Consider the following 72,089-nt stretch of genomic DNA (forward strand, 5'->3'; position numbering starts at 1 on the left):
GAGACCATAGACAAAAAAAGAACACTCAGTCAAGAACATATATGTGTAAATGGCCTTTGTTTGGTGAGGTTGGTGACCATAACATTTGATAACCTAATATTTTACTTCAAGAGTTGTTACTTCATTGAAACAAAGGGAAAATCAAATCAAATAAATAGTTGTCACTTCATAGATGATGACAACATATAAGAAGAACTATTCCTTCCTTGCATCACTATTATTGGCAGTGTTAGGAAAAGTTGCATGATTGAGTAACGAATTCATTTATATGGTTTAGTGAATGTTTTATGTTGATTAGTATTTTTAAAATTGAGGCATTAATACAAAATTTGATTATAAATTTTATTCTACAATATAAACTACATGTATTCAAATATTATTGAAAAGGTGAATTTGCTGTTATGTTGAAGAAAAAAGCCACGTCCCTTTGTACTGTTTGTAAGCCTAAATTAGTTTGCCTTCTGCATAATCTCTGGAATCATAATCATAATCAGAATACTACACAAATGTAACTCAAGGCAAAAAAAATTACATTACATACTACACAAATTACATTCAATAAACAACAAAATTTTAACCTAAAATAGCTTTCAATCTTAAAGCAAGCAATGAGAATCATTTAAACATTTATCATACTACCACAAATTCAAATTTCAAATTCTCCATCCACAGATGATATGTTTTAATAATCTTTTAGTTAATTAGTAACTATGTAAATTTTTAAATCAGTTCATACAAGAATCATTGACTCATTACAGAACAAAATTCATACTTACCAGCTTGTATACATTTTTTCTTTTATTGGTTCTGATTTTCAAATAGTAATATTCGTTGTGTAACAGATATATTACACCATACTAAGTAACTTGGTTAGGTATATAATTGATTGTACTCATTAGCAAAAAACAGCTAATTAACCCAATGAAACTTCATTCAAGGTTGTACTCAAGTATAGTTAGATAAACAAGATTTGCTAACTCAAACCTGTTTTGACTCATTTTAGAAAAAGTAACAAAGCAACAATATTTTCAAAAGATTGAGTATGTAATCCATTAACTTGGTTATTGCCAACACATAAGTTTACAATTGTTTAGTGTAAGTACAAACTCTCAACAAAGAAACATGGACATGAAACTCTTTTATTCACTAACAAAGTTACAACAATTTTTGTAGAAAGATACAAGAATTCTTTTGTCACATCTATCAAGAAACAAGACTTCTTGTGCCTACACAACTAGCCTTCAGCTATACAAAGCTAACAGTGTTTAATGCAAGCTGTTGAAGGCAGATTCAAACTTTCAATAGCTTTGAGTATTCATCACTCAGCCTCTGATGTGATTTTGATCACAAAATAATCTCTTATTTTCAGTGTGGTCACTGGAACTCGATAAGTCAGGCTTGGCCACACCTACTAAGGCAAGCAATTCCTTCTTCTAGATAATCTTCCCTGTTAATCCAAAACTCTGGTGCATCCTGTGTTTTAACCACCAAAGACAGACTTTCTTGGATAATGCTTAATTTCAAACTAGGAAAGACCCAAATTATTTATATACTCTAAAGTGAATAATGTGGTTTAGAGAGTAATTACATGCATATATGAATAATGTGGTTTAGAGAGTAATTACATGCATATATGTAATAAACTATTAAGTAGCTAAAATCTAAACCAATAACTTTTTTTTAACAACGGTTTTAGTCTTGCGCATTAGATGAGTCAAATCCAATAACATCTATAGCTACTAAAATATAAGGTATGCATAGCAAAGCATTTAACTCAAACCTTCATTATTCCTGCAAGGACAGCACCTCCAAGGTACACCATGTGTTTCCTACGTGGTGGATCCTCAATTCTCAATCGTAATTTCTGATCACCAATAACAAAAGGAAGGGTAAGCTTATTTGAGATTTTCCCTCATTCCCTCAACGACTATAAAACAGGACTTAAAACAATTATACAATATACAGTAAGGGCACTTGATAAGTTGTTTTCAATAAATGCTAAAATATAGAAAGAAAAATAATATTGTCAATAATAGACATAGGATACTACCAAAACTGACTTCAGTCAGTTTTGTGGCAGTTATGTTTTATATTAATTAATTATGTTTGCCAATTGTGTGTGTGTTCTTAGTAAGAATAAATAAGAGAGTTATTGGTGATTATTTGGGTGAGAGAGAAGCAAGTTCTGAAAGACTTGGTAGGAAACCTTGTCCTGTTTGTCATGTTCAGTTTCTATTATTTTCGTCGGTAATAGTGTTACTGTTTATCCAGTTTACTTTCTATTGTGTTCAGTCTGTAATAAATAGTGTTACTGTTTGTAATCATTCTCTGTTTGAGACAGTTTCTCCAGAGAATTCAGTAATAAACTTGTTTATATTCTGTAAATTCTTTCAATCGATACCAGTTCTATCAGATACACATTCAGAAAAAAGAGGGAAAAGAACAATGGTTACCTTCAATCCATCTTTGTTGCCCTTCAAAACAACATCCAGATAACGATCATGTATTTCTTTTTCCAATCTGAAAATGGGGGGCAGAGAAAGAAAACAGACTTGCCAACTTTATTTTGGAAACACACAGAAAACCCAAAGGATTTTAGAAGAGCCAGACACCATGTCCAATAGATAAAAATATATTAAAAAAATTTACAATACCAATGAAACATTGTTTATTTTCTAATCATACCCTTTGCTATTTATTACTCTCTTCTTCCTATTCTTTTAATTTCTTTTTCCCATACAAATAATGAAGGATAATTTTGTAAAATAACACAATTTCCCTTTTCCATACAAAATTACTACATTCCTTAATATGTGTGAAATTGCCAAAGTGACTTATAATTTGGGACGGATGTAGCATATGCTTAGGTAGTTAACCTTGCTTGCAATATGTATAGAAAAACTTATCATTTAGCTGAGATGAAAGGAAATCTACGGTCATTAGTTTTCAAATAACCAACATATAATAGAGTTCCAGAAGGCACTTTTGGCCAAAGAAAAATATGGAGGTACAGTGAGCATGTTATGTACCGGACAATAGGTGATCACAAATATGTAGCATTAACTATCACTTTGAGTTTAAAAGACATGCACTATCAGTGTAACCAATTCTACACTAACAATAATGAGTCCGTTGTTTTGCCCCATCATCCCACTCTTGTACATGTATTTTGAAATGGACAGTATAAAGTGGCAAAGTAGTGAAGTGAGTTCTTATTGGATGTCAGTGTAAAACTAATTTACACAGACAATGCATGCCTTTTAACTCGTTAGTATATAGAATTAAAATATCATAACCATGGATTTAGCTGAAAATTAAACTAATGAATGAGGTCAGAGTCGTGCAATACATGTTCGGTGAACACATATATTGATGATATTAAAAAACTAAGGAACACAAAAAATTAAGGGCAATTAGAGCTAATGTAAAGGAGAAATAAACAATTACCGGCTTGGTAATCCAGGATACATGGTGCTCCCTCCACTTAAAACTATGTGTTGATAAAGCTGCAAGACAAAAGATCAGAAAATAATGTCGAATAAGTTGTATGACATTTTGGTGTTAATCACAAGTGTAAGTTCTTCAATTTAAGGACTGCTATAATGATACTCATTTAGAAAGACGGCAGATGAAAATGTAATTATTCACGAACCATTACAAATATCTAAAAGCAGGTGGGGTCATTATTATATAAATAAAACAACACAACTTGAGGATTTATTTGGTCGAGTAGGTGAAAAAGGATAAACTGAGGCAGCATGAAAATAGTTTTCAAGAAAATTATGGTCCAGAGTGAAATACCATGTCTTGAGATAATGAGATTAAAGTATATAGATTTAAAATGGAGCATCATACCATCATCCGGTTGTCAATATCCATTTCTTGAATGCAGCGAAATACCATGTCAGCCATTCCATCACCTTCGACATCTATAAGTTCCTGCAAGAAGGGGGAAAACGCCAAGCAATCATAAGCCAGAAAATTATACATACTATATTTTTTCTACAATAACAATGGCACCCCATAAAAAATAAAATTAAAAAGTTTAGTTTGAAAAAAGTTCACCATAATCATTCAATAATTTAATCATTCTGATAGGGTTTGAAAAACTGATTTAGAGAAAACAGGAGAGAAATGGACACCAAGTACCTACCGGGGTGAAAAGAGCCTCAGGGGCCTGGAACCTTTCGGTGCCTACTTTAATGACCCTTCCATCTGGAAGCTGATTCAGAGAATGCAAATCAGTAAGTGATATCATCAACATAAAAAGTATATGATTGACAGCCACCTTGTGACATACATGAACCCTATGGAAGTGACCATTCAAAAAAAAATCTATGGAAAACCCAAAAAAGTATATGATTGACAGCCACCTTGTGACATACATGAACCCTATCAAATATTACAGGGTCTGAACCCAAAAAAAAAAAAAAAAAAAAAAAAAAAAAACACTTTTATTGTAGGGACAAAAATATAACAATTGGAACCAATTGTAATATATTTCAAAAATTGGAGGATGTAACACAACTTTTGAAAGTTTAGAGACTAAAATCAGCAGTTACCTTAAGTTAGGGAACTAAAAAAATAACTCACCATAACAATAAATAATAATAAAAATACTAAGCATACAACATATTACAGACATGCATTAAGGCACAAAAACAATGAATTCGTTACAGAAAAGCTTTGAGAAGCATATGAAAAGAAACTCGCTAGGCAAATATTAACATATTAACTTGAGCCACCAGAATTTCCAACTAAAATCAATAATCATTTACGCAGAACTGGTCATGTAGAGTTATGGAAATTCAGGATATCAACTTACAGTATAGTTCTTAACAAGGATTGTGGTCTCAAGCCCCAACTGATATTCCCTCTTGTAATCATAGCTGCAGGAAAATAGATGAGCTATTGAGAACACATTATAGACCACACAAAACCAATATTTGAATTGAGATTTGTTTCCAACCTTATATAGCACAGCTTCTCTTTGATTTCCCTTACAGTCTCAAAATCAGAATTCTTATTCACTGCATATCTTGAGGAAAGAAAATTGTGTTCCGGTTAGAGTTGAAGCATAAAAAGGGTCAGCTTTACATAATACTGATATTACAACTGAAACGAAAAGAAAATAGCCCTCACCCCCTCCTAGAAAGCAAATCAACAAGATAGGAAGTTATATGTCGGCCAGCTACATTCATTCGTTTCGTCAGATGAGGGAATGAATAGCCATCAACAACCGGAACCTGGATCAAAGTTCAAAACTTTCATTAATAACATTTTCCGATTGAATGCTTTAAATAATAATTTGTCATAATACTAAACTTGTTAACCACATGTCGCTTCCTTAAACCATGGATCTATATAATGTTTGCGCACCAAGATTATATTTGGTTAACAGATTATCAGTCAGTATACTATATTCATAAATTGTGCTTCAACAAATAGAAATGATAAATCACAACATTTCACCATTTCAAATTTGGTTCAACCAAAAGCAATGCAGGAAAGTAATACTTTTCTTTTAAAGAATTGATTTAAATTATCTACAAAACTATCAGAGTTGCATATCTCCAAACTTCATGGAGCCGTTAAGGATATGTTATGATATGATACAGAGACACATGCATACATTCATCTACAATGACATTATAAATTGTATATTAAATATTAATGATTAAAAAATAAGCAATCCATAAAAATGAAGTTATGAGCAATGCTAAACAAACTGATGACAATTTTCATGCACTGAACTGAAAGAACTAACTGCAATAACATCCACAGAGTTGTGTGAGTAAGTAATTATCCAAGAAAAAGGTCTTCTCTGTGTGAGTAAACTAACAACAAACTCTTGTTTTTCTAGGCCTCCACATGGTGCTTCCCCCTTTGTGATTGTAGTATGAATACTTTCTATGTACCAGATGACAGTGTAATCATGACACCCTACAGGTTAAGAAAAACAACTCATCCATATCCAACTTGGGATCCGTCCAAAGTTACATCCAACTCATCTAGGAACGGTTTGCAACAGGTTTTAATCCATCCAACTCATCCATAACCAACTTTGCAATAGAATTTCTCAGCACATATAGTATTTCTGTGTCGGTCAGTATTTCTTAAGATTAACATACAATATCATTTAGAATATTTATGAAATTGTCAAATGTTTGATTTAGTTACTTAACTCATCAAATCCACCAATTGTTATGAGCAACCAAAAGGACATAAGCTTGTAGAGCATGACAACATAGTTATATAAAAATATAAGAGATAGGACCCAGCAATAACCATTGCAGTGACCAGAATTATAATTAAGAAGCATAGACGTTAATTAATTACCACATGAGTGACACCATCGCCTGAGTCTATAACTAATCCAGTCAGCAAACCTGAGACAACCAAAGAAATGTTATGAATGCACAAAGAATGCATACTGATAAAGGAAAAATAAGTTTCCCAAGAGACCTAATAATAAAGGAAGCGCGAATTAGCCCTATTTCAAAGCCTTGCAAATTAGGATATATAACATTGCTGCATATGGTTTATAAAACAAAATCATAATGCATTATAAAATATCAAAGGTTTGTAAATACGTTATAATTAGAGTTTGTAGTTTCCAAGAATGAGTAATAGCAATTATGAGGTGTAAACTAATTAGGATGAGGTGAATAAACAACAAAACATCAACCTTCACTCATCTCTATAAGCACCTTGAGCATATAATGTTAGAACAGCTTGGATTTGGATAAACACTCCAGCAAAGTTGTACTTCTCAAACATTGTCTCCACCTGCCAGGTCAAATCACATAAACAATTACTATGCAAAAAACAAATTAGCAAAAGGTAACAAGATTGGCCCACAAACCATTTTTTCGCGATTCTTTGAGGGATTAAGAGGCGGATCAGTGAGTAGAATCTTACAGTCTTGTGGGTTAATCTGTCAAGAAAAATCGTGTACCAGAGTTAGCTACGAAATCAAATATTCACAGTTGAAAGAGCAATGAGAAAGAAGCACCAGAAGGTTACTTTTAATTCGTTGTAAAATGCATGATCCCACACATGACACATGTCATCCCAGTTTTGGACGATTCCATTGTTCACAGGATAAGATATATCAAGCTGATGCCGCAGGTCTGCACATCCTTCGCCAACAACAATATCCTAAATAGAACATAATTTAAATAGTAAATAAATAATAAATCTCACAGAGACCCGAGCAACATCTTAAAAACGGGTAATTAAGTGTATATGTAATTGTTTATGATGTCTAGGCTTAAGGCCTAATTCAACAATGCAAAACTGACTAGTAAGACAAAAACAACCTAAGCAAAGCATTATAAACACTACCTAGGACATATCTATAGGCGATATTTTCAACACACTCCCTTAAGTTTAGAAATGGACATTTGAATTCTAAAGTGTGGATTACTGTGGGTGGAATAATGGGGATACGTTCTGATACGGAAGTGCATTTATCTGCAGGCCCAAATGTGAGGCCGACTGTGTGGAGGGTCTATTAGAGGAAGAATAAGAGAGAAAATGGAAAAGCTGAGCTGGAAACTTGTGTAACAGAATTGTCAAGCGCATGAGCATGAGGTGCTGGTAGTTCCGAATACATGGGAGCAGTAGGGAGTAAGAAGGGTATCGAAAGAATGAGTTACATTTTATATTGGACAGAGAGAATCACTCTGTAAGGAGCATTGCTCTTGGCAGTTTAGGGATACTTATTTTTAACTGAGTTCATCATTTCAATCAATAAAATACAATCAATTCCCTTCAAATACTTTCCCATTGTTCATTTCCACTTGTAGATTTCTATTACATTCTCACGCCCACAAATCGACATTTGGAGCATGGAAAATTGCAGGCAGTGTTTTCGATGGCGGATAATGGAATAAACGAAAGGCCAAAAGTTCGCCACATAAGCAAGCAGTTGGCCTGTGGTGGGCATTCCTGCGCAAACTATCCATGGCAGTTTTCAAAAATTCCACCACGCCATTCCGCCATGCTGCCATTTAACAATACTGTGTGCAAGTGGAAAATTCTTGGCCTAATAAAAGATATGAATTAGACTCTAATATCATCTTAGAATTTGAAATTAGGATTTAACTAAACCCCAAAAACCGACATTTGAAATGTGGACAAATGCACGTAGAATAACATAGTGCAATGAAACTGCCAGCAAAGGCAAGTCGATTAGAGAATGGTGGATCGATAGCTGAAGGAAATCGACAGCAAGGCAATTACAAGGAATCAAAATTAGGCTAGAGGAAGTCATGAAAATTAGGAGGTGAGAGGTGGGCAAAGGCAAAGCTAAACTCATGGCTGAGAGATTGTTTGAATTGAGAGGGGAATGTGAAACCAAGGAATGGATGATTTATGAAGTGAATTCACTCCTTTTCTATCCCAATTCTCTCTCTGTGATTCTTCTTCTCACTCTTTAACATTGTCATTGATGGTATAAGTTACTCTTCCTCCTACTTCACACCCTACGAGTTTTTTTTATTTAGAATCAGCAAAATTTATTCACGTCGAGAGTGTACAAGATGCACAACAAACTCGCGGACAGAAAAACAATAATACAAGGTCACCGACATACCGGAAAACCCCAAAAACACAGCACCAATATCAGCCCAAAAAACCTAGTCTTGCTAAAACAAATGACAGCAGCCGAAAACATGCTGCATCCCAACAAAGCTTATGCTGTTATATCCATTACTGACAGCAACCTAACCGCAGGCACCGCATACCACAGCCTCAGCCTCGAAAACACAGCGCCCCTAACGCAGCAGACATGCTTTTGGATTCCAGTGCCACTCATAGAACAACCACGCCGGCCCTTGCAACCGACTTAAACACCATCTCCACGACAGAACCTTTACATCCTTCATTACCTCCTCCACTTCACCAATCGAGTTGTTGAAAATTATGTCGTTTCGGGCCCTCCAAATACTCCACACCCCCGCATGTCAAATCATCCTCAAACCTTTCCGGATATTTTTGTTGGTCGAAACTCTATCCCAACAATCCCAAAGAAAGAATAAATTAGGTGGAGTCGCATAATGAAAACCCAGCCATCTCTTAACTTCATCCCACACTTTCATCGCAAAAGAACAATGTAGGAACAAATGGCTGGCCGACTCTAGCACCCCATCACACAGTGTAAAGAGCTCTCCGGTGGTAAAACTTGCCTATGTGCGAGGTTCGCTTTTGTTGGGATCCTATTATGAATAAAAATAAATCTTTTTTATTTTATTGTCATTCTATTGTTATTCAATAAAAATAATAATCTTCTTCTATACAGAGATCTTGGACCAACAACAAATCTGGAATAAGCTCTTATATCATCTTACAGTTTAGGCTTAGGGCCTGTTTGGATAAACAGCTTATTTGCAGCTTATAGCGCAAACATTTATCATGATAATCGCTTATGTATAAGCTTGCATAAGCTACTTTTATAGAAAAAAATAAAATGATGTTAAATTCTTTTTTATATGCTATAAGTTGTTTTAATAAGCAACATATGAGAACTTGGGAAAATTGTCATAAGTTGTTTTCATAAATTTTCCCAAACAACAACAACAACGAAGCCTTATCCCACTAAGTGGGGTCAGCTACATGGATCAAATTACGCCATAATGTTGTATCATAAACCATATTTGGATCCAACTCATTAACCTCTAAATTTTTCCTAAAAGTTTCTCTTATAGTTTTCCTAGGTCTTCCTCAACCTCTTCTGATCTACTCTTGTAACTACAGTATCTACAGTCTCCTTCGTAAATTCTCCCAAACAGTCTCAGAAAACTTATATCAGTAGATAAGCTCAAATAAGTCAATCCAAATAGTGTCTAACTCATCCCACAAAAATGGTTTATAACCACTACCTCTAATCAATGTGTGACTCTCAACAACTAGGAATGGAAAATCACTAATAACTAAGAACATTGAAATTCATAATAATAATAATAACAACCACATTTGATCTCATAGATCAAACAAGTTACATACATATCATAATTGAAAAAACTTAGTAATCATGTTTTGCATACCTTTAGCTCTTGCTCGGTAAGCGATTCTTCGTATCGGAGCATTGGCCTCCCCACCACACAAGGAAAAACAGAAGTCGGGAAATTCTCACCAGCAAAACCACACTTCACATACTGAAATTTTAAATAGAAACACAAAATAAATGATGAATTAAATAAATAAAACAATTACATTATAAGTAGAAGAAACATAAAGTGTTAAATAATGAAATGTATAAAGTTTGATGCTAATTTGAGATCGGTAATTTATTGGATCCATTGAAATGTAGTTTGATTTTGAAATGAATGAAGAGATTGAAGAGAGAGAGAGAGAGAGAGGTACTCCGGTTCCGTTGTCGCAAACGACGACGTTTTTGCTGTCCATGATGAGGTGCGATCGGTAGAATTGGGTTTCAGTTTGAGTTCGCGCGGAGATGTGAGCAGCAAGCACGGTTGGGGGGTGGGTGGGGACTCTTTGTTAGAATGTCTAGTCAGTGGAAGTTGATTAAACGACTTCACTACTTTGTCGTTTCATTTCTTAATACTGCAAAAACTTTTTTTTTTTTTTTTGAAGGTTTAATACTGCAAAAACATGAAACAGTAATGGTCTGTTTGGTAGGTATGAAATAGGCAAGAGAGAATAAGGAGAGAAGAATGATTTTTCTCTCATTTGGTGCAAAAGAGAAATTAGGGAGAGAGATAAAAGTACTATGGGTCCCACCTATTTTTTCTACTTCGTTCATGTGCGAAGAAAGAGGGAAGAGAAGCAATTTTTGGATGTTACTCTCACTATGCCCTTGTCTCCTGCCTAGTTTTTTTATCAGATTCAAACTTAATTGTTCTAATCCAATGGTGAGTCTGTGTAGATATCCTTCCTTGAGCCTTCTTGATATTGGGCAAACAATATTCTCTTTTCTCTTTGCAGCATTGAGACGGTTTTCCCCTTGTAAACTTATCAGCACATTTTCGTGTCGTGGTTTCACCATTTCTCAAATAGTCATCCACACTATCAGCAGATGTTTCATCTGCCAACATACAAATAACATCAGTGCATTTTTTTATGGGTGAAATATTTGATCTACCCGGTGCGTCAACCCTCAGCTGAAAATACTCATCATGTTGATCAAGAGTTTCAACTATGTGAAGGAAAACATGTTTACGCATTCGGTACCTTCGACGAAATTGCTCATCCGTGTAAACTAGAGCTTCTAAAAAATAATCATTGAATAACTGTTCATGTCCTTCTTCATGATTTCTATGTTTCTTCTTTGGCGTCTGGACCTACTTGAGCTCACAAACTCTTCTTGTGTATTACTTTCAAAGTAAATCCTCACAAGGTCTTCATCCATGTTGTCATTCATATAATCCATGAATATTTTTGCAACATGGGATGGATTGGAAGGATCCATATGAAGAGAAGTTTGATATTGAATGTGAATAAAGAGAGAAGTTGAAAATGTTTTTTTTAAGGGAATGAAATTGGAAACGATTGTGAAGTTTGTTATATATGTTATAACATGTATAGGGATATGAATAACTGCTAGTTTGAATAACGGCTATTTTGAGTAACGGTTAGTTTGTAACTGCTAGTTTGACTAAAATTGAGTTTGAATAACAGCTAGTTCAACTAAAATTCATGATTTTAAATAGTGTAATAGGGTTTATATACAATACACGTCTCAAATACTATAATATGGTTTATACTTTAATTGGTTGCAATATTTCATTTTATTTCGTTCCTGCGTATACTATAATTAGTCTTACACATTGACTGCAATATGCTGCTCATATTTCTTGAAGCTTTTTTTATATTTCATATACTAAAACTATAAAAATATAAATTAATAAAACATAAATAATAATTAAGTACAACATACATAGAAATTGCTAATCATATACTAAAAATTATAATATCCCTCTAATCGATTAAGTCTAACATAAATAATAATATCAATTAAGTTCATATTTATGTCTAATCATGCCACACAAAAATTCATAATCTTGTAATTACCTTGTATTCCTATTTGATACATCCTTTTAGAGTATTGTTAAATCATGATCTTCATCATTTCCCTATCATTCTCAGTCTTGTGTAGCTCTACATCAACCATTTTCATCTCTCTCTCAACTTTTTCACTCTCAGTACGTGCAAAATCACGCGCAAACCTTGACATTAATTCAAATTTTTTGTTCAAGTCATTTTTCAAAGCATCAAATTTAGGAATAGATATATGCACAATCTTTTCATTTTCCTTCCTTTTGGCTGATTTTTGACCAATTTCACGTGATGGTGGATTGTATTCGCTTGTTGGTGTCTGTGGGTTAGAAGATGACAAATATGTACTTGGGTTCATCTTTTAGTAATCTCTATGCATTCTCAAATGTGAACAAATACTACTAAAAACATAATAACAATATACTCACTTTGTTCCAAATGGAAAACTAAGTTCTTTTATGTTTTTGGGAGCCAAATAATCCAACCTTGAATATCCCCAAACTTGCAGGAGAAAATTACAGCCAGCTAAGCATACAAATTTAGGGTTTGTTGCTTCACACATTCCCCGATAAAGATAGGCCAAAACGACTAATCCCCATCTATATTGTTTTGTATCATTAAAATCAACTACCATGGCCAACCAACAATTATGTACATTATTCCAGATAAATTTGAAAATAAAAAACCATTGATTAGCCATAGAATATACCGCCTAGTAACTTGTATTTTTATTTTATCCAACACATCGGCAATGAGGTCTTTATTGAGATTTTGTGCTAAATGTGACATTGATATAGCATGTTTACCCTCTTTTTTATTTCGCAATGGAATTTTAATCCCAAAAAATCATCATACAGTGGCCTCTCAATTGATTTTACACCTGTAACGACATATCCACTAACATTTAGACCAAGTAACATGAATACATCTTCCAAGGTGATGGTGCATTCACCCGTTGGAAAATGAAACGTGTGTGTTTCGGGTCTCCATCTTTCAACTAGAGCATTTAGGATATGTCTATCCATTTTGTACTCTTTTATGTTGCTAACATGGAGAAAACCTGCTTGGTCTAAGAGTCTGTTTGGCCTGCCTTTTCTTGACTTCCCTTCTACTTTAAAGAAGAAGTAGGGGCAAACAACATTTGGGAGAAGCTCTTCCTAAAACAAGTAAATTATTTTCAAAGAAGAAAAATTTAATTATAGGAGCTTCAATTAAAGGAATTGAAAGGAACTTTGTATCAACTTATGCGCTTCATTTACATGTGCTTCCATCTTCGAACCCTGGTAAAGACAATTTTGTATTATTATTTTACTAATAATTCCCTACATATGTATTACTCACATATCACCCAGTTTATTCAATTTTTTTTGCGGGATAGTTTTGTACTTGCAAAAAGCACAATAAGAGATTCTAGGGTTAAGAATCGTAAACTAGGGTTTAGACTGATTATCCGATCCTTGAGAATGATCTCAAGAGTGGTATTTATAGCATGCTGTGGGCTTGGGCTCTTGTTGCTTGGTTTCCAAGCAACATGGGTATTTAGGTACTTTGGGTGGTTTCTAGAAGCTGAAGAAGGCGGCATCCTTCAGGAGGACGCGCCTAAGCCCAAGGAGCCTTCTGGAGGGTCTTTGGGCCCGTCCGGAGGGCGTTTGAGTCCTTCTAGAGGGCTTCTAAGCCTTGAGGAATATTATGACGGTCCAAGTTTACTTCAATTTATCTATTATTCAAGCAAATTTTATTTTATATATCAGTTCATTTCCCTAATGTTATAAAATCAATATCGTTATACTTTTTTTACAAAAAGAAAACTAGAATTCCTAAAAAATATTCTCTCATTATAATCAACTCAGCATTCCAACAATATAAACATATTTTCATCTTTTTTCATTCTTTTTTTCTTTGATTTTTCATTATAAGGATTTTTCAATGAAATCTAGATTTATAGGTTTGTGTGATGAAGATATGAGTTTGCTTATGATTTTTTTTTTTTAGTTTTAATCTTTTTAATAAAGGAAGGATCGTGATGTTGATATTTTATAACATAAATGATTAAATAAAAAAATTAAGGGACAAAAATGTTAACTGAAATTAAATTAAAAGATAAATTGTATAATTTTGTCAAATAGATACTACCAATCAACTTTAACTTAATTTATAAAGTTTTTTTAGCAACTTTAGTTTTAAAGTAGCTTCTAGACTTTCAAAAAACTGGGCCAAACACACCCTAAAATTAGTAGACTGGTTCTTTGTGTTTTTGTAGATGAGAAGTTGAAATGTTTGTTGCTTTCATCCTAATAAAAATAAATAAAGAGATACTCCCTCTATTTTTTATCTTTTGATGTTTTAGCTCTTGGTACAAATCTTAAGAAGTAATTAAAGTACATAAATATTTGTATGTTTTGGACTAAAATGTCCTTATTATAATTAAATTCACATGTGATAAATCAAAGGTCACAACTCCTTTAATAATTTTATGGTGTCTTTTTCAACAAGGGTAAATTTGAAAAAAAAATATTACATATACTAAAACATTAAATATTTTGGAATATAGTTGAAGTTCTAAAACATCAAAATAACAAAAACGGAGGGAGCATATAAGAAAAAGGTTAAAATAAACATAATAAAAAAAATATTACATAATTATTAACCGAATATAAAACTGAATTTAATAAGCAACATAATATCAAAAACGAAATTTAAAAAAAATAAGAGAATAGAAAAAATTATTAAAACAATAAAAAACAAAATAAAAGAGATTTAAAAATATAATTTTACCCATTATCTAAGGTGTTGTGGCCTAGACCTATGATTATCTCCTAACCATAAATAATTCATTGTTTAAGAAATAATTGAGAAGACGGGTAATATGAGAATATTGAGTGTAAAAATAAGAGTTTGAGAGCGGTAACTTAAGTGAATATTGTGAGTAAAAAAGTGGTATTTATGCATAAATTTTCAGGTGAAAGGTTGATAGATAAATTAATATGTCGATTGTGAGTTTAATGTTACGAGTTATTAAATTGAGTTATTAGAGTTTGAAATTGTAGTGTGTTTTTTAGAGTTATTAGAGTTTGATACTGTAGTGTGATATTACTATTAGAGTGTGAAGAATTGTTATTTCGAACAGTGTAATTATGTTGAATTTGGAGATAGGAAAATGTTACATGAACACCCTTTATTCCTATATCCTATTGTACACCCATGCATTAGAGATATTTTGGTAAGTTCATCTCACAACCACATTTTATCTTCTATTTGTGTGGGGTTTAAGTTGCCGCATGTCAGAATTTTGTGTGGATGTAAAAGGTGTATTGTCACATGGGGTGGTATATATATCATCCCTCTTGAAGATATTAGAAACTCACTTGTCATGAATTAGGATGTAGTACACGGAATATGTGACACTGTTGAAAGTATCAATAGTAGATCAAATAAGAAAAACAACCTTCTACACCCTGCAAGTAAGTTTTGTAGGGGCCCATAAATAGAAGAAAAAAAAACAAATTTCAGGCTTGTTGTGCTATACCCACAAGTGAAAACAACTGGGAAATATACCACTCAAGCGAGGTTAGCGGGGAACAATGGAAAAGATAAAAAGTAGGGTAGTTTTGCAATATTTTTTCATGTATTGTAAATATAGAATTCTTTTTTCAATATAAGTCAAACAAAAAACATTTGCAGCTGAAATTGTGTCGATCTTGCAGCTACCGCTTTTTTTATAGCGACAACATCTTTGTAGCATCCAACAAACTTTTGAACAGAGGGATTAATCTTTTTGTGCCATCAACCTTTTAGCTTCATTGGTTTCCTATCTTGAAAATTCTTGTCGTGATGGTTATTATAAGCTTCATCAATTCTCTTCCAAAAACTGTCCTTTTTGATCATTTTTAACATTCGGATCCTTTGAAATATTGAGTCATAATTGAATGGGAAGTCCATCCTCCTTTCGTTGAAATCTTACTTTCGAATTATTCACAATCGATATAGTTTCAATTTCTTTATTAAGGTTAATAGTTTCAAAGCCACCTTGAGTGCAAACATGTGGTATTTCAAGCTCTTGATCTTTTAATTGCACACCACCACTACCCATTTGAATCACATGAGGCATATTGAGATTATTTGATTTAGAAGAAAATTCTTGATGGGATAAGGTGATGTATGATATGGGTAATTTCAAAGTCTTGATTATTTTGTGTATTTAGGACATTGGATGCATTTTCAAAGGATGAGACATTTTGTTGACTTGAGATACATGGAGAATTGCTAAATTTTGCATTAAATTGACCAAAAATCACGATGATTGGGGTTTATTTGCAAATAAAATGTATAGAAGAAAAAATTAAAAAGAGGTGAAATGTGAATGGAAAAATTAAGTAGTGAAAACTAACTTTTATAACAAAGAAACAAATGAAAAGGGAGTTAAAAAATGTTGAATAGTCCAACAGTCCTCTTCTTAGATATGCAACAATAACAGTTTTTTTGACATATATGTGCAACACTAACAATTACAATGTTGATTTATTGTTTAGTTAATTTATTTCAAAAAGTGTTTGAGAAAGAGAAAAAATGAATCTAAAACACGCTAGCTGAGTTTGACATTGTCTTTGAAAAATATAAATATGGTTTCTTGAGTTTGTTACATTTGAAAGTAACAAATATCTATATTTATACTTAAAATTTTTAAATATCTATATCTATATTTATAAATTTTATCTACATAAATTTTTTTTTATATAAAATATCGTTTGTAGTTTACACGTAAAATTTCTATAAAATATCGTTGATAATCTACGACAATTAACGCAATAAAATATTGAGAATACTTATTTACATGGCCATAGATACAAATCAAACAATTATCCACTAAAAATATAAAGAAATGTAATTATTGATAGGAAATAAACACAATAAAAGTATGAGAGAAAGTTAAAAAAATTATTACAAAATGATTGTACAAATATCATTTTTCTGCTATAAAAATCGCCGAACTATTAACCGCGCGTAAGAAAGCTGGTATTTTGATGAACTGGGCCGAGCAACTTTAGCTTCAAAAGCCCAAACCCGACCCATGATTCAAAAGCCCACATTTTCATAACCCTTTTAAGTTCACCTCACAAACACCATTAGGGTTTCTCCATTGCACATTCTCTTCTTCTTCCGCCTCTTTCATCAAACAACATCAACAATGGTAACCCTAATCTCTCTCTCTCTCTCTGAACATAGATCTTCATAAATTTAGCTTATAGCTTATTCTAAAACGCGATTATGTTAATTCTTACAGGCACCAAAGCGCGGTGGAAAAGCACCAGTTGCAGCAGCGAAGAAGAATACCGCATTGAAAGTGGTGAACCCACTTTTTGAGAAGAGGCCTAAGCAATTTGGGATCGGTGGTGCTTTGCCACCAAAGAGAGATTTGACAAGGTTTGTGAAATGGCCGAAAAATGTTCAGATTCAAAGGAAGAAGAGGATCCTTAAGCAGAGGTTGAAGGTTCCACCTGCTCTTAACCAGTTCACTAAGACGCTTGATAAAAATCTTGGTAATTATTGTTAACTAGCTCATTTGAGTATAAAATGGTTATTGTGATTTTAGATTTGGTGTTTATATGAAATGTTTGAATGGGTTGTTATCAAAATTTGTGTTTAATTGACATATTGAAGTTTAATTTTTTTGTTATTGTTGATTAATTAGTTTTAGTTTGGCGTTTTTGTGAAATGTTTCAATGTTTGATCAATAAAATCACATATTTTACTTAAATATTTTGTTGTTGTTGTTGTTTTTTATTAATTGATTTGTTATTTTTTAAATAAGGTTGCGTTGTCCGGTGTTTTGGTATTGTATGATTTTTTGTTTGTAACTTGTACGTAAATTTTGATTTTGATTATATTTAGCTGCAATTTGTTTTATTTTTTTTATTGTACTGAGTGCTTAGTAATGGTACATGATATTTGTAATGGGAGAAGTATGAGAAATGTTAATTTTAACTGATATGGGCTTTCTGAAATTGAAATCATGATTAAATTTTGTTTTAATTGTGTGTTAATTTGAAATAATTTAATGGGTGGTTGTTAAAATTTGGGTATAATAATCAACATTTTGATGTTTCATAAGATACGGTTGAAGTTTCAAGTTTCATTGTTGTGGTTATTTTAAGACAGTGTTCAAGTTTCATTTTGTTGTTGCTTTATAATACAAGGTTGTGCTTTCAGACTGTTTGATATTGTATTTGACTATTGATTGTGTTTTGCTCCAATTTGTATATTTTATCAATTGCTTGGAAATAGAATGTGATAGTTTGGTGTAATGGGAGGAAGATTGAAAGATGTTAGTTTAAATTGTTTTTGAACATACTGGTACGCGTGATTTGTTGTATGTTACATGATGCGATGACTATCTTGTTTGTGATCTCTGTTACATGATTTAATGACTATCTTTTTTGTGATTTCTGTTACATGATCCAATGACTATCTTGTTTGTGATTTCTGTTGCATGATGCAATGCCTATCTTGTTTGTGCTGTCTGTTACAATTGTTTTATTGTTGAAATCATGATTATTGTTTGTGGATTATAATTGCGTGTAGTTTGTGCTCATTGATTTGATATAATGTCTTATGCAGCAACAAACCTTTTCAAGATGCTCCTCAAGTACAGGCCTGAGGACAAAGCTGAAAAGAAGGAGCGTCTTTTGAAAAGGGCCCAAGCCGAATCTGAGGGCAAAACAGTTGAGACAAAGAAGCCTATTAATGTGAAATATGGTCTCAACCATGTTACCTATCTTATTGAGCAGGTATTGCGCCTTTCGTTTATATGAATAAGTATCTGTACTCATTCTCGTAAGTTTTCTTACTAACAGTTACTTGTGGCTTTTTCAGAACAAGGCTCAACTTGTTGTGATTGCTCACGACGTCGACCCAATTGAACTTGTTGTCTGGCTTCCAGCTTTGTGCAGGAAGATGGAAATTCCCTACTGCATTGTCAAGGGCAAAGCACGTCTGGGAACAGTAAGTATCTTTAAATAGTTCCATTGAAATTTCACCTGTGAATTTATAATTTGTGACTAATTTAGTCGATGTGTATTTTGCAGATTGTTCACAAGAAAACTGCTTCCGTTTTGTGCTTGACAACCGTCAAGAACGAAGACAAAATGGAATTTAGCAGAATCCTAGAAGCCATCAAGGTAGTTCAAACTTGAGATTTGATTGTTCATTTTTTATTTACATACTCTGATAGTTCAATAAAATTAACTTTTTCTGTTTGATTTTTACCTTCTATTTTTTCAGGCCAATTTCAATGACAAGTTTGAGGAAAACAGGAAGAAGTGGGGTGGTGGTATTATGGGTTCCAAATCTCAAGCAAAAACAAAGGCCAAAGAAAGACTCATTGCCAAGGAAGCTGCTCAAAGAATGACCTAGAATTTCTATTTGCTTTGGTTATTTTTAGAACTTTGAGGTTGTTATTGTCCTATATTTTTGGTGGAGGTTTTAAACAAGTAAAATGTGCGATTTTCCTTTCATTCTGTTAGCTTGTAATTCACAATCAATGGTTTCAATACCTGCACTTTTGCTGATTTATTTCAGTAGTTGTTTTAGACTTAAAAATCGAATATGTTTCCGTTATGAAGTACTCTTTCATCTTTCTTATTTACTGATTTAGTTATTTTTATACATGTTTGTTTTAACATTTTCAATTAACCTTCATTTGCTTACTTGGTATAAAACTGTTCCTTGTTTTACTTCAATCATGTTTCTGATTTTTATCAAATTCTATGAGGTTATCGTCTGTGAATATTCATAGTTGTCATCAACACGAAAGTTGTCTTCACTGAATATGCGAGTCACTATGAAATTCATTATCTTTGTCACCTCTAAGCAGCTTATCCACCCGTTCCTTATTGTACAAGGAGTCATGAGTTTTTGAAAGCCATCATAAGCACCATAGAGTCAGTTTCAAGCCGAACGTTTTGCTAATTTCTCTGCTTTGTAATTTGAATAGCCAGTATTACACCATGTGTTTCTGCTATAAAAGCTAATCAGCAACCTCATTATGACCAAAAATCCAATATTTAAGCCATGCAAGTTCTTGAAGATGCCAAATCATTTCTTTGATGATTTGAGACATGGGAGAATGTATGTTTATCTTTAGTGACTTTAGAAGAACAAATTATGTCCTATTTACAGCAGTAGTTTTGTTGTTTTGTTTTCAGAAAGATCAGTTTTTGAGATTATGAGATTGATACTAATTTCCACACTCAATGACCGATAGTGAACCAGTACCGTGAGGGAAAGGCGAAAAGAACCCTATTTAGGGAGTGCAATAGAGAACCTGAGATCCGATGCGAACAATCAGTTGAACTTCTTGTTTAGTTTTGTTGTTTTGTTTTCAGAAAGAGCAGTGTTTGAGATTATGAGGTTGGTTAAGCAAGTAATGACTACTTTTACATTGAGAGTCAGAATGGTAGTAGCTGCGCATATCACCACACCATTAGGCTGTCTATAATATAAATCATGTCCATAAAATTTGACATTAGTCGAAAATCGTTTGATCTGTCAATAACCTACATCAAAATTAACTTGTTCATTAAAAGGGGTGAGGTTTAATTTGGGAAAGCCTACTTGCTTCCCATCATGGGAAAGGTTTTTTTAACGGTTAGATCTAGCGAAGAACATACTTTAATTATAGACTCTCAACACAGTATTTTTTCTATACTATTCTCCACCACCACTATTCACTTTCTCTCTCACGCATATGCATATGGGAAGAAAAAAAGCTCAATTTTTCTAGTTAATCCAAATCTCTGTTTTAACCCATTCATATTGATTCATTCCTCTCCCTTCAACATCAAAATATATTCTTCTCAAATATTCTCTTTTCCCAATTTCACTTGCAAAACCACTTCTATCCCAAACTCATATGTTCCCAATCCAATACCCTACAATCTGGAAAAATGGGTAAAATCATAAGTGTTCAGAATCTAACCTTAAACAATTCTATTGAACATGTAGTGCAATATTTGATTAGAATTTACATCATCATGTGTTAAAAACTTAAAAATATTTCATGTTTAACTCCATTGATTTGTGGAGAATAAATAACTGTAACTTTTGCTTGTGAATTGGCCCCTTTTTTATTTTGGCAATTCACAATTTCTCTAAAAAATCTCATTTCTCAGTACCAAAATTCTCTAAAACCCCAAAAAGTCAAGAACACACAGATTGCTTAAGCTTCCGTAAAAATAGTTTGAAGCTTATTAAATTTAAGAAAATGGGTTGAAGATAGATGATGATATTTAAGAAATGAGTTAAATCTGATTTGATTTTGGGACATGGGTTAAACCCCAAGATTGTATGCTCTATTGCTCTGTAAATTTTGGATTTGAGAAGACAATAAAATTGTTTTTTTCTTTTTTGGGCATGTGAATATGATGAACTTGCAGAAAAAATATAGTGTTGTCTATCTACCATAAAACTATGCTCATGGTATGATCTAAGGGTTAAAAAGCAATTTTCCTATGGTGGGAAACAACTAGTCTTTCCCAAATTAAACTTCACCTATTAAAAGTTCATAAGACATTAGTTTTGATCTATTTCGTTAACATGTCAAATGATTTCTGATTAATGTAAAGTTTTATAAACATGATCTATATATTATTAGAGGTGTCATATATTAAAGTTTGGCATTGTGGTATCAATTGATCTTGTCACTAATAATATATTAGGAAATGCAATAAATGTATGTAGTAAAGTTTGGCATTTCCCATCCTTTCTCAAATTGTTACAGTAAATGTATGTAGTAGAATTCTCTCTGCGAGTTTGGAGAGGAAGGGAGGAGAGGGGCTTAGAAAAAATGAAAGAGCAAGTAAAAGAAATAAATGATATTGTGAGAGGAGGACTTTAGAAATTCATTTTTTTTCGTAAAACAATGCAAATTGTATGACTATAGTATAGAAACACCGTATAAAAATACATCCAAAATAAGTGTTAATCCAATCGAACGATAAAAGAAAAAATTAATCATACCAAGATTATCCCTCATTCCATAAGATATGACTTCAATAGTCATAGTTGGAAATAGCCCCATCCACTTTTTGTACAAAATCAATCATTAAATTTGCTTAATTAAGTTAATTAAATTGAATTTGTGAATTCAAATCTTAAAAACCAGTATAAAAGAATAAGAAGTTCTTACAGGATCAATAAACATTTCAACCAAAGTAAAGGCATTCATGATAACATCACCAGAATTTCTAGAAGCTTCGATGCGAATATTCGGATTCTTTAACTGATTATTAGTCCTAGAGACCATTGTTTCATAGGTTTCAAGGTTAAGAGTATCTCTTCCATCAAAACAGAGGCTCATTAGCAAAACCAGCTCTTCAATTGTATTTATAGCAATGTAGGGATGGTAATGGGTACCCAATGGGTAGGGTACTATTGTATCCATCCCCATACCCACGTTTGTAAAAAATGCCCGTACCTGTGCCCGTACCCTCGTGGGCAACAACTTTAGTATCATTCCCCATACCCTATGGGCACTTAAGTGTCCATACCCGCACTTTAGCAATGAAAAGATAATAAAAATCACCACACTTGAAATAAAACTATGATCCAATTTTTTTTAAATCAACTTACGAAATAATATGAATCGTAATATTTAACCAAATAAAAAATCATCCAAATTATTCCTGGAAAGAAAAAAAAAAAAAAGATACCTTACATCAATTATACGTTAAAAAGTTGTAGTTGCATGTTAAAATCATAATAAATCGTTACTAAAGTTTTTATTATTCTGTTTTAGGTTTAAGGTTAGGCTTAAATAGTTAAATTTATTAATTAATTGTACACCAAAAATAAATAAATTATTTATAATATTATATAAATACATTTATGCGGGTTGCGGGGCTGGGTAGTACAGTGCCCATATCCGTGCCCATACCCATATAAATTTGCGGGTAATTATCCATACCCAAGCCCGAACCCATAAAAGCGGGGTTTTACCCTACCCATAGCGGATATTTTTTGCAGGTGCCCTTAGGGTCTGGGTCCAATTGCCATCCTTATAGCAATGTCAAACATGAGTGATTTTTCCATATCAGAGAGACCAGCAGGTTGGTAAGAAACATTTGGCAATGTTGATGAACTTCTTGGTAGAAGATCATTAAAAAAATTTTTAGAAAGAGTTTGCCGCTCATTTAAATCCCACAAAATTCGAGGAATTAGTTTGCGCGTGTGGAGGATACTGCTAATTTGAACCCACAGGGTTTGAGATACTACAGTGTAAATATTTTTATTCCAAACACACTTCGTTTAGTTACTATACTTTTTTGTTTTGATAAATTAACCTCCCCACGTTGTTTAATCAAAATCTGCGCATAAATATTTTGTTCCACCTCGCTTTTATTTTATAAATAAAAATTATATATCTGGCCACTTCTTAATATATTAACATGCCAGTGTAACTTTTTTAAAAAGCACATAAAAAATAATTAAGTTGAATAAAAAATAACAAGGAAAAAGAACTAAATCCTTAAATCCAAATCATAACTCATCCAAATTAAAATAACTTACATGATAAAATAAAAGCATTATGGTAGGTGGGCAAAAAGAAACAAAAACCAAACCGAATCGTGAATCAAACCGAACTGAATTGAAATTAACAAAACTATTTAATTGGTTTGTGAACTAAACCAATAATTTAATAACGGTTAATGAACCATAATCGAACCGAAGTATTTTGAATCGAACCAAACTATCAACAAAACACGAATTTCATATTCTAGATATCGCCACAGTGCGCTCTTGCCGTCTCGTCACAATAAAATTTTCCTTTGGTTTTTCTGGTTTCGTCCCAAGTAACTGCTGGTTGAAGGTATGATATTGATCTTCCACTGAATCTAGCTGCAATGCTAGACACTCTAACAAGCTACAAAAATTCAAAAATCACCATTTTAGTTTATCAAATAATAGAGTTCATAAATCCAAAATTCAAAATATTTGGTCTGCATTACTAGCGTTCACACTATAAAATAATCTTCAGTTGAGATCTCTGGAACAACATTACAACTACAATTTCAACCGCATCAATCACATTTTCTTATATTTCAGCACGATATAAAGTTTCATATCGTAACCACAATTTTATTCTTTTTTGGTAAATAGCTTAGTGACTAGAGTTCACACATTTTAAATATAAAGAAATGCGGTGTTCGAGATTCGAACCCCGACCTCTGCATGTAATATACAATATCTTTTCCAATTGAGATAAACACACGAGATAATTTGAAACAAAGTTTATGTTTTTTTTAATCGTATCAAACCAGTTCGTAATCTTTGAAGTTTAGTCGTTACAAACAACATTATGTTGAATTTACGTAATATTAGAAGATTTTGTTTTTGTTTGTTGATAAGGTCAGAGCATAATAACATCAAGAAAAAGAATATGTGATTTCTCAACTATACTATAATCTTGTGTCAAGTGCTCATATATATTAGGCTAAATTGCATTTTTGGTCTCTTAATATTTAGGTAGTATCGCTTTCAGGGGCGTTTTTAGGGCCCAACTAGCCTGGGCACACGCCCGGGCTCAACCGATACTTTCTTTGTATCACTACAAGAAATTTTCAACAAATTTGACTTGTAGTGACAGCCAAAATCCGTCACTTTGGGGCAAATTTTCGTAGTTAAATCTATCTGTCATTGCCAAATGGCTGTCACTACATGTTTTCCACATTTACCTATGGAAAAAATGTAGGTAATTTTAAGGAGACCATTTTAAAATGCATTATGGACCTCTACCTGCGGTTTAACTGTCACTAAAACTTATCATTGATTTTTTTTTCTTCTATATTTTATATTCTACTATAAATTCTAAAGATAAACTAGTTACAAACCCGTGCTTCGCACGGGTTGAATAACATATCTTGTAAAAAAATTGTTCCAAAGGAAAAATGAGCAAATTAATGAATATTGCACAAACTCGAATATTCTAAATAAATCACTTTTACTATATTTTTAAAAAACTTTGTTATAAAGGAGAAATGAGCAAATTAAGGGAAATAACTGCATCTTTCTAAGAAATTGTTGTCGTTCATAAATGTGAAAATCAAGCAAGCATATTGCACAAATCTCATTTTGTTCAAGAGATTAGGAAAACAACATTATAATTAACATGATACTAATTAAAACCAATGAAGGAACCAACAATGTGCATATTAACATTACATAATAGTTAGATTTATAAAAGAGACTGCAAGTGTTCATAGACTAACCAAAAAGGAATTTTTCCCAATATTTACATCAGAAAAAATGAAAAGAACAAATGACATCCCAAAGTCAAGATAGTTTACGATTACAGTCCAAAGCGATACGCCAAAATAGTAGAAGTTCAAATAGTTCTGCAACAAAGATCTACTTTGGAACAACTCGAACGTGCAAGTTCTTCGATGACTTTTCGAGATCAAAGATGAGCTTACCACCTTCTTCCATCACACGTTCTCTACTGAAATTGAATCACTGCCCACCCAAATATTTTTCATAGCTTGCTCTTTCGGTGGTAATGAGGCGACACTTATACTTTCTCTGTGTCTGGTCATCAATGAGAGTGATTGTTTTACGCTTTTCTTTCAAAATTGCTCTTGACACCTCGTTTGGGAAATGCTAAATAGGGAAATAACTGCAATATTAGTCTAATGCATATTAACATGGATAAGATGTATGTGAATATAGTTACATATAATTTATAAAATGAAGGTAGCATAACTGATTTTAAGCTAAAGAAAATGTACCATGACTTCTAATTTATCTTCCTATTAGCTTCCTATAAAGTCTAGATAAATGCATGCATGTGGATTATATGTACCCCGTTGGCCAATTAACATTGTTGAAACAAACGGAAATTAAGCATCGCTCCCGCATATGCATCTATAGCTAGCACCATTTGACATTGATGTCTTCGAACATTTGATGCAACTCTCATAATACTATCCAAACTGGTTATGATTGAATTTAGTTATTTTCCAAATAGTGATGCAGTATGTTTCCTAACACAAATTATGCATATGAAATAAAGAATAATGCAATATGTATTTTTATATTGTGCATAAAAAAATTCAAAGCATGTTTGTGCACAAAAAAAGCAAACCTTGACTAAGTTTATAAATTCAATAATTGGCCTAACTTGAGACAGATTGGAAAAATCGTTGTACGAAATACGTTGAGATGAAGCCGAACTTTGACTTAAGTTCTGACTGAAACTTTGACTATGAGCTTGAGAAGTGTTAAGGTCACGACAACAATTCAAGAAACATGGTCAAACAACAATCAAATCAGATTGTGAAATAATAAGTTACTCTAACACTGTATTTTGAAATCATAATGCAAACTTATCAAGTCTTAAACTTTTCAACAACTGGATGATCTAGGTTGATGACCAGCCTCGAACCTGACCAATTGTTACATATATTTGGGTTGTCATTGACTACAAAATGAAGCAAAGAACTCAATGTATATAGATGGTAAATGATAAAGCTACGAAGTATTTTTTCCACAGTGTTACATCAACCATATTCCCACTGCATAAGTAAATACATCTTTCAGGTCATTATCAAACTTATATAAAATTATATCATCTGATTCTGAAAAATTATAAAATAATACCTTTTATCTTTCAAAACAATGTTCGTACACGGTTTCTTTCTAGTCCCAATTGGCGGTGTCTTGACAATTTCATGAAGAAGTCCGATGATTTCTTAAAAAAAAAAAATACATCTATAAGAACAATATAATCGGAGAAAACACAGAAATAAATTAAAGCACATGACTATACCATATAAAACGTCAGTTTTAAATTTTCCATCTTGAATTTTCCTAAATGACTTAAAGCGAAATTCATGAGTAAGAACGTTAGTTAACTTATCATACTTCTGCATCTTTGTACCAAAACTAAAAACAACCTTAAAGAGATTAAATGCAATGTCATTATCAAACACATGACAATTATACAAAGTATAAGTCTTGTCTTCCTCGATCAAAGCCTTTCAATGCTCCAATTCTCTATATCGAGTTATTACATGAACTCGATCACCCTAAATCCGAGAAAGAAACCAAAAAATATAAATAAATCAAAATGTACACTAATAAGTAACATTGATAAATCATAAAAGAAATTAGAACAAATTTTAACTAACTCATCTATCCTTTGCATCACAAATAATGAGCTTCATATGTTGATTGTCATTACTACCAGTCACAATCCAAGAATCCAGCACTCCAAATCCTATTTTCCAAATGTCCAAATCATTTTTGAGATCATTAATGTAGTCATAATCGCTTGACATTGAAAGTCATATATAGAAATACAATAATACATCATTTAATTTGGCTTAATTGATATTGTATTTGGCTTAACTTCTCCTAAAAAATATAGAGAAGTTGAAAAAAAAAACCCGGGTCAATCGATATCTTAATCTCCCACAACTGAAATTGGGAGAAAAAAATTGGAAAATAGTTAAAAATAAAAAATTGGAAAATAGTTAAAAAAAAATTAAAATATGAAAATTGGAAAATAGTTAAAAAAAAATCGGTGAGGTAGCACTCAACCAAGCAACACTAAAAAAAATTATATGCATTAGCGTAACAAAAAAACAGACAAATGGACATAAAATATTACTCTAAACGTTAAATGTGTGTGTGTGGATTCGCAAGGTTGAAGAAAGAAAATAAAAATATTTGGTATCATTAAATAACAGTGTGAATAAAAATATTTGTGAGGTTGAGATGATTAAACGATATTGAAATTAAATATATAAGTGATAAAAAGATAATAAAATTCCTTTTAAAAAAAGATAATAAAATTAAATGGAACCTCCTTAAAAAATTAGATGGAACGGTTCACAATATTAATTAATAAAATTAAGTTAAATGGAAGAAAAAATATATTGAAATATAATATTAAAAATAAAAGAAAAGGTTTCCAACGTGAGTTGAAAAGAGGTTTGTGAAATAAATTGTCAAGAAGTAGTTTTATAAAGTAACATTCAACAACTTTTGGCCAAAGCTCATTCCATTCAATTTTATGCATTCAAAAAAATTATTTTTTTTAGTAAGTACTTAATTGATATTGTGTTTGACCCTATGAAGCCCGGATACGTAGTACAGATACGGGTACGCGGATACGCGAAATTTTTAAAATTATGATACGATACGGCTAAGATACGTTAACAAATTATTTATACTAAAATTTATATGTATGTAAAATACTTAAAAAAAACATTGATTACTCTTCAAAACTATATAATCATAAAAGTCGCGATTTACAAAAAATAATACATGTGATCAAAATAAAAAATGTATAAGTATCCGTGTGTATCTGTCGATTATCTTATAAGTATCCAATAAAATATATATTTTAAATTAAAATAATTAATTCTGATACTCCGTGGGTACGTATCCGAGAGTATCTGCGGAGTATCGAAATCCAATACGTATCCAGTACGGGTACGTCTCCATTTTGGGGTATCCAGGCTTCATAGACCTAACTTCTCCTAAAAAATGTAGAAAAGTTGAAAAAAAACTGGGTCAAACGATACCTTAATCTCCCACAAAAGCAATGTAGAAGCAACTGAATTTAGGATTATTTTTATTCTTATAAAATAAATATAAAATATAAAATAAAATAATATTAAATAAAATATAAAATATAAAATTTGGATGAGTTGGCACTCTCCAAGGATAAGGAATTATAGAATTACCAAAGCCCCTCCTAGGGGCAAAATTGAAAATTCATATGACATTAATTTTAATAAATAGTATATAGATAAATTCATAAAATTACCACTAAAATTAATTTAATCAATATAATAAAATATTATAATTAATATCATTGGAATTTGAAATCGATTACTATACTCAATTTTTAGAATAAATTGTTGAAGTGACTTAACTAGAATAATTCTCCCTAACTATGAACTATTATACCATTCACTCAAACCAATACTCAACTCAATACTCACAAAAATACTCAATACTCACATAAATCAAAATCTATATGACAATCACTTCATACATAAAAAAACTTACAATCACTTCTACAACATGACATAATTAATCAGATTTTAACATCTTATTTGTCGATATTCAACAATAGCGGGTGCACCAAAGCTATTATCAACATCAACAAAAGTTGGAAATACATCAGTTATCAAGCCATGTCAATAAGCTAGTAAAATAATCTTATAAGCCCGTTAGAAAAAATTGTTACCAACATGGTCAACGATGTGTGGTTCAATGACTTGATGATATGTTACATAGAGCGGGAGATACTCAAGTCATTTGATGATGTTGATATTATTCGAACATTCATCGCAAAGAGGTATCGAAAAGGGCATTTACCTCCTAATTTTATTTAGCACACTATTGACAAGGTATGTTTCATCTCTTATTTCAAATTGTACTTTTATCGACAAAATGACGAGCCTCTTTTATTTTGATTTATGACTATTTATATATTATGTCACATGTGAATTTGCAATCAAAATTTTGCCCAGGCTTGATAAAATTTCTAGCTCCGCCACTGATCGCTTTGGTCCCTTAATTAAAATTCGATTTATTTTGGTCCCTTAACTTCTCTCTGTTACACATTTTGATCATTTCCGTTAATTTTAATTCAAAAACGTTAGGTTTTCTTCATTTTCTTCTGAATTTTTGTTTTTGATTCTTGTTGTTGAAGGTTGATGGAGATGATATGAAGATGAATAAGAGGAGAAGAAGATGAAGAAAACATAACGTTTTTGAATTAAAACTAACGGAAAGGACCAAAATGTGTAACAGAGAGAAGTTAAGTGACCAAAATAAATCAAATCTTAATTAAGGGACCAAAACGATACTACCTAAATCGTTAAGGGACCAAAAATACAACTTAGCCTATATATTATTGAAAAAAGGAAAAAAATATAAAAAAAACTAGCGGGACAAAGGCATAACCCAATAACAATAAAAAGATGCACAAGCCAACCCAAACATGCATTACAAACATATTAAGAACATGCACTCGATACAACCCTTGTCAAGACCAACAAACGATGTTTGCGAGCACCAACTGGGTCTATAAGTTGGTGAATGAACCGACTATCAACACAAAAAGGATCACGTAACATCAACTTCCTGCACTATCAGCAGCAAGCATTAACGACTCTTTCGAGTTCAAAACAGTCTGAACCCCAACAATTCATTTACAACGGATTCAAAGGATCAAAGCGGATTTAAGACCATATAAGTTGTCAGCAGCTGGCCAAGATGAGTCTTCACTTCTTGATACGGCGAATGAATCGACCGTGAACACGGTCAAATTCGCGTTCCAAAAACCCCCTTTTACCAACAATCACAACAGGCATCAACGCTCTTTCAAGCCAAACAAACCCATAAGCATGAATAATAATTGAGAAACCTAGCACCGCAACCATGAGTATGGAAACATGACGAAACCCCAGAGAGTCGAACTTTTTGCCTAATAGCCATAAACTCGATCGCCAACACGATAACGAATCCGGCACCAACACCTTAGTGGTTAACGACATCAAGTGTCATTCCTGGCCAAACCATCCTAATCCTTCGACCCTTGAACTGTGCTTAAACAACACAGAACACTAGAACTCGTACCACCACGAAATCCGAACGAGGCGAGGAGAGTAGTCGAAGGACGCCGGATCTGAAATGCAACTGAACCGAATCTGAGATACCAACTTTGATGGGACCAGAACAGGGAATCGTTTGAGCCGTCGACATATCCGGTTAAAGAAAAACGAATCAGAGAAGACGACCCAAATGGAAAACACCCACACGGCCGTTTCTTGAGAACACCCTTCGTCAAAGGCGCACGGGTCTAGAGAAAGACAACCAAATCAAAAAACCGTCAGCACCACTCAAAAAGACGAAGGCAAACAGCGGAACTGGAAGGTTGGTGGTGCGGATTACTACATGGTGACTGATGTTGATGGAGGCCAAAGGCGGTGGTGGTTGAGTCTGCTGTTTTCTAGAGAGAAGGCCCATGGGACACAGGAAGTTTCTAACTCCGTAATATTATAAGATTTAAAATTATATTTATCCATTAAAATTCTGCATGTAAATAAGAATGAATAAACTAATAAATATTTTGCATAAGTGGGTATTTGGTTAATGATTTACTTACCTCTTCTTTGAGTTGAGCATTTTCGATTCTTAACTTTTGTTCATCAAAATCACAATCAACGTTGATTGAAGGACCACCACAAGTGCTGCAGATAACATTTTCAAGGGCTTCCCTTATAGTTATATTCTCGGATCTTATTTTATCATTCTCTTCTATGAGTTTAGGGTTATCATATCTTTCTTCTCGTGTCTGCTTTATTCAAACCAAAACCACAAAGAATCGTTGTAAAATAACACATAAGTATAACAATCTCATGTATAAAACACACCTATGAAACATGGTTACAGACATGACATAGACACATCAACACCGTTGGTAATTTAAGAAAAACACATAATTCAGTGTAATCATCATATGTGTCGGTGTCATCATATGTGTCGGTGTCATGTCGATGTCAGATACAACGCGTGTCCGACACGGAACACGACGCGTGTCCGACATCGGGATACTTTGCGTGTCCGATGAGTATCTTTGCTTCATAGAAACACATATATATATATATAAGTCTCCACCCACGTGAATTGTAAGATCCAAATCATCTAAAATTTATAACACATAAATACCTTCATCTGAGCCCTTTTATTCTGAAACCAAACATCGATTTGTCTTGGAGACAAGGCTAATTCCCTGCTTAACTGCAACTTATGTTGTTCACAAGGATGTGAACAATCTTTAAACAGCCTGAAAAATAAAATAAAAAGGCCATATAAAACAAAAAATAAAGGGTGGTGCAAAGAGAAAAGATCTGAAGACTCTTACGCTTCAAGCCTTTGAATCTGACGAGGAGTGTGACGTTTGGAACGTTTCATCCTCATATAATCTGTATTAGAAGAAATACTTCCTTCACCGTGATGCTCCATAAGTCTCTTTTGATCAAAACTTTTTCACCTTCAACGAGTTCTGTTTATTTTGCTATTAGGGCTACTATATATAGCTATATGGCAATGGCTACGATTTTTTTTTTTTTTTTTGGGTAGAAATGGCTATGAGTTTAATTTTTAGAAGCAAAATGATAAATAAATAAACGTGGACAATAAGAGATAGTGGCATGATTTACGAGGTGAGTGAGTTATGGAAAATCTTTTTTTTTTTTTTTTTTTTTTTTAGAGTGAGAGTTGGTTTATGTTTTCAACATGTTATTTATTGCTGATTGAAGAAAAAGATGTATAATAAATAGGGACATATACGTAAATAAATAATTAATGTAGTTGGAAATAGCAAATGAGTCTTATAAAAAGGGACAAAAAAAATCTCAAAAGGATCTTATAACGGTAGCATTATTTTGTAAACTATAAATGTTTTTAAAATCTATCATTAATTATTGTAATTAAAGGGTGTGTCTGATGTAGAACTCTAATAAATAGTCCAACTCTTTTTTTTTTTTTGTCAAGTAGCATAGTGGCTAGAACTTACACAATTTAATTGTGGGGAATTGAGTGTCTGAGGTTTGGACCCCGGCCCTGCATATAAAATTCAATATCCCTACCAACTGAGTTAAGCTCACGGGGATAGTCCAACTCATTTTTGATGTTTCTGCCTAATGGAATACACGTTATTTCTTTTATAAGAAAAAGAAAGTATACAAATTATTTCCTGTAAAGTTTATATATTTTCTATTTATAATATGTTAGTATTTATTATAAAAATTATAAACAATGACTTTACTTTTTTTTACAAAATTTTGATTTGATTTAAATTATATGTATAGGTTTTTTTTAGGGATATATGTATAGATTCTTTTTGAATAAAGGGATATATGTATAGATGTTTGTGAGTTTTAAACAATTTTTGTTTATCTTTTACGAACAACATATGTATATATATGTAATTAATATAAAAGCTAAAATGCAATTTTGATTCCTCTATTTTGACTTAATCAAAATTATAATCCCCCTAATTTCAAAACCACTATTTTTTTTTGGTAGATAGACGAAATGATAAAGCCATTATAAACTCACACACACAAGTGGAGATACCGGGATTCGAACTCCGGTCATAGCGTCCGGCCTAACAATTTCGGCATTTTTTTCCAGTTGAGCTAGGACTTGTGGACTCCAAAACCACTGTTTTAATCCCCATATTTTACATTTTTTTGGGTTTTTTTTTTTCGATCCCCACCAATTTTAGTGATTTGTCATTATCATTAATGAAGTGACGGTGATGTTAGTACGTGACAATGTGTGTAATTAAGTTTCTATGTCATTAAGAGAAACTAAATTTGGGTTCATGTAAGTACGTGACAATAAGTGAAGTAGCTTTCATTCTCGTTCCACACAAACAAAAATGAGAAAAGAAAAGTAGATGGAGATTGAAGAAATTAGGGTTCATGTTATCAAACCTGATTCATTTTCTTATTATAATTTAATTCAATTTTTATTTTTTTAATTATTAATCAATTAGTTTTTACATTTTGTATGTAAAATTTTGTTAATGACATGAAAACTTAAATAGCCAACACACACAGCCACGTCACTGCCACATCATTAATGGCAATGACAAATCATTAAAATTGACGGGGGTTTAAAAAAACCCAAAAAATGTAAAATAGGGAGGCTAAAATAGTGGTTTTGAAAATAAGAGGATTGAAATTTCGATCAAGTTAAAATTGAGGATAAAAAATGCATTTAAGTCTATGATAAATTACCTAAAAAAAAAGCCTATGATAAATTATTATTATTTTTTGGTCAAATTAACATAAATTATTTTAATAAACTATTAAAAAAAATTAAAATCGTTCATTATTATTGCAATTAAAGGGTGTGTCTGATGTAGAACTGATAAATATTCGAACTCATTTTTATGTTTCTGCCTAACAGAATGAACACACATTATTTCTTTTATACCAAAAAGAATAAAAATGATTTCCTTTTTTTTGAAGGATATAAAAATGATTTGTAAATATTTCTAATTTCATAATATGTTAGTATTCATTATAAATTACTAGTTTTTAGTGCACGTTTGTCTGCTTTTTTTTTATTTTTATAATGCGCTAACGTTTGTAAATTATAAGTAATATTTTTATAATATGTTTTTTTTTTATTTTTTATAAATTTTAATAATTATATGTATAGATGTCTTCGTAGTGAGATTCTCTTGGGTTGGGAAACATTGTAAACACCTTGGATAGTGATATTTCACCATTGCAAGGATCAAAAAGCTTCCTTTTGTGTTTTCTCTTAGGATTCGTTGAGAGTGCGGGTGATATGAAAAATGGGTAGAAATTAGGACTTGTTCTTTTGTAAGCTTATAAGCTAATTTCTTGTAACTCATTGTAACACTTGTTCTTTTGAAGGCTGCTCTCTCCCCCAGAACTGGGTCAACAATCTTGGTGTGTTTGTTCATTTCTTTCATTGCTTATCTTTATTGCTTTGATTATGCTTGTGGTGTTGCTCTACATTTAGATTTAGGTCTGTTTTTTTGTTGTTGTTGCTTGGAGACACTTTATCCATTGATTACCACTTCCTTTGCTCCACACATCTTTGTTATTTATTGGTGTGATTTTGTCCGAATTCACAACAGTTTCCAAAGATTGTTCCATCTTTTGGAGAGAATGCAAGTTTGAACAACACATTCGGCGTCCAAAACAGAGATTATGTGAAGAATAACACAATCGGGTAAATCATTGAGGCGGTCTTCTTTTAAATGGTCGCGATCTTTTCTTCTTCCTCTTTTGATCGTTTTGTTTGAGAACCTGTGGGTGAGTTAGAAGCTATTTAGCGACAATTATTGAAAATTAAAATCGAAGGAAAGGGAAAATAAATGCCTCAATGGTTTGAATTGAATCTATTGATCTTCCTATTAATTATTAATGAATTCATTTCCACAAAATAAGCAATTTAATGAAGGAAAAAAAAAATCCAACAGAAATCATCTTCACTACTAACTAGGTTAAAAAATCAAAAACCTAGAATGTGTTATTTCATTAAAAATGAAACATTAATGTTGAACATGTGAAAACTATTAAGGTTAAAAAAGAAAAACATAGTATAAATATGTAATTTGAATGAAGCAAACGAGAAATGGGTGACAAAAGACACTTACCGTTACAATGTTAGATTCAGATAGGGAAGAAGAAGCGTTTGTTCCATTGTTACAATGTTGGAATCAAATAGCGAAGAAGTGTTGTTCCATTGTTATAGTGTCGACGGGTTTTAGAGAGAGAAAGAGAGGTGAGAGGGGTGTGTCTCTGTTTATAAAGAGTTCATCACTATCTTTTTTAGTAGAACGAACACTGTGTTTATTAGAGAATATTTATCAGAGAGAGAGAAATAGAAGAGAAATATAGGAGGGAGAGAGAGAGAGAGGAGAAGAGAAGTAGAGACTTTCTCTTGTTTGGTTCAACAAAGAAGTTGCAAAGAGAAAAATTAAATTTTGGGTGCTGTCGTTTTCCAGTTGAGTGAAGAAATTCAAGAGAGATTGAGAAAGGCATATTTTTGCTCTTTCTCAATCACAGATAATTGTTTATGTGCTAACTTGAGGCTATAATGGAAAAGATGCACTACTAGAAATCTATGTTTTCCTGCGGAGTTCGGCCAAAATTCCGCAGAAAACAACTTTCATGCGGATTTTCCCAAGGATTCAGGTTCCCAGGTAATACCTTCGTGGGTAATTGATTCCCGAGGAATTTAGGATCCGCAGGAAATCTTCCTGCGAATATATCCGCAGCTAAAGTTTGGTCAGTTTTAAAGAGTTTATCTGCCCGTAAGCTTGTTTCCTGCGAACAATCCGCAGGTACTTCCGCAGCAAATGACGCAGGAAAATCCGAAGGAAATGTTTTCAAGAACAAAAAAAAGAACTGGTAAATCTGAAACTCAGGCATTTAAATTTATTTAATTTAATAAAAGATAATACACTTCAAAGCATTCTATTTATTTAAATAAAAAAAAGGTACAATTTCTCTAAACATTTTAGTAATTAGAATGTGTAGCAGGAGACAAAGCAAACTAGTTGGATTACAACTTTACCTAGGCATATATAGCCTTTAAAAACACTGAAATTTCAATATAATGTATTACAATTGAACTAAACATACAACAGAATAAAATACCCGAATTGATAATGTCTCATCCTTCTCAAAAGTTTGTTACACTAACACACCTAACATATTCCCTATAATTAATGAATCACTTCCCCAGTCCCCTTATGCCACATGTTCATTATGCTTTCTATCTTCACTAAGCTTTCAATTCAGCAACTGCAGGAAAGAAACACAATTGACAAACCTAAAATCAATTACAATTACAAATTATATTTATAAGATGTACACCTAAAATCAAAGAAACACACTCAAAATGAGGCATGCAATTGACAAACCTTAAATCATGAAGAAAAAGTGTCTACATGTGAAATTCAATATTCAGTTTACCAAGAAAACTTGGAATAAATAATAAATCATACTATTTTCTAAAGTGGGGTGCTGAAGCAATAACCTCTCTTAACCAATTAATATAATGACAATAATACGTTATACTAATTTTAAAGGAAATCCTGATGAGTGACAATTTTTATACCTCTTAAGACCTCAACAATCACTACTACAATAATAACTTTTAGTAAGAAGGTGATTGCAACACTTGAAAAATTGTTAGCTGATATAGTGATATAGTAACAATTGAGTAAAAGTGTTACATCCAATACAACAAGTACCATCCCCTCCTTCAAAAAAAAAAAAAAGTACCATCCCTAAAAAAAATAAAAATACAAGTATTAAAAGAGTAACAAGTACCCATTTATTATTCATTCACGTGTTAAATTTTTTGTCAACAATAGTCAAAATAAAATAAATAAAAAAAGTATTATAAACCATTGAGAAACACTTTTCTCTCTCTTCCCTCAAAAATCACTTTTCTCTCTCACAGAGATCTCACCACCGTGATTCAGCAGAACCACCGTCAAGCTTCACCAACGTTGCACACCTTCGACCACCGTCACGCTCACACCATCAACCACCGTCAAGCTTCACCGACGAATTTCTCATTCCGTCGAGCTTCTCACGCATTCTCACGGATTCTCATTCTCAACCACCGTCGAGCTTCTGTCAGAACCACCGTCAAGCTTCACCGACGAATTTCTCATTCCGTCGAGCTTCTCACGCATTCTCACGGATTCTCATTCTCAACCACCGTCGAGCTTCTGTCAGAACCACCGTCAAGCTCCACCGTCACGCATTCTCATTCCGTCGAGCTTCTCACGGAACTGAATCTCACCGTCGAGCTTCACACTTCACGGATAGAGCTTCACAAATCCTTTTTCCTCTTTCGCTCACGCAGGTAAAACTCGAATTCTTCTTCGGTTTCGCATTTTTCGCGCATTCGGTTTTGATTTCGCTTAGATTTCATCGCAATTATCTTAGATTCGTGCTTTTTTTTTTCCTGTTATGAATCATCTTTTCGTTCACATTGTTTGAATTTTGTTTTGAAATTCTATGTGTTTAATTTTCGTTTCACAATTTAACTCAAATTCTTCTTGTTCTGTTTGCCAAAGAATAAGAAATTATCCTAGAGTGGATTGGTGGATTTGTTATAAATTGAAATTTAACTCAATTTTTTGAGTTATGAATCGAAGTTAACTTCACAGTCGCCGCAGATCCATGATTTTCATTCGCAATTTAACTCAATTTTTGTTCCAATGGATTTGTGATTGAAAAAAAAGTTGTTTAGAATTTGCTGATTACTCTTCAAACTCAATTTTGTGATTTTTTGAACTAAGTTTTTTCGAATTTCGTAGGAATAAGAAATTGAACTGATTTTCCTAACAATAATTAGGGAGTGGATTTGTTATTTTGCTCACAGTTTTGCATTTTTTTTGAAATCTGCGTTTGATTGATGTTGTCGCGTGCATAAGTATAAGAAATTTAACTGAAGTTTTGTGTTAAGAAGTAGTAGTAATTAATGAGTAGTGTGTCGACATGTTAGTGTTTGTTGTTCATAGAAATGAGTTTGTAATTTTAAGCTTTGTTACATGAGGCAGAGAATGAAATAGTTTTAGATATAGTGATGAATTGTTCTAGATTAAGAAATAGTTTTACATGAGGTAGAGAATGAAATAGTTTTAGATATAGTGATGAAATAGTTTGTAATTTAACTATTGTTCTAGATTTAGACTATGGTACCTGGAAATGGTGCCTTAGAATGACAGTTTTTTGGCCTTCCGCAATTGATAATACTGCTTGGTTGATCAGAGTACGACATAAATAGGATGCTGTCAATTAATAAAAATAAAGACAACCTCATAACCAAGAGAACATATACCAAGCACATGTTATGATGCAAAAATTTATTTGTTTCTTATCGTCTATAATTGTTTCTCTCTTCAACATAATTAAGAAACTTATTGTTATACCGTATAGAGTGATAGCAGCGTGGCCACCCCAAGAAAAATGAGACAATAAACAGAGTGATCAGTACTCTGAATTGGTGATTTAAACGCCATTACTATGGTACCTGTCTTCATCACTAGGCCACACTTTGTTATCATATGAAGCATTATCATAATAATACCCTCCTCCTCCTCTTTGCTTGTTATTGCTAGATTTGAATATGTTGAAAACTGACCTGAATGATGATGATTTAGATGACTTCCTTTGATTGTTTCCTCCCATTTTACTACCGAGTATAGAGTGGCGACTCTTTGGTTGGTGAGAGTGACTAGAAAGTAGTATTGAAGCAAGGAAGGAAAATGTGTTGTGTTGTGTTGTGATACAACTTGGAAGCTAGGGGGTCTCAATTTATATAGTACAAATTACTACTAATAAACAACCTTTTTTATTAAGCTAAGACAAAGAATCTGATTCAAACCATTGGGGTTCAACTTTTGTAAGAGGTACATTTTCTGTGATCAAATGGCTGCTTAATTTGCTTGACTTGACTTCAATCAATAGTCATGTGATTGGTTTTGGCTGTGTTTGTTGTTAAATGATGCATATTTGTTGATTTGAATATCTTAAACTCAACCCCTCCTCTGAGATCCATGATTTTCATTCGCAATTTAACTACATTTTTGTGCCATGAGGCAGAGAATGACATAGTTTTAGATATAGTAATGAATTGTTCTAGATTTAGACTATGATATTAAGCTTTGTTACTAACAAACGATCTTTATATATTAATACAATGCAGAGGCAGAGAGCATCTATAAGGATGGATAAGAGCTGGTTACATGAGAAGAGATCTTCAATAAGGTACTTGTATGGCTTGCATAATTTTCTCGATTTTGCATTTCGTACTGTAGCTGAAGGGAATGAAATATGTTGCATCTCGATTTTGCAGTTATTTATTTCTCAAAGAAAATTTATTGAGATTGAGTCTGTTATAATTTGTGGCTTTTGATTGCTAGGCACCTCATTCACATAGAGAAACTAATGACTCTATCGATGGTGAAACAAGTGAGGGAAAGGCAGAAATGGAAAGAAAGATGAGAGGTACAAGTGAGGGCAGGGCAGAAGCGGAAAGAAAGATGAGAGGTACAAGTGAAGGCAGGCAAGAAGAAGAAAGAAAAATGAGAGGTACATGTATTGCAGCTGCACTATTAGTTACTTTATGTTAACTGATTCGAGAATTTATATTTTAATATAGAATAATTTCTACTGGTCAGTTAGTTATTGCTTTAAATACTTAGTTCTATTCTTCTAGATAAAAATGTAGTCAATAAGCATGTCAACTTATGAAAACAACGTGTTAGTGATAACTTGTATGTGAGTAGTCAATAAGCATGTCAACTTCATTTTATTAACTTTGAGACAGGATCCACAAGTAAGAAGACAAGGGGTCCAACAACATGTCTTAAGACCCATGGGTTGAGAGATGAAGAGCGCTTGCCAATAAGACTGAATATGTTTGGTCAGCCTATTGGCTGCAATCGAGCAGCCTTGAGCACTTACTTGGGAACGTTGGCTAGGAATGCACACTTGGTTCCTATCAAATATACATGTTGGAAACAACTGCAATTGAATGAATCTGAAGATTGGGAGGACGATATGTGGGGAACAGTCACTGTAATATATTTATCCCAAATTGATTATATTATTTAATCAGAATAAACAACATTATTTGGATAAAGCAGCTAAGCGCAAGGCAAAACATGAGAAACTTAAGAGAAAAGGTACTATGTTTATCCCAAATTTAATTGATTTTGTGTTATTGAACTCAATTTCTAATAATATTCTTATTTTATGAATTATCTTTGCTTATTCTTTTGGTGTGTTTGATTGAATAGGCTGACCCCGGGATTGGTGGAATGCTTCATATTATAAGGTCTGATTTCTGAACATTGTTTGATGAATTCTTGTGATTCCTCCTTTTGCTTGAGTTTCAGAGTCATTCGAATTTTGTTTTAGCCGTGTTCTGCCTCTGTTTATGTGTTACTTAGATTTTTTAATTGAGCTATCTGAAATGCATTCATTTGACTGTGCTCTGGTTTTCTTGAGGCTTCTTTTGATTTGGAAATTCACAATCATATAGATGTTATTGGTTGTATCGGAGTTCCTTGCTATTGACTTGTTTCAGCAATGGTTAATAATATATACGATATGAAATTATGCATTTTTGGTTATTAAAGTTTCTTGTGGATTACTGCATGGCTATGAAAAATTGGACATTCATCCTTGTTTTGTTGGATTGCATTATATTGTTTAAGAACTGATATGTTTAAGAACTTTTGATATCAGCTAGCATGCATTATATTGTTTATTTTGGCAGGACAAAAAGTTGAATACTGTAAAAGGATGCAAGATTTGATGAAGAAAGAGAAGGAAAATAAATTTGTAGAGTGTCAACAACTTGGAACAAAAAGAATCAAGCAGAAAACAAAATGGAAGGCTGATAATATGGTTGGATGAATAGGAACAATGCAGTGAGATATTTTATAAAGTACATGTTACATTGGATGAAAACTTGTAATCATTTTAGTGACATTCAAATTTTGTTGCATAGTTCTAATTGTGTTGCATATTTCATTTTCATTATGCAAGAATAAGAACAGTGAAGGGGAAAATTGTAGAGTATGTAATTCAAACTTGTTATTAAAACTTGTATCTAATATTGGTTAATTCAAATATGAATGAAGTTTAAGCGAAGACAAATTTGGTAGATTCAAAAAAATTTAATCTAGACAATTTTGCGACACTTTTTACAACTTCTCAAAAATTATAAATGTAACACTTTTTCATTGTTAATAGTGATACAAAAAGTGTTACAATAATGTAACATTTGCGACACTTTTTAATTGTTATAGATAATACTATAAAATGTAACTAAAACTCTTTAGTAACATGGACTTTATCTAACAATTGTTCAAGTGTTACAAAATTTAATTAGTAACAATTTTCTTGATTTAGTTACAATTTTCAAGTGTTGCTAAATGTCATTATTGTAGTAGTGAATTTTATTTAAATCAATGATACAATCCTTAGCATCTATGTACTTACCGCATATCTGGTATTTGATTTAGCACAAACAAGGGACTTTAGAACAAAAAGACAGCTCTCCAAGTTCTGAAGGATAGGTTTCCCACCCTTCTACCAACACTTAGAACCCTGAATTAATTTTATGAATCAGGAAGATACTGAAGATATTTGTAAAATTCCTCTTCGCGTTAGAGCTACTACTGACTCCATTCTTTGGAAGGCATCGCCCAATGATGCTTACATTATGAAGACTGCGTAATGTATGTGTGTTATTTTCACGATTCATGATGATAGTTTACACACGAATGGCAATTGGCGCAACTTTAGAATATATGCAAAACCATCAAAGATAAATCCTTTTTGTTGGAGATTACTTCATTGTTGAATTCCTACTCTTTTGAATTTATATAAATTATGCATTAACTGTCAATCTGATTATGTTAGGTACTCCAGTTATGTTGATGATGATATGCATAACTTTCTTGAGTGTGCTTATGCTACTAATTGTTGGAAAGAGACAAATTTATGGAGTAGAATTGATACCATATTCAAAGTAATCGAAGTTTTTCTACAACTATATTTTCCGCTCATGCAAGTTTGGATGATAACACTAGAGCTTGCTTCTAATCTATCCTTTGGAACATATAACACATCCGAAATACTTACTTATGGGAGCAGAATCAAGATGATACTTCGACCACTCTAAACCTTGATCTTGATACACTCCGCGACTACATTTTGTGTGATCGGTCCATCCTAAATCCTTGCAAAGCACCGCCAATTCTAACTTGGAAAAAGCCTAGTAAACTAGTTGAAATGTAATGTTGATTATGCCACCTTCTCGATTGATGGGAAATTTGGAGTTGGAGGATGATTCTCTGGTAATCTTGTTCATAACAACACAATGGTGTACCCCTTTCTATGTGTCGGTAGCAGAATATGAGGCTATAACCCTTCAATATACTCTTCATATAGCTGTAAGTAGTGGGTATGAACGAGTCAATTTTGATAACGATTAAAAGATGATTGTAAATGTTGTTACAAATGGTGTCATTAAGATCACAAGCTAGATACTTATTTCCTCTAATGCTAGATACAATCTAGCTTTTCTCGGGAAGAAAGAAAATAAAGTCGCTCATAACCCTTCAATATAATATATTATATTGATTTATTTTTGGTATACTTATTACTGACACGTAATAGTTTAATTTCCTTTCACAAGTACAAGGAAAGTTAAACTTCTTGTTGAACTAGCTTATGAGATTGTTTGATCAAGTGATTGTTTGATAAACTAATTTATAACTTTTTTTTTATATGTTATTTGAAGTAGTTTTTAAGCTTGTAGATTTTTACATTTTGTTCCAATTTTAAGCTTATTGTTTTAATTTTTTTTATCATTCATTAAGTAAAACAACTATCCACTCACTCAAATTAAAACTGGACACAATACTACAAAAAAAAAAAAACACAATTTTCTTTGTGCAATATACATCCCTCTTCATCTTATCCATTATCAATTTTTCAGACCGTTCTAGATGCCCCATATCTCAATTCTCTGCAATTTTTTTATACCTTCAACAAAGAATATACAATAATAACCTCATGCCTCAACTCCTAGAATCCAAACAAGAAAACATATTAATTCAATATCAAGTTTGGATAAAACACAAACAATTCAATACTCAAATGTAGAATTTATTAAAACATAAATAAGAACATGTAATTTCTCTAACTTTCGTGAAAAAAACACTCTCCCTCCAACAGAAAAAATAGAAAATGTACATTGGATTGAATTCAGAATGAGAAAAAGATATTGGATTGAGTAAATTTATGGGTGCCAACAAAACTCTCTCTCTCTCTATCTCTCTCTCCATTTAAATGAAAACCAATTATATACGATGTATATCCAAGGTTATTGGTAGTGCTCTCGGGCCCTTAAGGCCAACCACCAACTGACCGTCATTAGTGCCATTGGGATACTTTCAGTCACACGCCACCTTCGTTTGTGGTGTTTGGTTAGGCCTCTTCAACGGTGTTCCTCGGCCTTCGTCTTCGTGAGATTAGTTCGTCAATTCCTGGTGAAAGTTATGAGTCTTTTTCACTTGAACAACAACTTTGGATATGGCTTATTTGTTTAGAATCAGACATACTAAATTGGGTCATTGGTTTGCACGGTCTAACAAGCCTTTTTTTATTTTATTTTGGTGGCTTCCATTTGTTCTGTCGCGTTTTGTTTGTTTTCAACGGTGGCCTCCCAATCTTTATGTGGTTGGAGCCTTCTACGGTGGCTTCTAAATATGTCGGGGTAGGTATTATTTTCTTCTCTGATGGATTGTTTTTCGGAACAAGAGTTGTTCATACAATTCATCTAGGATTTTGATGATAACAAACTATTGAAGAATAATTGGAATATTAGCATATGTTCAAGTGTGTTGAATCAAATAATGAATCTATCATTGAAGGATGAATATATGAAGAGCATCAGAAGGACCAAGAGAAGCATAGAAAATGATGATAGAAGATATGAAAAAAGGTGGTGGTTGGATTAGGCAACTGTACCTAATCGTTTACCAAGTAAAAAAATGGTAAGCAGAGTATCGTATCCACATGGATTGTCATTTCGTTTAAACAATTCGTGTTACTTATTTGTAAACAAAGTAATAATAAAAGAGTTAAGTGTTTAGAGTTTTCAAAGTTAATCTGTTTGCAATAGAGCAAGTATTCTGTTTTGTTGGTGAATGTTAGCAGCAGTTAGGATTCTTTGAATCCCCCCTATTTATTTGCTGGAATTAATTAATAGTCAAGTCGCGTTTAGTTGTTCGAAGTAGACTATCTAAGGGATGAGTTTATCGGGACTTGTGTAACATATATTTTAAATATGGCCTGTGTAATGAGACACGACTATTATTTTTTGGTTGTTTTTGTATATAGACACGGCTATTATTTTTTGGTTGTTTATGTATATGTTGGATGTGGAAATCCTATCAAGGAACAATGTTGGAAAAGATAATTTTTTTCTCATACTTAAATTAAAAACAAATGTGATTTCAGAACTTCCTTTTGTGCTTAGTAGGTAAGACTAAGTTTTGTTGTTACCATAAATAAATCACAATGGCAGACCATTCCTAATGTTGAAATCTATTTTCTAGGACATGTTTTTAACCACGGTCAATTATATGTAGCTTTATCAAGAGGAGTTTCTCAAAATTAAACAAAAGTTATCATCAAATAAATACAAGGAGAAGATAGAGACTTTACCAAAATCTAGTTTTTAAAGATATTCTTTTATTTATCAGAATAAACCGTAAATGATCGTATTTTTTATACATTTATGTTAACATTTTACTAATTATTAAAATCGATTTCCGTAGCTTTTTCGGTTCCTTTTATTTCTGTCTTTTTTCTTCATTTTGAGGGTTTTGGCCTAGTCCCCCCTCTTTTGTAATTGTTTTCCCCCTTTTTTTTAATAATATGTATTGGAAAGGCGGTAGCGGATGGGAGTTATTGTGGGGTGCCAACCTAGTTGGAATGTCTCAGATTCTCCCGGATGCCTAACCTTTCTCTTGGCCTTATAAAAAAAAATTAATTATATTATAATAAACAATAGATGATTATATTTTTTAATTATTTTACATACAGACAAACCAAAATATGTCGAGTTAATAAATAATTTTGTTATATGCTTTGACAATAATTTGTAGATAAATCGATGAACGGATAAATTCCATTAATATAATTATTTTTTTAATAAATTATAATTAAAATTATACAGACAAACATAATAAAATATACACACACGTTAGCAAAGTAAAAAGAGCAGAAAGACGAACACGGTGGTGCCCGTCTTTCCGGTATTAAATATAATTTATTTAATATTTAGAACTAACTTCTATAAAATTATCTAGTAAAATTAAATTAAAGTAAAAATCTTCTAGAAATTTAAACAATATATAACTTTAATCCACAATTATGTTTTTTATTTATAAATATCATATTCAGTCAAAACCATAATTATTAAATATCAATTATTTATCCTTAAAAAAACATCAAATCTATAAATATGTTTTTAGTACTATTATTTATTAAATTACAGTTAAAGATTTTCCTTTAATTTCATATGGGGTGGATAAAGATGTTTGAAAACCTTATAATATAGTAATTTAATAATTGAAAGGATTTGAATGGTCAATACTATAATAAATATGTTCATATGTAACATAAAATCTTGTATGAGAAAATAAAATTTATAAATAGGTTTCCTCAAACCAAACTTCTCATAAACAGTCCAATTCATATAGTTGTTTTGTCCTATGTGATGACCAATATATCTTTTTATCAAGTTTTTATTCTTCCTTCAACATTTTTGTTATTTCATTTGCCTAGACCTCCTTCAATGATGATGTGTATACATCATCAAATTAATCAAATCGACGAAGTACCAAATCACCGTATCTACCCATCCTCAAAACAATGTCCATTAGAGAAATTTCTCAAAACAATGGATCTACCCCTCCTAGATGGTTGTATTACAGCATCACATGACAACAAAAGCAAAGAACTCATTCTTTGGCAGTTTTGTTGATAAAGGACTTGTGGATGTGTGGAATGATACAACCACCAGCATTTTTTTCCCTTGATAAGGGTATCAAGTTCCTCATCTCCCCTAATAGCCAGCTGCAACTGCCTTGGTGTGATCCTCTTCACCTTCAAATCTTTATTTGAATTTCCAGCCAGTTCAAGAACTTCCGCAGTCAGATACTCTAGAATTTATGCCGGATAAACTGCAGTCGTTGCTCCCACATATGCGTTAGTTTGGAGTCTATGCTTCTGCTGTCTGTGCCACATGAAAATGGATTCCGACACAAGAAGAATGAGAATTAGGTTTCCTCTTATCTTTGTCTTTGTTAGCCGCGGTGGTTTTCGCTGTAACCACACCATTTCCTCCAATTTCCTATCATTGCTTAATCACGTTGGAATCGAGAAAGAGAAAGAGAGAGAAATGTGTGAGAGCAATGTATAGTTGTTGTTTTAATCTTTCTAAGTTATATTTGTGAAAGAATTTTGTGCTATATTGATTTGAATTGAGAAATATATGAAAGGATTTGAACTTGTGTTTAAGTTTTGTTGTGGGTCATATGTTCAATTTGTTGTTTAGACGATTATTTGGATCGAATGTTGTTTAGATCATGAAAAATAAGTGTTATGTTTATTCTGTCTTCACATACACAACTACTTTAACTATTTACTATTGATTTACTTTTGGTATACTTATTACTCACACGTAATAGTCTAATTTACTTTCACAAGTATAAGGAAAGCTAAACTTCTTGTCGAACTAGCTTCTAAGATTTCTTGATCAAGTGACCGTTTGGTAAACTAATATATAACTTTTTTTATATGTTATTTGAAGTAGTTTTTGAGCTTGTAGATTTTTATATTTTGTTCCAATTTTTAGCTTATTGTTTTAATTTTTTTATCATTCATTAAGTAAAACAACTATCCACTCACTCGAATTAAAACTGCACACAATACTACAAAAAAAAAAAAAAATTTCTTTGTGCAATATACATTCCTCTTCATCTTATCCATTATCAATTTTTCAAACCGTTCGAGATGCACCATATCTCAATTCTCTGCAATTTATTATACCTTTATCGAAGAACATACAAAGCAAGCAATAACCTCAGGCCTCAACTCCTAGAATCCAAACAAGAAAACATATTAATTCAATATGAAGTTTGGATAAAAAACAAACAATTCAATACTCACATGTAGAATTTATGAAAACATAAATAAGAAGATGCAATTTCTCCAACTTTCGTGAAAAAAACACTCTCCCTCCTGCAAAAAAAATAAATAGAAAATGTACATTGGATTGAATTGAGAAAGAGAGAAAAATATTGGATTGAATATTTTTTTGGCATTGTTTGTTATTAATTTAAAATTATGCACTTTTAAGCCATTTTATATTTACTAAAGCTAAATTTAAGAAACATGTAAATTTCTGGGTGCCAACAAAACACACTCTCTCTCCCTCCCTCTCTCTCTCTCCATTTAAATCAAAACCAATTATATACGATGTAGATCCAAGGTTAGTGGTAGTGCTCTCGGGCCCTTAAGGCCAACAACCAACTGACCGTCATTAGTGCCATTGGGATATTTTCAGTCACACGCCACCTTCGTTTGTGGTGTTTGGTTAGGCCTCTTCAACGGTGTTCCTCGGCCTTCGTCTTTGTGAGATTAGTTCGTCAATTCCTGGTGAAAGTTATGAGTCTTTTTCACTCGAACACCAACTTTGGATATGGCTTATTTGTTTAGAATCAAACCTACTAAATTGGGTCATTGTTTTGCACGGTCTAACAAGCCTCTTTTTTATTTTGGTGGCTTCCATTTGTTCTGTCGCGTTTTGTTTGTTTTCAACGGTGGCCTCCCAATCTTTATGTGGTTGGATCCTTCTACGGTGGCTTCTAAATATGTCGGGGTAGGTATTATTTTCTTCTCTGATGGATTGTTTTTCGGAACAACAGTTGTTCATACAATTCATCTAGGATTTTGATGATAACAAAGTATTGAAGAATAATTGGAATACTAACATATGTTCAAGTGTGTTGAATCAAATAATGAATCTATCATTGAAGGATGAATATATGAAGAGCATCAGAAGGACCAAGAGAAGCATATAAAATGATGATAGAAGATATGAAGAAAGGTGGTGGTTGGATTAGGCAACTTTACCTAATCGTTTACCAAGTAAAAAAATGATAAGCAGAGTATCGTATCCATATGGATTGTCATTTCGTTTAAACAATTTGTGTTGCTTATTTGTAAACAAATTAATAATAAAAGAGTTAAGTGCTTAGAGTTTGCAAAGTTGATCTGTTTGCAATAGAGGACGTATCCTGTTTGGTTGTTGAATGTTAGCAGTGTTGGAACAAAAAGTGTTTCACAATGAACCTTAATAAGTTTTGATGATAACAAGGTATAAAAAATTGTCAATTGGTTATTGCTAATAATTGTTCAAGTGTACAGGACCAAAGGCTACTCAAGTTATTTCAATAGGTCTTGGAAGAACAATGGAAAGAAAAAGAAATTCTAAGCATCTGAAGAAAACTGCGTCTGAAGCTGAAGTGCATCTGAAGTGATGACGTCATCAGAAGCAGAAGGTAATCAGAAGCAAGGTTTTCATCAGAAGCGAAGTCATCACCAGAAGCTACATTTAATCCATATATTCAAACTGAAGATCCAAAGTAGCTGTTTCTCATTTCAATCTCATCTAAGAAGAACGAAGAATTGAAAGGAAGGTATCAAGGGTCATTTGGACAGCGCTGAGCATTTGTCCTTCGTTAACAGAGTTGACCAAGTACAAGTGTACAACCACTACCTCCACTACTCTGTTTTGTCCACGCTACAAGACAAGACAACAGCTATGCCTGCAGAATTTGTGCCTTCAAGATGGGAATGAATTTGAAGCTAATTCTTCAAAGGACTACACCCAAATCAGGCAAATGATTACTGGTGAATGATCAAAGGATTTCAAACGACTCTTTAGACGTGCTAATTATCTCAACGTCTTTTTCACGCCTCTATATAAAGGAGTGAAGACTTGAAGATTGTGTAGTGAGATATACAAGTTAAAAAAAGCGCCAAAACTCTGTCAATTTGATTTTACAAAGCACACTGAATTTCTGCACTGATTTGATACATCTTAGAAATTCAAAAGTCTAGAGTCTTAATTGTATTGTATTGTGAACACCACTGATTGTATATCAAGTGTTCAAGTCAAACTTAATTCATTGTATTTTTGTTTGATCAGAAGCCTCTTGCCTGCGTGCTTGAGCATTAGAAGACTCTTGCTTAGTGCTTGAGCATTGGAAGACTCTTGCGTGTGTGCTTGAGCATTTTTGAGAAGTTTCATACTTAGAGAGTATTGAGCATTTGTAATCTTTGTGATTATAGTGAAATCTCCTTGGAAGTGCAAGGGGGACTGGACTACTTCCGATTTGTGGAAGGAACCAGGATAACTGCTTGTGTCTTTGTCTTTCTTTTCTCTGCTCTGTTCTTTTCCGCTGCAATCTGATTCTGATTATTTCATCAGAAGCACTCACAAACTGCTTCTGAAGTTTCTTCAGAAGAAGTATTTTTAGAGAGAAAAAGAAAACACAATTCAACCCCCCCTTCTTGTGTTTTTCACACCTTCAATTGGTATCAGAGCTTGCTCTGTTATCATAAGCACTTAACCGTGTGACAGTTCAAGATCCAAAAGAAAAACATGTCTGGAGGAGAGGAATCAGTTACTACAAAATACACAAGTGTCAAGCATGACTATGATACTGCTGACAAGAAAACAGACTCTGGAAAAGCTCCAAAGTTTAATGGAGATCCAGAAGAGTTTTCATGGTGGAAAACAAATATGAACAGCTTTATCATGGGATTGGATGAAGAGCTATGGGACATACTGGAAGATGGAGTTGATGATCTGGATTTAGATGAAGAAGGAGCTGCTATAGACAGAAGAATACATACTCCTGCTCAGAAGAAGCTTTATAAGAAACACCACAAGATAAGAGGAATCATTGTGGCTTCTATACCTCGCACCGAATACATGAAGATGAGTGACAAATCTACTGCGAAGGCTATGTTTGCTTCACTATGTGCAAACTTTGAAGGCAGCAAGAAGGTGAAAGAGGCTAAAGCTTTGATGCTAGTTCATCAGTATGAACTTTTCAGAATGAAGGATGATGAGAGTATAGAAGAAATGTACTCAAGATTTCAAACTTTAGTTTATGGATTGCAAATACTGAAGAAAAGCTATGTTGCTTCTGATCATGTTAGTAAGATTTTGAGAAGCTTGCCTTCAAGATGGAGACCCAAAGTAACTGCTATTGAGGAAGCTAAGGATCTAAATACTTTAAGTGTTGAAGATCTTGTTAGCTCACTCAAAGTGCATGAAATGAGTTTAAATGAGCATGAAACCTCTAAGAAGAGTAAATCCATTGCTTTACCATCTAAAGGAAAGACTTCAAAATCTTCCAAAGCCTATAAAACTAGTGAATCTGAAGAAGAATCACCTGATGGAGATTCTGATGAAGATCAATCTGTAAAGATGGCTATGTTGTCCAACAAGCTTGAGTATCTGGCAAGGAAGCAAAAGAAATTTTTGAGCAAGAGAGGTAGCTACAAGAACTCCAAGAAAGAAGATCAGAAGGGATGCTTCAATTGTAAGAAGCCTGGTCATTTCATTGCTGATTGCCCTGATCTTCAGAAGGAGAAGTTTAAAGGCAAATCCAAGAAATCAAGCTTCAGCTACAGTAAATTCAGAAAGCAAATCAAAAAGAGCTTGATGGCGACCTGGGAAGATTTGGATAGTGAATCTGGTTCTGATAAAGAAGAAGCAGATGATGATGCTAAGGCAACCATGGGGTTAGTGGCAACAGTATCATCAGAAGCAGTATCAGAAGCTGAATCAGATTCAGAAGATGAAAATGAGGTATATTCCAAAATTCCTAGACAAGAACTTGTTGATTCTCTAAAAGAACTTTTATCACTGTTTGAACACAGAACCAATGAGTTGACAGATTTAAAAGAAAAATATGTTGATTTGATGAAACAACAAAAGACAACTCTATTGGAACTGAAAGCTTCTGAAGAAGAACTCAAAGGGTTTAACCTCATATCAACAACATATGAAGATAGACTCAAGATTCTTTGTCAGAAGCTACAAGAAAAATGTGATAAAGGTTCAGGCAATAAACATGAGATTGCCTTGGATGATTTTATTATGGTTGGAATAGACAGAAGCAAAGTTGCTTCTATGATCTACAACACATACAAGAACAATGGCAAAGGGATTGGATAATCTGAGGAGAAATCCAAAGAATACAGTCTCAAGAGCTACTGTGATTGTATCAAGGATGGACTGAAATCCACCTTTGTGCCTGAAGGTACAGATGCTGTAACTGGTGTTCAGTCAGAACCTGAAGCTTCTGGTTCGAAGGCTGAGATCACATCAAAGCCAGAAAAACTCAAGTCTAAGGTTATGACAAAATCTGATCCTAAGACTCAAAAGATTAAAATTCTGAAAAGATCAGAACCTGTTCCTCAGAATCTGATTAAACCAGAATCTAAAATCCCAAAGCCAAAGGATCAGAAGAACAAAGCAGCTACTGCTTCTGAGAAAACAATACCCAAAGGTGTTAAACCTAAAGTATTGAATGATCAGAAGCTATCCAGCACTCACCTCAAGGTACAAGGGAGGAAAAGTAAAACCTCCAGAACTAACCCAAAAGGACCCATGAAGATATGGGTACCTAAATCTGAATTGGTTAAAACTGCAGGTGTGCCTAAGGGCAAAAGAGAAACAAAGGTCATGGTACCTAGACAGCGGATGTTCAAGGCACATGACTGGAGAGAAAGCTTTGTTCCTTACCCTCACCATGAAAGATGGAGGAGAAGTGAAGTTTGGTGGCAACCAAACTGGAAAAATCATTGGTACAGGTACTATTGGTAACTCCTCCATTTCAATTAATAATGTGTGGCTAGTAGATGGTCTGAAGCATAACCTATTGAGCATTAGTCAATTTTGTGACAATGGGTATGATGTAATGTTCAGTAAGACCAACTGCACACTAGTCAACAAGGATGACAAATCCATTACATTCAAAGGAAAGAGAATTGAGAATGTCTATAAAATTAATTTCTCTGATCTGGCTGATCAGAAGGTAGTTTGCCTTCTGTCATTGAATGATAAAAAGTGGGTATGGCACAGAAGATTGGGACATGCTAATTGGAGATTAATTTCTAAAATTAGCAAGTTACAACTTGTCAAAGGATTGTCTAACATTGATTATCATTCAGATGCACTGTGTGGTGCATGTCAGAAAGGGAAAATTGTAAAAAGTTCTTTCAAATCCAAAGACATTGTATCAACCTCAAGACCCTTAGAATTACTCCATATTGATCTTTTTGGACCAGTTAACACTGCATCATTATATGGAAGTAAATATGGATTAGTCATTGTTGATGATTACAGCAGATGGACTTGGGTAAAATTCATTAAAAGTAAAGACTATGCATGTGAAGTGTTTAGCAGCTTCTGCACTCAAATACAATCTGAAAAAGAATTGAAAATTTTGAAAGTCAGAAGTGATCATGGTGGTGAATTTGAAAATGAGCCATTTGAATCTTTTTGTGAAAAACATGGGATTCTCCATGAATTTTCTTCTCCTAGAACTCCACAACAAAATGGGATTGTAGAGAGAAAGAATAGAACCTTACAAGAAATGGCCAGAACCATGATCCATGAAAACAATTTAGCTAAACATTTCTGGGCAGAAGCAGTTAATACTTCATGTTATATGCAAAATAGAATCTATATCAGACCTATATTGGAGAAAACTGCATATGAACTCTTTAAAGGAAGAAGACCCAATATCTCTTACTTTCATCAGTTTGGATGTACTTGTTACATTCTAAACACTAAAGACTATCTGAAGAAATTTGATGCCAAAGCTCAAAGAGGAATCTTTTTAGGTTACTCTGAAAGATCAAAGGCGTACAGAGTGTATAATTCAGAAACACATTGTGTTGAAGAATCTATGCATGTTAAATTTGATGATAAAGAGCCTGAAAGTAAAACTCCAGAGCAAAGTGAAAGTAATGCAGGTACAACTGATTCTGAAGATGCATCAGAATCTGATCAACCTTATGATTCTGAAAAGCATTCAGAAGCAGAATCTAGTCCAGAAGCTGAAACTACTCCAGAAGCTGAGTCTATTTCAGAAGTAGAACCTAGTCCAATAATACAAAATGAAAATGCTTCTGAGGATATTCAAGATAACACTCAGCAGGTTATTCAACCTAAATTCAAGCACAAATCTTCACACCCTGAGGAGCTAATCATTGGAAGCAAAGATAGTCCTAGAAGAACAAGATCACATTTCAGACAAAAAGAGTCATTAATAGGATTGCTTTCAATAATTGAGCCTAAAACTGTTGAAGAAGCTCTCTCAGATGATGGTTGGATACTAGCTATGCAAGAAGAACTAAATCAGTTTCAGAAGAATGACGTGTGGGATCTGGTATCCAAACCTTTTCAGAAGAACATTATTGGAACAAAATGGGTATTCAGAAACAAGCTGAATGAGCAAGGAGAGGTAACCAGAAACAAAGTCAGACTTGTTGCTCAAGGTTACAGTCAACAAGAAGGCATTGATTACACTGAAACATTTGCTCCAGTTGCAAGATTGGAAGCAATCAGGTTACTTCTATCCTATGCAATTAATCATGGCATAATATTATATCAAATGGATGTCAAAAGTGCTTTTCTTAATGGTGTCATTGAAGAAGAAGTGTATGTTAAACAACCTCCTGGGTTTGAGGATCTTAAGCATCCTGACCATGTTTATAAACTTAAGAAATCACTATATGGCTTGAAACAAGCTCCCAGAGCTTGGTATGATAGACTTAGTAATTTCTTAATTAAAAATGATTTTGAAAGAGGACAAGTTGACACTACACTCTTCAGAAGGACTCTTAAGAAAGACATTTTGATTGTAAAAATATATGTTGATGATATAATATTTGGTTCTACTAATGCATCTCTTTGCAAAGAATTTTCTAAGCTAATGCAGGATGAATTTGAAATGAGCATGATGGGAGAATTGAAATTCTTTCTTGGAATTCAAATCAACCAAAGTAAAGAAGGAGTATATGTTCATCAAACAAAATATACAAAGGAGCTTCTGAAAAAGTTCAAGCTAGAAGACTGTAAAGTGATGAACACTCCAATGCATCCAACCTGCATCTTAAGCAAAGAAGATACTGGAACTGTAGTAGACCAGAAGCTATACAGAGGTATGATTGGTTCTCTGTTATACCTCACTGCATCTAGACCTGATATTTTATTCAGTGTATGCTTGTGTGCAAGATTTCAATCAGATCCTAGAGAATCTCATTTAACTGCAGTTAAGAGAATCTTCAGGTATCTGAAAGGAACAACTAATCTTGGACTCCTGTATAGGAAATCCCTAGATTATAAGTTGATTGGATTCTGTGATGCTGATTATGCTGGTGACAGGATTGAAAGAAAATCAACCAGTGGAAATTGTCAATTCCTGGGAGAGAATCTGATATCCTGGACAAGCAAAAGACAAGCAACTATTGCTATGTCTACAGCAGAAGCAGAATACATTTCAGCTGCAAGTTGATGCACACAACTACTTTGGATGAAACATCAGTTGGAAGACTATCAGATTAATGCTAACAGTATTCCCATCTTTTGTGATAATACTGCTGCTATTTGTTTGTCAAAGAATCCAATTCTACATTCAAGGGCCAAGCATATTGAGATCAAACACCATTTTATCAGAGATTATGTTCAAAAAGGAATTTTAGATATACAATTCATTGATACTGAACATCAATGGGCTGATATATTTACAAAACCTTTATCTGTTGAAAGATTTGATTTTATTAAGAAAAATTTGAACATGCACTTTGTGTCTGATTGAAAAATTGCTTTCCTCTGAATAAGAAGTTCGGTTCTGAAGTCTATTCAGAAGCATCTGGTCCATCAGAAGCTCTTAACTGAGGTTCTGAGGAAAATGTGCTTCTGAAGATGACGTCAGCACTAAAGCTTCAGAATCAGTATTCTTTGATTCTGAATAGCAAGGCTAGTGGGAACGTTGGCAGTTACTTTTTGTAACAGCTGTCCCATTACCCAAAGGTTAGTTTTCTGAAAAGTCTCTGACGTGGTCTATTTGTATTGGAGTATAACAAAAAGGGCAATGATGTTTTATTTGCTTTTAAACATACTAACACGCACCCCCAATTTGTCATTAATGCTATGTTTGTTTGTCCCTTCTGAATTGCAAACGTTTTACTAAAAACACTAAGTCAATTCACACACTACTCACTTCACAACAAACACTTTCTATTTTTTTCTCAACCCTCTGCGAAGTAAGCACATTCATCCTCTCTCAATCACCTTAGAACCCTAAAACATTCATTCGAATCAATGGATAGTTCAAGTTCTGCTCCTGGATCATCCTCAAACATGGAAATAGATACTCCTGCTTATGAGATAAAAGGAAGAACTATGTCTATTGAAGAATGGGAGTTAATCATTCAAGCAGAAAACCCAGTGGATTTCGCCTCATTAACCTTCCATGGATGCGACCTGACAAAGTTCTATGAGAAACAGCAGTTGATGGGTTACTTTGGTCTTCTCAACGGTCCAATTTATTAAGTTCTGGTCAGACAATTATGGGTAAGGGCTTCAATCTTTGATGTTGTTGCTGCTCGACAAGAAGAAGCTCAGTTGATTTTGGTTGACCCTACTCTGAAGGGAAAAACCAGAGAAGAAATGGGTCTACTCTCCTTCACTGGTACAGAAATAAGATCAAATGTCATGGGTATTCCAGTAACTATAAATGAACAAATGATTGCTCAAGTCATGGGAAGGGATACCTCTGGTAAATACTTTGGAGAAGAGATTCCTAATCCAAGAACTAGCTCCTGGAAGGAAATTTTTAATGAAACCATTTATGGGTCTAAGGTTGCTCAATCATACAGCACCTTAAGCATGGAGAAGAAGTTGCTTTTGAAAATTCAAAATGAGAACATCTTTCCCAAAGGTGGACGAAGTGATCAACCTTCACTTGGACATAAGGTTTTCCTGCATCACACCATCACTCAAGAAACCAAGATGAACGTTCCTAAGTACATGTTCAAGTACATGATCAAGGAACTTAGAAAAAGTCAGAAGGAAAACAGGAAATATGTTCCTTATGGAAGACTGCTCTCTGTGATTTTTCAGGAAGGAGGAATTCTAAGTGCCTTAAAGGATGTTGGCATTTATGATAACCGGAAGCTGGGAGCAGTCACTGGGAAGGTAATCAATGGATCAACACTTGTGAAGATGAAGTTGATCCCAGCAGAAGCCTACAAGAAATTAGATACTGACATGCATGAATCTGATGCAATATCTGATTTGATTACTCATCTCATCCCCATTTGCAAGAAAGATCCCCTGGATGTGCAAAGGGTTTACATAATGGACTTCTACAAAACTTATAACAAGAAAATTGATTTGAAAGATGTCTCTGATGAAATGTTTGGTGGTGCACTGCCTGTGGCCAAAGGTAGAAAATCCAAGAGAAAGCTGATCACCAAGGAGGAAGATCTTTCTGGTTGTCTCAGAAGCACCAGAAAGCTAAGAAGGAAAAACCAGCTGTTTTCACCATTCAAGAGGAAGTGGAGGACTTGGATGAAGTCCCACTAATCAGGAAAAGGACCAGAAGTGGTCAAGAAACAGCAGAAAAGCCTGAAACTCAAAATGCATCTGAACAAGCTGCATTTGAACAACCTCAGATTCCTGAGAAGAAAAGAGAAGTTGCTCTTCAAACCATAAAAAGGAAGAGATCAAGAAGTTTGAAGACGGGTGAATGACGCAAGGAGGAAATGTTGGAAGAGCTGCAAGAAAACTGGGAAGAAGACTCAAGTCCCAAGAAAGCAAAAAGGACTATAAATACTGGGCCTACAGTCTTGTCTAGGTTTGAAGCTTCTGAGGATCAACTGAGACAAGCTGATGAGTATGCTGCATCTAAGATACAAGAGAAGAAACGGATGAAGGAGCTGTATGAGAAGCAAAGGGATGAGCGTCTCAAGGCTGCAGGGTATGTGCCTACTCCTGACATTACTGCTTTAGCATCTGAGTTAGAACAAGAAACTGTTCAGTATGGAGCAACTCTGCTATCACAAGCCTTGAAGAATAAGCAAGCTTCAGGAGCCACTTCTTCAGAACCTGCTTCAAAAGCTCCAGAAGCAGCTCATCCAGAAGCTCACTCTTCAGGTATTTCATCCAAAACTGATATCTATACTCAGATTCCTACTCTACCCTCTTCACCCTCATCATCATCCACTGAATCAGATGACCAACCCCTTAGTCAACACATAGAAAAACTTCTAAATATCAAACCTACCAAACTAACAGACAATGGAACATTTGACTATGAGCAAACTCAAATTGAATTTTCTAAGAACAGAATTAAAATCTGTGAGAAATTCAATTTGCCTGCTACTCACCCACTTTATCCAGAAATTCCAGAAGCTGTTAGTGTACAACACCCTGAACCCAACCAAGAACCTAACCAAACAAACCCACAAAATGACCAAACTCCGCAAAGAGCCTCTGAAGTAGTTTCAGAAGCAACTACTCCAGAAATCCCCCAACAACAAGAATCCTCAACCCTTCACAACCTAGAAAGACATCTAGGTGGTGAAATGCAACCTACACCTCAAAAAGCCTCTAAGACAGTCCCTGAAAAGATTGTTTTGGAAACCCAAACAGAAACCCACACTGAAATCATCCCTGAACAAACTGTTCCTGAACAGGTTGCTTCTGACCAAGAGCTAGGTGCTTCTGAACAATCTGTTCATGAACATCATGTCTCTGACCAACAACCAACAACAACAACAGAACAACAACAACCAGAATCACCTTCAATAATAGACTTAACCACAACAGAACAACAAACAGCCTCTGACCAACCCTCCACATCTCATACAACTCAATCTGAACCTTCAACCATCCCTGACTCTATCCTTGAATCTAAGTATATAGATGAACAGCTTATCAGGCTCAGTGATGAGATTCAGACACTGATTCTTCGCAGAACAGTTCCTGTACCTCCTATTCACTATCTTGATCAGTGGATGGATTTAAAGAAGAGTTTCAATGAGCTGCTGGATCACCTGAGCACAAAGTGTGTCTCATCTCACTCTGCAATGCTGAAAAGAATGTTGGATGATGTGCATGAAGCAGCTAGAGTGAAAGAGCTGAATTATGTGCCTTTGTTAGCCAACACTCCTTTCTATCCAGAAGATGAGTACATTTCAAGGACTGCTAGAATTCATGCTGGGTTGAAAAGTAGACTGAGAGCAAAGGATGAACAACTTCAGAAGAAGGATGAGCAAATTAAGTATTTATTGGAACAGATGTATAAGCAAGCCAAACCTTAGTTGCACACCCAATTTTTGCTTGTTTATTTTTTTCTTCTATGTATTCTAGTTGCTTTGACTCTGTATCTTAACTTGTCTATTATAAATGTTACCATTGCTTCTGAATCACATGTTTTACAAGCTTTGTACTCTGATAATATTTGCTGCATTTTTATGTTGTTTGCTCTGATACACTTTTTTTTTAAAAGTTTATACTTTTGTTGCTATGCTACTCTTTCTTTTGTTTTTATTTACTTTTTGTTGATGACAAAAGGGGGAGTAAATGTATAGTATTTTAAGGCTCTGAGCCCCTTTATAATAACTTGATTAAGTTTTTTTTATGAACTTTGCTCAGAACCACTTCTAAACCTTTTAATACTTCTGATATGTTATGTATATTTTTTTTTACTTAAATTTAATTAATAAGAATAGAACTCAGGGGGAGCTTACAAACCTCACCTTAAAGATCTATTAGACTCACGGGGAGCTTACAAACCTCTATCCCAGTGGTCAACTTATTAATTAGATCAACAACAATTGAACATTTTAAATACTATTGTTTGTCATCATCAAAAAGGGGGAGATTGTTGGAACAAAATGTGTTTCACAATGAACCTTAATAAGTTTTGATGATAACAAGGTATAAAAAATTGTCAATTGGTTATTGCTAATAATTGTTCAAGTGTACAGGACCAAAGGCTACTCAAGTTATTTCAATAGGTCTTGGAAGAACAATGGAAAGAAAAAGAAATTCTAAGCATCTGAAGAAAACTGCGTCTGAAGCTGAAGTGCATCTGAAGTGATGACGTCATCAGAAGCAGAAGGTAATCAGAAGCAAGGTTTTCATCAGAAGCGAAGTCATCACCAGAAGCTACATTTAATCCATATATTCAAACTAAAGATCCAAAGTAGCTGTTTCTCATTTCAATCTCATCTAAGAAGAACGAAGAATTGAAAGGAAGGTATCAGCAGTCATTTGGACAGCGCTGAGCATTTGTTCTTCGTTAACAGAGTTGACAAAGTACAAGTGTACAACCACTACCTCCACTACTCTGTTTTGTCCACGCTACAAGACAAGACAACAGCTATGCCTGCAGAATTTGTGCCTTCAAGATGGGAATGAATTTGAAGCTAATTCTTCAAAGGACTACACCCAAATCAGGCAAATGATTACTGGTGAATGATCAAAGGATTTCAAACGACTCTTTAGACGTGCTAATTATCTCAACGTCTCTTTCACGCCTCTATATAAAGGAGTGAAGACTTGAAGATTGTGTAGTGAGATATACAAGTTAAAAAAAGCGCCAAAACTCTGTCAATTTGATTTTACAAAGCACACTGAATTTCTGCACTGATTTCATACATCTTAGAAATTCAAAAGTCTAGAGTCTTAATTGTATTGTATTGTGAACACCACTGATTGTATATCAAGTGTTCAAGTCAAACTTAATTCATTGTATTTTTGTTTGATCAGAAGCCTCTTGCCTGCGTGCTTGAGCATTAGAAGACTCTTGCTTAGTGATTGAGCATTGGAAGACTCTTGCGTGTGTGCTTGAGCATTTTTGAGAAGTCTCATACTTAGAGAGTATTGAACATTTGTAATCTTTGTGATTATAGTGAAATCTCCTTGGAAGTGCAAGGGGGACTGGACTACTTCCGATTTGTGGAAGGAACCCGGATAACTGCTTGTGTCTTTGTCTTTCTTTTCTCTGCTCTGTTCTTTTCCGATGCAATCTGATTCTGATTATTTCATCAGAAGCACTCACAAACTGCTTCTGAAGTTTCTTCAGAAGAAGTATTTTTAGAGAGAAAAAGAAAACACAATTCAACCCCCCCTTCTTGTGTTTTTCACACCTTCAAGCAGTAGTTAGGATTCTTTGAATCCCCCCTATTCATTTGCTGGAATTAATAACAGTCAAGTCGCGTTTAGTTGTTCTAAGTAGACTATCTAAGTGATGAGTTTATCGGGACTTGTGTAACATATACCCTAAATATGGCCTGTGTAATGAGACACGGCTATTATTTTTTGGTTGTTTATGTATATAGACACGGCTATTATTTTTTGGTTGTTTATGTATATGTTGGATGTGGAAATCCTATCAAGGAACAATGTTGGAAAAGAGAATTTTTTTCTTATACTTAAATTAAAAACAAATGTGATTTCAGAACTTCCTTTTGTGCTTAGTAGGTAAGACTAAGTTTTGTTGTTACCATAAATAAATCACAATGGCAGACCATTCCTAATGTTGAAATCTATTTTCTAGGACATGTTTTTAACCACGGTCAATTATATGTAGCTTTATCAAGAGGAGTTTCTCACAATTCAACAAAAGTTATCATCAAATAAATACAAGGAGAAGATATAGACTTTAGCAAAATCTAGTTTTTTAAGATATTCTTTGATTTATCAGAATAAACAGTATATGATTATATTTTTTATACATTTATGTTAATATTTTACTAATTATTATTATAATAAACAATAGATGATTATATTTTTTAATTATTTTATATACAGACAAACCAAAATATGTTGAGTTAATAAATAATTTTGTTATATGCTTTGACAATAATTTATAGATAAATCGATGAACGGATAAATTCCATTAATATAAAAAATTTAATAAATTATAATTAAAATTATACAGAAAAACATAATAAAATATACTCACACGTTAGCAGAGTAAAAAGAGCAGAAAGACGGACACGGTGGTGCCCGTCTTTCCGGTATTAAATATAATTTATTTAATATTTAGAACTAACTTCTATAAAATTATCTAGTAAAATTAAATTAAAGTAAAAATCTTCTAGAAAGTTAAACAATATATAACTTTAATCCACAATTATGTTTTTTATTTATAAATATCATATTCAGTCAAAACTATAATTATTAAATATCAATTATTTATCCTTAAAAAAACATCAAATCTTTAAATATGTTTTTAGTATTATTATTTATTAAATCACGGTTAAAGATTTTTCCTTTAATTTCATATGGGGTGGATAAAGATGTTTGAAAACCTTATAATATAGTAATTTAATAATTGAAAGGATTTGAATGGTCAATACTATAATAAAAAAATGAAAATTTCTTGCAAAAAAAAAAAAAGAAAATTGGTTTTTTTATGACCTATAAAGGGGTAAATCAAAGTAAAAATTACAGGGGGTAAATAAAATAAAAATTGACATGGTGTAAAACCAGAAATGAACTGTATTGCAGGGGTAAAACCCTATTAACACAAAGAATTATGTGTGTATTCATTCTTAATTATTACATGCACAATTTTAATGGTTAAATATATTTAGTCCATACATGCACAATATTGTCTTTGATGGCATGTCCGACGTTTGCATGTCTTGGAATGTTCGTTTAGATTTGTAGTTTTCTTCTTGGATTTTTCCCCCTTTTGTACCAAAAAAAATATGTTTTTAATTCTTATAATAGTACCAACTACCAAGTCTTTATAAAAGCAAAATAAAGGTTAAACCTCAAAAATATGTTTGCATGGACTAAATTTAATTTCAAATTGCGGTTACAATGTAAACCTTTCTATTGATGTAAAATATAGGAAAATGCGCTTGATGCGGTTGAAATTGTAGTTGCAATGTTGTCGCTGAGACCTTACTTTTTAAAAGTCTTTTATAACGTGGTTGCTTGTAGTGCAGACAACAATTTAAAACCATGTTTACATGTGTTGTATTTTGCATTTATGTGGTCTATTAAAATGGTGATTTTTAAACTTTTGTAGCTTGTTAGAGTATCTAGTATTGCAGCTGGATACACTGGAAAATCATTGTCACACCTTCTACCAGGAAGTTCATCAACATTGCCAAATGTTTCTTACCAACCTGCTTGTCTCTCTAATAAGGAAAAGTCACTCATGTTTGACATTGCTACAAATGCAATGCAAGAGCTGGTTTTTCTCTAACAAAGACTCACACGCGCTTTGCTTACATCATTAGGAGCACTATATAAATAGACTCTCAATTTGGAAACAAAAACACTTGCATTGCACGCACTGCACTTCAGTTCCATTTCCTTTAACAACAAAAAAAATTCAACAGAGAAATTGAGCAAGATGACATCATTGAACAATGAAATTCAGATTGTTGTGGAACAGCCACCACTAGCAGCTCCTCCAACCACAACTCCTCTCACGGTGAAAAGAATCCAGGGATGCTACCGCTCGCTTTGTCGGAGCATTGCGGTAGAGTTGCTGAAAGGAGCGACAAGTTTTTTCATCCGAGCTACATTGGTGAGTGCCAATTCATATTCTGTTTTTTAATTTTTAGTTTCTTAAACTTTACAAGTTAACTCACAATTCATCTTGCAGACTTATTTGATCAAGAAGAATCACCCATGAGGAAGAAGAAAGATTGTTAAGGAAGAAGAAAGTTAGAGTTGGATGCATAATTATGTAAATATACGAATAATTAAATTAGGTGATTTCTAACTTTCTTAGAGAAATGACCTAAGTTAGAGTTGGGAGCATAATTATGTATATATACATGATTATGCTCCAAACTCTAACTTTCTTCTTCTTTGGCAATCTTTCTTCTTCTTCCTCATGGGTGATTCTTCTTGATCAAATAAGTCTGCAAGATGAATTGTGGTTAACTTGTAAAGTTTAAGAAACTAAAAATTGAAAAACAGAATATGACTTGGCACTTACCAATGCAGCTCCGATGCAAAAACTTGTCGCTCCTTTCAGCAACTCTACCGCAATGCTCCGACGAAGCGAGCGGTAGAATCCCTGGATGCTTTCCACCGTGAGAGGAGTTGTGGTTGGAGGAGCTGCTGGTGGTGGCTGTTCCACAACAATCTGAATTTCATTGTTCAATGATGCCATCTTGCTTAGTTTCTCTGTTGATTTTTTTTTTGTTGTTAAAGGAAATGGAACTGAAGTGCAGTGCGTGCAATGCAAGTGTTTTTGTTTCCAAATTGAGAGTCTATTTATATAGTGCTCCTAATGATGTAAGCAAAGCGCGTGTTAGCCTCTTTGGATGAAATCAAACATTGATGGAAGAGATACTCATAACCTTGAAACCTATGAAACAATGTTCTCTAGGACTAATAATCAGTTAAAAGAATCCGAATATTCACATCGAAGCTTCTAGAAAATCTCGAAGGAGGTAGCTATCATTTGGATTTGAATTTGGAGCTGAAAAATGGCTCACTACACTTCAAAGAATGTTGGAAAGGCTTATTTATCATATGGATTCAGGCCGTTCCGGTCATCTCGAAGGAGGTAGCTATATAATATATATTGTTTTAAATCATAGTTGTGGCCACAATATAAATGTTTTAGAGGTCTTTGTAGCCACAATTGTGGCTGCATTTGTCGGTATTTTACCGCAAGATAAAGGTTCACACACACATTGCATGAATTTCGATTAGGGTTAATAGCTTGGTTTGATGTGGATTATGTCATTAGACTTATCCAACAATCCTAAGATAAGGAGAAGTCTACTCACTAACGTTCATTGTAGACATAGAAGAGAAGACGTTCATTGTAGACATAGAAGAGAAGAAAAGAAGAAGAACATAAAATAAAGGTTGAACTTTTATTCAAAGAAACAATTGTCACTTATTATTTCCAAGAACAAAAGATGGTTTTACAACTAGATGGCTGCTCTATTTATAGTCTAACGTTGACTTGAGCCCCAAGAATTAAATCACTAAATTGTTGCACAAGAAACCATGGGCTCTAGGTCAGAAATACTAAAATAGGCAGCTTTGTCGAAGAAGCAAAAGCAGCAAAAGGGTAAAAGGGTTGCACCACTTGTTATATTTTTGCACAAGATATTCAAATTCTTCGCACAATATATTTTTGCTTTAGATCTTCATATTTTTGGCACAAATCCTTGTACAATATACTTTTGCATGAGATCTTCATATTTTTGGCATGAATAAGTTCCAATTCTCCTTTCTTTTGCTCCAAGACTAAATCTTTGTAATATTCAATCCTAAAATATAATAACTTGCAATTGAAGTAAAATAGTTCTAGAAGGAAATAAAAACATATTAAATCTAAATAAAATAAACTTAAATATTAAATAAAAGACACTAATTAATGACTTATTATTAACTCATCAAACTCCCCCACACTTGAATCTTTGCTTGTCCTCAAACAAAAGGCATAAACATAGCAGCATAAGCAAGATTAACATATGACAATTCAATAAAAAACTTATGTCTCCTCAAAGACTTTTATTTCAAGCGTACACTAATCACAAACTCAAGTATTTCTTGTAATCTTTATTCAACCCAACAATCAAGTTTCAAGTGAGTGTGTGTATGCAGTCCAACCCTTTTCTTGCTCCTGTATAAGATAAATATTATGAGGAAACATGTTCTAATCCTAGTACTAAACCAACCGAGAAAAGTCATTTCTTCATTTCATATAAGAGAGATGGGAATTAGCTAGATTTAATTTTACAATTTAAATGCCTTTGGGGGCTGCAGATTGCTTAAGGGATACCATTTTTTCTCATAGGAAGTCCGTGAGGGGGTATTCCTTAAAAAAAAGGAAATAATTTGTATTATTGTTTTTATAAAATAAATATTGTGTATTCTTTTTTACGTTAAAAAATAATGTGTATTCTGTCAGTTAGGCAAAAATATAAAAATGAGTTCTATTTCAGACACGCCCTCTAATTGCAATAGTAATGAAGGATTTATAATTTTTTTTTATATTGTATAAAATAATTAATTTATATGTTTTATTTGATTTTTCTGAACAAAATATATATTTTAATTGATAATGCAGGTGTGTGCATAATTTTTTTCTGGACAAAGTGTGTGCATAATTTCAAATCATATAACAATGTACAATATTTTTTTATAAAATTAACATATACAAATTATATTTTAAATACAAATACTTTTTTTAGAAAAAATATTATATATATAAATATATGATCTTTTTATTTTTGAGAAATAAATATATGATCTTCGATATAAAAAGAAATTATATATAAAATATAATTTGAGAGCACTTTCCAGAATGTATTTATTTTTCGAAAAAATTTCTTCTCCAAATTAAAATCATAGCCATAGCCAAATAGCTATATAAAGCAACCCTAATAGCAAAAAAAAAAAAAATCAACAGAACTCGTTGAAGGTGAAAAAGTTTTGATCAAAAAGAGACTTATGGAGCATCACAGACACAGTGAAAAAAGTGTTTCTTCTAAGAGACTTATGGAGCATCACAGTGAAGGAAGTGTTTCTTCTGATACTCATAAGAGGAAGAAACGTTGAAACCGTCACACTGCTAATCAGATCCAAAGGCTTGAAGTGTTATGATATACAGATGGGTACAAGGAAACATGCATGTGTGGATTTGACCGGGTTTCACCACTTGTGGGATTAGGGGTTAGGGCTTTTACTGTAGGACAGGAAGCCAAGAAGGTATTTGTCAGTATACGGATGAAGGTATTTGTGTGTGTTTTTAAAATTATATTAGGGTTGTGTGTGTGTTTTAGACATGGGATTATATATTTATGTGTGATTTCACAATGATTCTTTCTGGTTTTGGTTTGAACAAAATAGACGCAACATGAAAGAGATGATAATTGTGCACTCATAGAAGAGAATTATAAAATAAGATCTGCGAATAAAGCTATGAGGGAAGCCCTTAAAAATGTTATCTGCAGCACTTGTGATGAAGAAAAGTTGAGAATCGAAAATGCTCAACTCAAAGAAGAGGTACGTAAATAATTAGTACAATATCCACTAATATAAATTAATTATGTGCATATTCATTCTTAATTATTACATGCACAATTTAAATGGTTAAATATGTTTAGTCCATACATGCACAATATTCTCTTTGATGACATGTTCGACACTTGCATGCCATAGAATGTTAGTTTTGATTTTGTAGTTATTTTTTTTTGGGATTTTATTCTCTTTTGTACCAGAAAAAAAAAGTTTTTAAATCTTATAATACTACCAACTGCCAAGTCTCTATAAAACCAAAATAAGGGTTAAAATTAAAAAAAAAATGTTTGTATGGACTAAACTTCAAAGATTGTGATTTAATTTTATAGGACAATAAAAAAAATTAAATTTAGTTTAAAATTGCGGTTACAATGTAAACCTTTCTATTGATGTAAAATATAGGAAAATGCGCTTGTTGCGGTAGAAATTGTAGTTGCAATGTCGTTGCGGTGACTTTACTTTTTAAAAGTCTTTTATAACGCGGTTGCTTGTAGTGCAGACCGCAATTTAAAACCATGTTTACATGTGTTGTATTTTGCATTTATGTGGTCAATTAAAATGGTGATTTTTGAACTTTTGTAGCTTGTTAGAGTATCTAGCATTGCAGCTGGATACACTGGAAAATCATTGTCACACCTTCTACCAGGAAGTTCATCAACATTGCCAAATGTTTCAACACCTTGCTGGTCTCATGTTTGACATTGCTACAAATGCAATGCAAGAGCTGGTTTTTCTCTAACAAAGACTCACACGCGCTTTGCTTACATCATTAGGAGCACTATATAAATAGACTCTTAATTTGGAAACAAACACACTTGCGTTGCGCACACTGCACTCCAGTTCCATTTCCTTCAACAACAAAAAAAATTTAACAGAGAAACTGAGCAAGATGGCATCATTGAACAATGAAATTCAGATTGTTGTGGAACAGCCACCACCAGCAGCTCCTCCAACCACATCTCCTCTCATGGTGGAAAGCATCCAGGGCTGCTACCGCTCGCTTTGTCGAAGCATTGCGGCAGAGTTACTGAAAGGAGCGACAAGTTTTTGCATCAGAGCTGTACATAATTATGCTCCCAACTCTAACTTTCTTCTTCCTCAACAATCTTTCTTCTACTTCCTCATGGGTGATTCTTCTTGATCAAATAAGTCTGCAAGATGAATTGTGAGTTAACTTGTAAAGTTTAAGAAACTAAAAATTGAAAAACAGAATATGACTTGGCACTCACCAATGCAGCTCCGATGCAAAAACTTGTCGCTCCTTTCAGCAACTCTCCCCCAATGCTCCGACGAAGCGAGCGGTAGCATCCCTGGATGCTTTCCACCGTGACAGGAGTTGTGGTTGGAGGAGCTGGTGGTGGTTGCTGTTCCACAACAACATGAATTTCATTGTTCAATGATGCCATCTTGCTCAGTTTCTCTGTTGAATTTTTGTTGTTGTTGAAGGAAATGGAACTGAAGTGCTGTGCGTGCAAAGCAAGTGTTTTTGTTTCCAAATTGAGAGTCTATTTGTAGGGTGCTCCTAATGATGTAAGCAAAGCGTGCGTGAGCCTCTTTGGATGAAATCAAACACTGATGGAAGAGATACTCTTAACCTTGAAACCTATGAAACAATGTTCCCTAGGACTAATAATCAGTTAAAGAATCCGAATATTCGCATCGAAGCTTCTAGAAAATCTGGTGATGTTATCATGAATGTCTTAACTTTAGTTGAAATGTTGATGGATCCTGTAAGAACTTCTTATTCTTTTGGTGTTTTTTCTATATTTGAATTCACAAATTCAATTTAGTTGACTTAATTAAGCAAATTCAATGATTGATTTTGTAGAACAAGTGGATGGAGCTATTTCCAACTATTGTGACAATCGCAAAGACTATTGAAGTTATATCTTCTCGAACGAAGGATGGTCTTAGTGGTTCTTTGCAATTGGTACGATTAATTTTTTTTTTTTTCCGAGGCCATCGTCTTCCTTCCGGTTGCTTCATCCAAAACATGCCTAATGGCACTTCCAAGGTAATTAAATTTTAATTGAACACAATAAAATCTCATTTTGTTGGAGACAATTTATTATTGCTTTAATATATATGAAGCATTTTCATTCAATTTCTTGACAGATGAAAGGAAAAGATCTCAGGTTTGTTAATTATATACTTGATCAATACTCCCTCCAGACTCAATTATAATACTACCTCTGGTCCTATTTATAAGAGAAATTTAGGTCAACAAAAGTGAATGTATTTGGACTGAATTTTTAACTAGATACATCAACTTTTGTTGACCCAAAATTCTCTTATAAATAGGACCGGAGGGAGTATATATATAAGCAGGATCCGTTGACACCAGGTGTAAGTCATATAACTTACACCAAATCTCAACCGTTAAAATTAACAAATCTTACGGTCATAAAAAATAGAATATTGGCACACGATACACTCTTTCCCCTTCCTCGTGAATCGTGATATCTTTATGGAAGAAGAAACAGAATTACACCTTTCACTGTTGAGGAAGATATCACGATTCACGAGGAAGGGGGAAGAGTGTATCGTGTGCCAATATTTTATTTTGTATCATGACCGTAAGATTTATTAATTTTAACCGTTGATATTTGGTGTAAGTTATATGACGTACACCTGGTGTCAGCGAATCCTACCTCATATACATATATATATATATATATATATATATATATATATGACTCATGATCCGTTGACACCAGGTGTAAGTTAAAAGACTTACCGAGATCTCAATCATCGATAATACTCCACACAAGAAATCAAACAAAGAGAGAAACACATGATTTCATCTTCTTTCCCTGTTCAATCTGATACGCACAACTTACTTCTAAATTCACCCTAATTCTTCGATTCTATGCTCTCCTTGATTACATCAATTGTTTTAAATTAGATTTTTCCATTGGAAGAAGGTAGTGAATCAAGGAGGATTTAGGAAGTATCTCTGGAAACTAGAACTTGGAATTTAACAAATCAAGTCACCGAATATGTTATTATTTCATAAGCTCCAATTCTATCCGACACAACTCAATTGATCGATAAACACAGGCAATCGGAGAAACAAAATAAGAGATTCATGAGATATAGTTATCAATATGTTTGTAAATCTGGAATATGGAATATTGTATGTAGTTAGATTAGTTTATTTACAATGTCTCTCATCCTTCACCCAAAGTGACGTGCTTCTGCTTCATATAAGAAAGAGGGAGGAACCATAGTGTGTGTTGTTGTTTGCGTGTTAGCGGCAAACACTTTCATAAAAGAATGGTAACAATCATGTGGAATTCATAAAAATAGATCCAATGTTGCTTATTTGTGAAATGTTTTTAACCATAAGATCCATCTAATTAAATGGTTGATATTTGTTGTAAGTCTTTTGACTTACACCTGGTGACAACGGATCCTGACTATATATATATATATATATATATATATATATATATATGGGGCCTGCTAACTTACTCCCACTTAAAAGATATTCTAACATTAAGCGAAATAAGAGCAACATCTTATCTTCATTTGGCTTGTTGAACTCAGTCACGGTCCAAAGATCAACAACTATGTAATCATGGTATATGCTCTTTAAAAAAATAGTTGAGATAGTTGCATCCATAATTAGTGAACTTGCATCCATAATTAGGAGACTTTTCTTGAAAACACAAACATTGAGATAGTTGTTGATAGTGTATCTTTCTAAGAGCACGTCAATATTGGTTTTGATGTTTTTTAAAAGAAATAGTGTATGTCTATTAAGCTTTTTGCTACGTCTTTGAATAAACATGGTGATAACCGATGAAGATGTGAAATATTAATGTGCCTTCAAATGTTGTATGTGGATAAGTATTTTGTAATGTTCGATTTTTGAACTATATTAATGTTCGATTTTCATTACAATTTTTAATTCTGGTATTCCAAATCACAAGCTCAGATTAAAGGTTTGAATAGCAGTGATGTTGTTAAGGAATATAGATCACAGATCAGGGTTATTCAATGGTACAAGACTACTAATAACAAGAATGTGTATATTTGTGCTTGATGGAAAGGTCATATCTGAAAGTAATATAGGTGAGAAAGATTTTATACCAAGATTATCTCTTACACCTTCCGACGTCAATACTCCTTTCAAATTTTAATGGAGACAATTTTCGATAGTTGTTTCATTCGCAATAACTATTAACAAAAGTTAGTAACAATCTTTAAAGAATGTTGGGATATATTTGTCAAATGTTGTGTTTTCACATGGTTAACTTTATGTTGCAATTTCGAGAATTACTTTCAGAAATGGGTTTAAGATGCTTATTATCGATGAACATGGTCAAGATACCGACGTGACCTCTAATGTCGTATACAGATAAATATTATGTAATGTCTGATAGTTTGTGTTTAGGGGTGAGAATAGGCTAGGCCGAGTTAGGCTTTGCAAGGTCTGAGCCTGACCTGTCAAATGTTTTGAAGGCCTAAGCCTGGCCTGCGGCCTATCATATAGGCTTACTTTTTAGGCTTGAGTCTGACCTTCCGAAATCCTGATACGGCCTGCTAACCTGTTTAAAGGCCTATTTCATATGAACATCTTTAAATAAGCAATGTGATCTAGGTTTAAATAGACTAGCGAACTAAAATATTAATTAGATTAAAATCTCTTTTGATAATCAACATGAGTTTTTAGGAAATTTGACTATATATTGTATCGTATCTCAATTCTTGTTTTTAATAATACATTTAAATATACAAATAATTAATGTATACTAATAGGCTTAAATTACTGAAAAAGTTAACAAATTTTTATTTTAGCAATAAAATTAAATAACGATTCGGTTAGAAAATATAGATTTGGTTAGAAAATATGAAGAGAGATGAGACCAGGTATTTCGAATCATCTATGTTCCCCTAATTGGTATACTGCACCTATTCTTATGAATGATTTTCTAGTTCCACGATAGTTAAGAAAATACTCCTAATCAATCCCTTGAGTTAGGTCCCTCTTCTCAAACTACAACCCCTAATTCCTTAGGTGGTCTAATAATCTTTGAAGGTTTAAGCACGTTAACCAAATATCACTAACAAACGATTATCCATTCCTAGTTGTTTATTAGAACAATTCAATTAGGTCTAAGTAGAAACTGTAACAGCCCCCTATATTCTATATACCTTTATATATGTCTTTTTAATATTTTCTTGATTAATTACTTATTCATCAATTTATTTCATATGGTATTTAATTTAAGAAAATTATAGCGCTCTCTTTTTATTAAGTTATTTTCCATACATTCTCCTTTTGATCCTTAAAATAACCGACCACAATGTTTATCTATTTTTAATTCCACGTAATCTCTTTATTTGGTTTTTCAAATCAACAACATATAATTACTTATTATTATCATTAATATTATTACTACTAATTTCCCTTTAATTTTGATTCAATCTCCCAATACTATTATGTATTGGACCTTCATCATTCCTTTGCAATCCTTTGACCAAGATTAATTCCAATTTAAGTTACCGTTCATTGTGTTGACCATTAGTAATAGTGGGTCTTGAAGATCATTAAAAATATGTTGGTCCTTCTCTTATACAATATCTACCATCGTATCATCTCTTACGTAATATACTAAGTATTACAAAGTGAGCATGTGGGATCTTACACTGTCTTATCTTATAAACCAAACCCGAAACAGTCACCACACACCTCCACCTCCATCTTGTGTATATCCAAAAATATTTCAAATTCTATGGAATAACTTCTAGCATCTCCTTTC

At 33.2% G+C, this 72,089-nt stretch overlaps 2 protein-coding genes and 1 pseudogene across 2 annotated transcripts; 1 reads left to right on the top strand and 2 right to left on the bottom strand.

Moving 5' to 3' along the window:
• Positions 1-1,036: 1,036 nt before the first annotated feature.
• LOC25497745 (actin-related protein 2) lies at positions 1,037-10,536 on the bottom strand. Its single transcript, XM_013592458.3, has 15 exons — positions 10,369-10,536; positions 10,050-10,160; positions 7,027-7,161; positions 6,866-6,937; positions 6,711-6,789; positions 6,340-6,389; positions 5,143-5,246; positions 4,970-5,038; positions 4,826-4,889; positions 4,154-4,222; positions 3,856-3,939; positions 3,448-3,506; positions 2,454-2,520; positions 1,781-1,864; positions 1,037-1,473 (listed from the first exon to the last, which is right to left on the bottom strand). Exons 1-15 carry the CDS (start codon positions 10,408-10,410, stop codon positions 1,393-1,395), a joined length of 1,170 nt encoding a protein of 389 aa, XP_013447912.1. The 5' UTR covers positions 10,411-10,536; the 3' UTR covers positions 1,037-1,392.
• A 6,526-nt stretch (positions 10,537-17,062) lies between these two features.
• On the top strand, positions 17,063-19,663 carry LOC25497747 (60S ribosomal protein L7a-2). The gene is made up of 6 exons (XM_013592462.3): positions 17,063-17,209; positions 17,303-17,558; positions 18,637-18,806; positions 18,892-19,020; positions 19,104-19,196; positions 19,300-19,663. Exons 1-6 carry the CDS (start codon positions 17,207-17,209, stop codon positions 19,429-19,431), a joined length of 783 nt encoding a protein of 260 aa, XP_013447916.1. The 5' UTR covers positions 17,063-17,206; the 3' UTR covers positions 19,432-19,663.
• Positions 19,664-46,138: 26,475 nt separating this feature from the next.
• On the bottom strand, positions 46,139-47,752 carry LOC25497752 (histone H2A variant 1-like; annotated as a pseudogene).
• Between the last annotated feature and the right edge of the window lie 24,337 nt (positions 47,753-72,089).

This window comes from Medicago truncatula, chromosome 7, assembly GCF_003473485.1.
Source record: "Medicago truncatula cultivar Jemalong A17 chromosome 7, MtrunA17r5.0-ANR, whole genome shotgun sequence".
NCBI classification, from domain to species: Eukaryota; Viridiplantae; Streptophyta; class Magnoliopsida; order Fabales; family Fabaceae; genus Medicago; species Medicago truncatula.

Coding starts and splice junctions, on each gene's coding strand:
- LOC25497747 (XM_013592462.3), top strand. Junction 19,021..19,103: donor GCAAAGCACGTCTGGGAACA/GTAAGTATCTTT, acceptor TGTATTTTGCAG/ATTGTTCACAAGAAAACTGC. Junction 19,197..19,299: donor GAATCCTAGAAGCCATCAAG/GTAGTTCAAACT, acceptor CTATTTTTTCAG/GCCAATTTCAATGACAAGTT.
- LOC25497745 (XM_013592458.3), bottom strand. CDS start 10,410: ATGGACAGCAAAAACGTCGTCGTTTGCGACAACGGAACCGGA. Junction 6,790..6,865: donor CAAAGAATCGCGAAAAAATG/GTTTGTGGGCCA, acceptor TTGACCTGGCAG/GTGGAGACAATGTTTGAGAA. Junction 1,474..1,780: donor TCCTTGCAGGAATAATGAAG/GTTTGAGTTAAA, acceptor GTTAAAACACAG/GATGCACCAGAGTTTTGGAT.